The 70,531-nt window shown below is 56.0% G+C and overlaps 2 protein-coding genes, 1 long non-coding RNA gene and 1 other non-coding gene across 4 annotated transcripts in view; 3 read left to right on the top strand and 1 right to left on the bottom strand.

Moving 5' to 3' along the window:
• Positions 1 to 6,213, top strand: part of LOC145339853 (uncharacterized) — a 6,670-nt gene extending 457 nt beyond the window's left edge. The window contains exons 2-6 of the long non-coding RNA XR_013886082.1: positions 559 to 662; positions 819 to 1,002; positions 2,047 to 2,119; positions 5,038 to 5,117; positions 6,084 to 6,213. This is a non-coding gene — a long non-coding RNA (uncharacterized LOC145339853). The remainder of the gene's footprint in view (positions 1 to 558; positions 663 to 818; positions 1,003 to 2,046; positions 2,120 to 5,037; positions 5,118 to 6,083) is intronic.
• Positions 6,214 to 12,877: 6,664 nt separating this feature from the next.
• On the bottom strand, positions 12,878 to 43,955 carry LOC145339852 (cyclin-T1-like). Its single transcript, XM_080184386.1, has 10 exons — positions 43,771 to 43,955; positions 39,078 to 39,159; positions 37,322 to 37,450; positions 36,108 to 36,168; positions 35,851 to 35,913; positions 34,494 to 34,539; positions 33,062 to 33,225; positions 31,289 to 31,359; positions 15,748 to 15,792; positions 12,878 to 12,964 (listed from the first exon to the last, which is right to left on the bottom strand). Exons 1-9 carry the CDS (start codon positions 43,947 to 43,949, stop codon positions 15,754 to 15,756), a joined length of 834 nt encoding a protein of 277 aa, XP_080040512.1. The 5' UTR covers positions 43,950 to 43,955; the 3' UTR covers positions 12,878 to 12,964; positions 15,748 to 15,753.
• On the top strand, positions 39,629 to 39,702 carry trnat-agu (transfer RNA threonine (anticodon AGU)). The gene has a single exon. It is a non-coding gene; the product is annotated as a tRNA-Thr (tRNA).
• Positions 43,956 to 46,824: 2,869 nt separating the features above from the next.
• On the top strand, positions 46,825 to 66,524 carry kansl2 (KAT8 regulatory NSL complex subunit 2). Its single transcript, XM_080184385.1, has 9 exons — positions 46,825 to 47,101; positions 48,475 to 48,656; positions 50,934 to 51,048; positions 52,621 to 52,784; positions 55,425 to 55,591; positions 56,945 to 57,047; positions 58,405 to 58,661; positions 62,317 to 62,565; positions 66,413 to 66,524. Exons 1-9 carry the CDS (start codon positions 46,851 to 46,853, stop codon positions 66,482 to 66,484), a joined length of 1,560 nt encoding a protein of 519 aa, XP_080040511.1. The 5' UTR covers positions 46,825 to 46,850; the 3' UTR covers positions 66,485 to 66,524.
• Positions 66,525 to 70,531: the final 4,007 nt, after the last annotated feature.

Below are 70,531 nucleotides of genomic sequence, written 5' to 3'. Positions count from 1 at the left end.
AGGGAGCACCGCACTGTGTGGGGAGGGTCAGTGCTGAGGGAGCACCGCACTGTGTGGGGAGGGTCAGTGCTGAGGGAGCGCCGCACTGTGTGGGGAGGGTCGGTGCTGAGGGAGCACCGCACTGTGTGGGGAGGGTCAGTGCTGAGGGGGCGCCGCACTGTGTGGGGAGGGTCGGTGCTGAGGGAGCGCCGCGCTGTGTGTGGGGAGGGTCGGTGCTGAGGGAGCACCGCACTGTGTGGGGAGGGTCAGTGCTGAGGGAGCGCCGCACTGTGTGTGTGGGGAGGGTCAGTGCTGAGGGAGCGCCGCACTGTGTGTGGGAGGGTCGGTGCTGAGGGAGCGCCGCACTGTGTGTGGGGAGGGTCGGGTGCTGAGGGAGCGCCGCACTGTGTGTGTGTGGGAGGGTCGGTGCTGAGGGAGCGCCGCACTGTGTGTGTGGGGAGGGTCAGTGCTGAGGGAGCGCCGCACTGCGTGTGGGGAGGGTCAGCGCCTGGGTGGAGAGATGGGGAGGAGCGTGACTGGGTTTAATGTCTCCTCTTGTTCCTGCTGTTTTTCCACAAGGATACGGGACGCTTTGAGGTGCATCCTGAATATTTCCCGACACGGGAATCAGTACATACAAGTTAACGAACCCTGGAAAAAATCAAAGGTGATGAGTCTGACAGGTCAGTTTTCAAACTTTATATCAAGCCCCGGAATTCCAACTCGTAACTTTCCCCACCTCGCTCTGTCTCTCTCGGTCTCGCAGTACCAGTTGCTTTAATTGCTCCTTGTCTCTCTCGCTCTGTCTCCCCCCCCCCGTCCCCCCCGTGTCTCTTCAGGAGGCGAGCTGGCACGGTGACCGGAGTCTCGGTGAATGTTGCCTGCCTGCTCTCCGTCATGCTCCAGCCCTACATGCCAGCGGTCAGCGACACCATCCAGGGGCAGCTGCAGGCCCCCGGGGAGTGTAACACCCTGACTGACCAGTTCGTCTGCGTGCTGCCCGAGGGACACAGGATTGGCACGGTAAGGTGCAGCAAAACATACCGGGGAGAGGAGGGGAGAGAGAGAGAGAGAGGGGGGAGAACGGGACAGAGAGAGAGGGGGGAGAACGGGAAGAGAGAGAGGGGGGAGCGGGACAGAGAGAGAGGGGGGAGCGGGACAGAGAGAGAGGGGGGGAGCGGGACAGAGAGAGAGGGGGGGAGCGGACAGAGAGAGAGGGGGACGGGACAGAGAGAGAGAGGGGGAGCGGGACAGAGAGAGAGGGGGGGAGCGGGACAGAGAGAGAGGGGGGAGCGGGACAGAGAGAGAGGGGGGGAGCGGGACAGAGAGAGAGGGGGGAGCGGGACAGAGAGAGAGATGGGGGAGCGGGACAGAGAGAGGGGGGGAGCGGGACAGAGAGAGAGGGGGGGAGCGGGACAGAGAGAGAGGGGGGAGCGGGACCGTGAGTGAGGGGGGGAAGAGGGACCGTGAGTGAGGGGGGGAGAGGGGACGTGAGTGAGGGGGGGGAGAGGGACAGTGAGTGAGGGGGGGGAGAGGGACCGTGAGTGACGGGGGGAGAGGGACCGTGAGTGAGTGAGTGGGGGGAGAGGGACCGTGAGTGAGGGGGGGGAGGGACCGTGAGTGAGGGGGGGGGAGAGGGACCGTGAGTGAGGGGGGGGGAGAGGGACCGTGAGTGAGGGGGGGAGAGGGACCGTGAGTGAGGGGGGGGGGAGAGGGGACCGTGGTGAGGGGGGGGGAGGACCGTGAGTGAGGAGGAGAAGGGGGACCGTGAGAGAGGGGAGGGAGGGAGCGGGACAGGGAGAGAGGGAGAGGGGCCGAGAGAGGGAGAGGGAGGGAGCGGGGAAGGGGTGCAACAGGGGAGGAGGCCCAGGTGGGGCTGGCGGTGCGAGGGGGGGGGTGGTGACAGGAAGGGGGAGGGAGCGCGACAGAGGTGAATGTGGGTAGCCTCACGGTTCCCCACCTCCTCCCCCCTCTTGTCCCTCAGTGTGGATCTGTCTCTGTCTCTCTGTGTGTGTGTCAGTGTACCTGTACCACTCACTGCTCTGCTCTGTCCATCTCCTGTTCCAGGTCAGTCCATTGTTCCAGAAAACTGGAGACGGTTCAAATTGAAAATTTGCGGAAGAAATATGGAGGCCAGAGGGTAAATAACTCCCTTCCCGTTAATGTCTCTCCCACACAGTGCGGCGCTCCTCAGCACCGACCCTCCCCACACACAGTGCGGCGCTCCCTCAGCACCGACCCTCCCACACACAGTGCGGCGCTCCCTCAGCACCGACCCTCCCCACACACAGTGCGGCGCTCCCTCAGCACCGACCCTCCCCACACACAGTGCGGCGCTCCCTCAGCACCGACCCTCCCACACACAGTGCGGCGCTCCCTCAGCACCGACCCTCCCCACACACAGTGCGGCGCTCCCTCAGCACCGACCCTCCCACACACAGTGCGGCGCTCCCTCAGCACCGACCCTCCCACACACAGTGCGGCGCTCCCTCAGCACCGACCCTCCCCACACACAGTGCGGCGCTCCCTCAGCACCGACCCTCCCCACACACAGTGGCGCTCCCTCAGCACCGACCCTCCCCACACACAGTGCGGCGCTCCCTCAGCACCGACCCTCCCCACACACAGTGCGGCGCTCCCTCAGCACCGACCCTCCCCACACACAGTGCGGAGCTCCTTCGGCACCGACGTTGATGGGTGAGAACCTCGATACTCGTTTGCGACAAGAGTATTCGAGTGGAGGTTGTCCATTCGAGCAATGTGAGACTCGAGGTCACAAAGGGTTTGGAGCAGGGGGAGAGGAGGGGGGGCTGGGGAAATTGCATCTCTGGTTAAGTTAGGCCACATTTGGGAGTATCGCGTGCAGTTGTGGTTGCCACGCTCCTGGAGGGGATGCAGAAGCTTTGGTGAGAGAGCAAAGAAGTTTCTCCAGGATGTTGCCTGGTCTCGAGGGTGTTGACTCCGAGGAGAGGAAACTGGGATTGTTTTTACCGGGAAGACGGAGGCTGAGGGGGGACCCTGATAGAGGTCTACAAAATGGTGAGAGGCGGGTGGAAAGTCAGAGGCTTTATCCCCAGGGTGGAAGGGTCAGTTACACAGGGGCACAGGTTATTGGTTTATTGTTGTCACGTGTATCGGGAAACAGTGAAAAGTATTGTTTCTCGCGCGCTGCACAGACAAAGCATACCGTTCATAGAGAAGGAAAGGAGAGAGGGTGCAGAATGTGGTGTTACAGTCACAGCGAGGGTGTAGAGAAAGATCAGCTTAACGCGAGGTGGGTCCGTTCAAAAGTCTGACAGCAGCAGGGAAGAAGCTGTTCTTGAGTCGGTCGGTACGGGACCTCAGACTTTTGTACCTTTTTCCCCGACGGAAGAAGGTGGAAGAGAGAATGTCCGGGGTGCGTTGCGGGGTGGGGGGGGGTCCTTGATTATGCCGGCTGCTTTTCCCCCTCCCGAGGCAGCGGGAAGTGTAGACGGAGTCAATGGATGGGAGGCTGGTTTGCGTGATGGGACTGGGCTACGTTCACACACACACACACACACACACACACACACACACACACACACACACACGACCCTTTGGAGTTCCTTGCGGTCTTGGTCAGAGCAGGAGCCCCAGACCAAGCTGGGATACACCCGGAAAGGATGCTTTCTATGGGGGGGGGGCATCTGTAAAAGTTGGTGAGAGTCTGTAGCGGACATGCCAAATTTCCTTAGTCTCCTGAGAAAGTAGAGGCGTTGGTGGGGCTTTCTTAACTATAGTGTCGGCATTGGGGGGAGGAACCAGGACAGGTTGTTGGTGATCTGGGACACCTAGAAACTTGAAGCTCTCTCGATCCTTCTCTACTCGGTCCCCGTTGATGTAGACAGGGGCACGTTCTCCTCTGCGCTTCCTGGAGTCGATGACAATCTCCTTCGTCTTGGAATTTAATGTTGGCAAGTGTGAGGTGGTCCACTTTGGTAGGAAGAATGGTAGGAAGGACTATTACTTACGTGGAGAAAAACTGCAGCAGGCGACGGTGCAGAGGGACCTCGGGGGTCCTTGTGCACGAGTCGCAAAAACCCCAGCCTGCAGGTGCAGCAGGTGGTCAGGAAGGCGAATGGGATGCTGGCCTTCATAGCGAGGGGGATTGAATATAAAAGTAGGGAGGTCTTGCTGCAGCTGTATAGGGCATTGGTGAGGCCACAGCTGGTGTACTGTGTGCAGTTTTGGGCGCCGTACTTGCGCAAGGATATTTTGGCCCTGGAGGGAGTGCAGAGGAGGTTTACTAGGCTGATACCGGAGTTGAGGGGGTTGAGCTATGAGGAGAGGCTGAATAAACTAGGCTTGTACTCGTTAGAGTTTAGAAGAATGAGGGGAGATCTCATTGAGACGTATAAGATGATGAATGGGATGGATAGGATAGAGGTGGAGAGACTCTTCCCGCTCAGAAAGGACAGTAGGACCAGGGGGCACAGCCTCAAGATAAAGGGGAGGCGGTTTAGAACGGAGTTGAGGAGGAACTTCTTCACTCAAAGGGCGGTGAATCTCTGGAATTCTCTACCCGTTGAAGTGGTGGAGGCTGCCTCGCTAAATATTTTTAAGACGCGGGTTGATGGGTTTTTGATAAGAGAGGGGATTAAGGGTTATGGGGAGAGGGCGGGAAAGTGGAACTGAGCCACGACAGATCAGCCATGATCTTATTGAATGGCGGGGCAGGCTCGAAGGGCCAGATGGCCGACTCCTGCTCCTATTTCTTATGTTCTTATGACATTTGAGGGAGAGATTATTGTCACCGCGCCAGTTCACCAGGTTCTCTCTCTCTCACTCCTGTTCTCCGTCTCCTTGTGGTTTGAGGTCTGATCCGCCTATAAGCTACCACCAGGAAGCACCTTAGCAAGGGGTGCCTGGATGGGTGGGAATAGAGGGATACGGATCGAGTGAAGGCGGAAGGATTTTTTTGTGTTAGATTGGTTAGCTTGTCGTGACCGGTACGGGGGCTGGAGGGTCAAAGGACCTGTCCCTGCGTTGTTGGTTCTCTGGTGGGTAAATCGCCTGCTTTCTCTCTCTCTCTCTCAGGCATCGACAGAAAACAAGCCTCCCGCCGAGCCCGCCCGGGGGCGGACCCGCAAGAGCTCCGGGAGCTGGTGACCAAACAGGTGAGGGTCAAAGGGCGTGGGCGGGGCCGCAGCGCCCCCTGTCGGCCGCAGCGCGCAACCGCACCGTGACACGGGCCTGTTTACATTGGAAGGGGCTGGTCTCTGCAACACTAACTGGTTATAATAGTTAGAGAAAGTCCTGTAGGAGAATCTAGAATTGGAGGGTGGGGGTTGGTGGAGGGAGCTGTTTAAAAAGTAAGGTGTGGTCCGTTGACATTTATTTATCAGTGTCACAAGTAAGGCTTACGTTAACACCGCAATGGAGTTATTGTGAAAATCCCCAAGTTGCCCACACTCCGGCGCCTGTTGGGGTTGCACTGAGAGTGAATTTAGCACAGCCCGATGCCTGCACATCTTTGGGACACTAAGGGACAATTTAGCACGGCCAATCCACCCTAACCTACACATCTTTGGGACACTAAGGGACAATTTAGCACGGCCAATCCACCCTAACCTGCACATCTTTGGGACACTAAGGGACAATTTAGCACGGCCAATCCACCCTAACCTGCACATCTTTGGGACACTAAGGGACAATTTAGCACGGCCAATCCCCTCTCTAATCTACGTACCTTTGGACGTTCGGCCGAATGGCCACCTCCGTACTATCGGGATTCTACGATCGTCCAATTCCTTTCCCGTTTTGACTCGCTTGTAGTTCACTTTTCGCAGCGCGCGGACGGAGAGGGACAGGGAGGGAGGCGTGACGGATGGAGGGTATGAATGCGGAGGAAGGGGTGCCGGGGAGTCCAGCCTGGAAGGAGGGAGGGGCGGTGCGGGGGGAGACAGAGAGAGAGAGGCACCGTGGACTGGGTACACGTAGCGGAGCGGAGAGGGATGCTGACAGGGCTTGGGGGGGGGGGGGGGGACATTGGTGGGGAAGGGGCTGAGGGGCTCCGAAGGCTGTTTAGAATTTATTCCTCTTCTCACCTCCCTCCCCCTCCTCCTCCTCCTCCTCCCTCGCAGGGCAATCGCGTCCGAGAGCTCAAGGCGCAGAAGGCGGAGAAATCTCTGATCGATTCCGAAGTCGCCACCTTGCTGGATCTGAAGAAACGTTTGGCGCTGGTGGGGAGCTCTCTCTCAGGGAAAAAGTAAACCGGCGGGGGTGGGGGGGGGCGCGGTTGGGGGAGGGGGGGGGGGGGCGGAGAACCGCAACCTTTCCCTCTCTGCGTCTGCCTCTCCCCACCCCGGGCCGTGATGGAGGGTTGGCCCTTCCAGCCCTGCGTTCCTGACTCTCAGGCAGCGTCGGATCCGGCGCGTGCGCGCGTGTGCGAGTGCGCTCCGCTGTGTTGGCTGCCGGCGGGGAGGGTGACAGGTGGGACACTGGTCGCTCCGGGGGGGGTGGAGGCGCTGCTGTGGGAGTCCCCTCTCCGGCAGCTGGTTTATCTCGTGCCCGCGACCCACAGCAGAATGGAACAATAAAATAATTTCCTGCTTAAGAACACAAGGGTCCAGTGATTGTCGCACGTACGCAACTGGCCCTTCGGCGCCTTCCCTGTCTCCTGGTTCTTTGAACCCCTGCTTCAATCAGCGACCTTCCTCAACCCAGATCAGGTGGGAAGATATTCAGGAGACGGGAGGTGGCAGAGGTTTACAGCATGGAAACAGGCCCCACTTGTCCATGCTATCCCTTTTTTTTTTGAAACCACTAAGCTAGTCCCAATTGCCCGCGTTTGGCCCATATCCCTCTGTACCCGTTCCTCGCACGCGATACAGGCAAAGCATACCGTTCATAGAGTACATAGGGGGAGAAGGAAAGGAGAGGGGGTGCAGAATGTAGTGTTACAGTCACAGCGAGGGTGTAGAGAAAGACCAGCTTAATATTTGATTTGATTTATTATTGTCACGTGTATGGGGATACGGTGAAAAGTATTGTTTCTTGCAAGCTATACAGACAAAGCATACCGTTCATAGAGTACATAGGGGGAGAAGGAAGGGAGAGGGGGTGCAGAATGTGGTGTTACAGTCACAGCGAGGGTGTAGAGAAAGATCAGCTGAACGCGAGGGAGGTCCATTCAAAAGTCTGACAGCAGCAGGGAAGAAGCTGTTCTTGAGTCGGTCGGTACGGGACCTCAGACTTTTGTACCTTTTTCCCCCGATGGAAGAAGGTGGAAGAGAGAATGTCCGGGGTGTGTGTGGGGGGTGGGGGGGGTCCTTGATTATACCGGCTGCTTTTCCTCCCCTCCCGAGGCAGCGGGAAGTGTAGATGGAGTCAACGGATGGGAGGCTGGTTTGCGTGATGGGACTGGGCTACGTTCACACACACACACACACACACACACACACACACACAACCCTTTGTAGTTCCTTGCGGTCTTGGTCAGAGCAGGAGCCCAGACCGAGCTGGGATACACCCGGAAAGGATGCTTTCTATTGGGGGGGGGGGGGGGGGGGGTGGTGGCATCTGTAAAAGTTGGTGAGAGTCCGTAGCGGACATGCCAAATTTCCTTAGTCTTCCTGAGAAAGTAGAGGCGTTGGTGGGGCTTTCTTAACTATAGTGTCGGCGTTGTGGGGGGAACCAGGACAGGTTGTTGGTGATCTGGAGACCAAGAATCTAAGTCTAGCCCGGAATGCATCACCTCACACGTGTCAGAGAGTTGCGTTACTTATTAATGTCACAAGTCAGGCTTACATTAACACCGCAATGAAGTTACTGTGAAAATCCCCTTGTCACCACACGCCGGCGCCTGTTCGGGGTGACACTGAGGGAGAATTTAGCACAGCCCAATCCACCCTAACCAGCACGTCTTTCAGACTGTGGGAGGAAACCGGAGCACCCGGAGGAAAAACCCACGCAGACACGGGGAGAATGTGCAGAGTCCACACACACTGACCCCGAGCTGGGAATTGAACCTGGGTCCCTGACGCAGTGAGGCAGCAGCGCTAACCCACTGTGTCACCGTGCTGCCGGGGAATCGAACCCGGGTCCCTGGCGCCGTGAGACAGCAGCGCTAACCCACTGTGTCACCGTGCCCCCGGGGAATCGAACCCGGGTCCCTGGCGCCGTGAGGCAGCAGCGCTAACCCACTGTGTCACCGTGCTGCCGGGGAATCGAACCCGGGTCCCTGGCACTGTGAGACAGCAGCGCTAACCCACTGTGTCACCGTGCTCCCCGGGGAATCGAACCCGGGTCCCTGGCGCCGTGAGACAGCAGCGCTAACCCACTGTGTCACTGTGCTGCCGGGGAATCGAACCCGGGTCCCTGGCGCTGTGAGACAGCAGTCCTAACCCACTGTGTCACCGTGCCCCCTGGGAATCGAACCTGGGTCCCTGGCGCTGTGAGACAGCAGCGCTAACCCACACTGTGCCACCCATTCAGTTTGTCACTGCCCTGCCCTGTTCTGTAGTGTCTCTCTTCCATTTAAAAAAACACACACAAATGTTTTGGGTTAATGAAAGAACTTTTACTATCAAATACAAACAGAAGTAATCGCAGTAAATTTACATATGTAGTGATTGAATCAAGATATTCAGCGATCGTGTGAGAATGTCCAGGCCCAATGCGATAGTTCCCTTTAAACCTTGCCCCTCGCACCTTAAACCTGTGCACCCCACCCACCCCCCCCTAGTAATTGACTCTTCACCCTGGGGGGAAAAAGCTTCTGACTCTCCACTCTGCCCCTCGTAATCGTGTAGACTTCTATCAGGTCTCCCCCCTCAACCCTCCAGTGAGAACAAACCAAGTTTCTCCAACCTCTCCTCCGTAGCTAATTCCCCTCCGTACCAGGGGCAACATCCTGGTAAATCTTTTCTGTAACCCTCTCCCAAAGCCCTCCACATCCTTCTGGTAGTGTGGGTGACCCAGAATTGAACACTATATTTCCAAGTGCGGCCTCACTAAGGTTCTATAAAGCTGCAACGTGACTTGCCAATTTTTAAACTCAGTGCCCCTGGCCGATGAAGGCAAGCATTGCCGTATGCCTTCTTGACCACCTTCTCCACCTGCGTGGCCACTTTCAGTGTACCTGTACGCCCAGATCCCTCTGCCTATCAATACTCTGTATCTGCACACCCAGATCCCTCTGCCTATCAGTACTCTGTATCTGCACACCCAGATCCCTCTGCCTATCAATACTCTGTATCTGCACACTCAGATCCCTCTGCCTATCAATACTCTGTATCTGCACACCCAGATCCCTCTGCCTATCAGTACTCTGTATCTGCACACCCAGATCCCTCTGCCTATCAATATTCTGTATCTGCACACCCAGATCCCTCTGCCTATCAGTACTCTGTATCTGCACACCCAGATCCCTCTGCCTATCAATACTCTTAAGGGTTCTGCCATTAACCGTACTTACTCTCATCTGTGATTTTGACTCAATCGGGGTGGGGGGGGGGGGGGGGGGGGGGGGAGCGGGGGTGGTGGGAGGCTTATGGAAGGGGCGGCCCCTGGGGCACGCGAGGACGGATCGAGTACTGACCGGCGAACGCATCCCACAGGGGACCCCAGAGGAGGGCAGTGAGAGTCGGGGAGGTAGAGTCAGGGAGGTTTATAGCAGGGAAACAGGCCCTTCGGCCCAACTTGTCCCTGCCACTCCCTTTTTTTTTAAAAACCCCTAAGCTAGTCCCAATTGCCCGCATTTGGCCCATATCCTCTAGACCCATCGTACCCATGTAACTGTCTAAATACTTTTTAAAAGATAAAATTGTCCCCGCCTCTACTACTGCCTCTGGCAGCTCGTTCCAGACACTCACCACCCTCTGGGTGAAAAAATTGCCTCCTCTGGACCCTTTTGTATCTCTCCCCTCTCACCTTAAACCTCTGCCCTCTAGTTTTAGACTCCCCTACCTTTTGGGGAAAAGATATTGACTATCTCGCTGATCTGTGCCCCTCATTATTTTATAGACCTCGAGAAGATCACCCCTCAGCCTCCTACGCTCCAGAGGAAAAAGTCTCAGTCTATCCAGCCTCTCCTTATAACTCAATCCATCAAAAGTCCCGGTAGCATCCTCGTAAATCTTTTCTGCACTCTTTCTAGTTTAATAATATCCTTTCTATAATAAGGTGACCAGAACTGTACACAGTATTCCAAGTGTGGCCCTTACCAATGTCTTGTACAACTTCAACAAGACGTCCCAACTCCTGTATTCAATGTTCTGACCGATGAAACCAAGCATGCTGACTGCCTTCTTCACCACTCTGTCCACCTGGGACTCCACTTTCAAGGAGCTATGAACCTGTTACCCCGAGATCTCTCTGTTCTGTAACTCTCCCCCAACGCCCTACCATTAACTGAGTAAGTCCTGCCCTGGTTCAAACAACCAAAATGCATCACCTCGCGTTTGTCTAAATTAAACTTCATCTGCCGTTGGTCAGCCCACTGGCCCAATTGATCAAGATCCCGTTGCAATAGGAGATAACTTTCTTCACTGTCCACTGTGCCACCAATCTTGGTGCCATCTGCAAACTTACTAACCATGCCTCCTATATTTATAATCTAAATCATTAATATAAATGACAAATAACAGTGGACCCAGCACTGATCCCTGAGGCTGGTCACAGGCCTCCAGTTTGAGAAACAACTCTCCACAACCACCATAGAACATTCCAGCGCAGTCCAGGCCATTCGGCCCTCGATGTTGCGCCGACCAGAGGAACCAATCTAATGACCCTCTAACCTAAACCATTCCAATGTTATCCATATGCCTATCCACTGACCATTCGAACGCCCTTAAAGTTGGCGAGTCCACAACTGCTGCAGGCAGGGCATTCCACACCCTCACTACCCTCTGAGTAAAGAACCTACCTCTGACATCCCTCCTATAATTACCACCCCTCAATTTAAAGCTACGTCCCCCTCGTGTTAGCCCTCACCATCCGAGGAAAGAGGCTCTCACTCTCCACCCTATCTAACCCTCTTGTCTGCCTCAATCAGGTCACCTCTCAACCACCTCCTCTCCAACGAAAATAACCTCAAGTCCCCGCTCTCAGCCTCTCCTCGTAAGACCTTCCCACCGTAACCAAGGCCACGCCCCGGGTAGGGCAAGGTTCAGCAGAGACTTTGCAGGGAGCTGTCTTGACAAATGCACAAATAGGACGGGGGGATGTAGGGTCCCTGGGAGGGTGGGAGAGGGGGCTTTTGGTCCGGACGGAGGGGCAGCGTGGTCGGCGCAGGCTTGGAGGGGCCGAAGGGCCTCGTTCCTGTGCTTGTACCTTCCCCTCCCTCCGACTGCCCGATTTTTTTATGGGTAACCAAATTGGGAGCCTCCGCTGTGACTCTGAGCTCCCGGGGTAAGAGCGTAGATGGTTGTGGGATTGGTGGTGGGGTGGGGTGGGGTAGGGGAGTGAGCCTGGGGGGAGGTTACCCCCTCGCCCTCCCCCGAGGCCGGACCCGTCTGCGCTGGAGGGATTCGGAAAGCAGGGGGGGGGTTGGGGAGGATGGGGTTGGCGAGCGCGCCCCGAGGGAGCCCCTCAGCGGGCGCTCACCATCCTCTCGATCAGCCTGGCGCGCGCCTCCCCCACCTCGGCCGTCAGCTCCTCGATCCTGCGCCGCAGCAGGGCGTTCTCCGCCGTGAGCCGGGGTGAGCCGGGCCACCTCGGGCTCGGCGGTCCCGGTCCCCGGCCTGCCGCAGGGGCAGCACCCGGCGGGGCGCCTCCTCTTGGTCCCTCGCCGGGCGGGGGCGGCCCTGGGACACACCGCGACTTCCGCCGCGGGGCACGAGCTCCGGGTTGCCGCCTCCCCGGGCTCCCCTCTTGTCCGGCGAGGGGGCGGCGAAGGCGTCCTCCCGCTGGGCACCGCCGATGGTGCTCGGACGGTCGCTGGGTCCGCCCTCGGTCACCGGGGGACGGGCGAGGGGTGTGTGGTCCTCACTCCCAAACTCCACCTGCAACCCAAAAAACAACGTACAATTAAACATCTTCCCCGTAACAACCCCCCCCCTCCTCCAGTCCCCCTCCCTATCTCTGTACCCTCCTACACCCCCCCTACACCCCCTCCCTATCTCTGTAACCTCCTCCAGCCCCCCCTACACCCCCCTCCCTATCTCTGTAACCTCCTCCAGCTCCCCCCACTACATCCCCTCCCTATCTCTGTAATCTCCTCCAGTCCCCCCTCCCTACCTCTGTAACCTCCTCCAGCCCCCCATACACCCCCTCCCTATCTCTGTAACCTCCTCCAGCCCCCCCTACACCCCTCCCTATCTCTGTAACGTCCCCCAGCCCCCCCACACCCCCTCCCTATCTCTGTAACCCCCTCCAGCCCCCCTACACCCCCTCCCTATCTCTGTAACGTCCCCAGTCCCCCCTACACCACCCTCCCTATCTCTGTAACCTCCTCCAGCCCCCCCCCACACCCCCTCCCTATCTCTGTAACCTCCTCCAGCCCCCCCTCCCTATCTCTGTAACCTCCTCCAGCCCCCCTACACCCCCTCCCTATCTCTGTAACCCCCTCCAGTCCCCCCTACACCCCCCTCCCTATCTCTGTAACCCCCTCCAGCCCCCCTACACCCCCTCCCTATCTCCAGGGGGACTCCTCACCTGTGTAAGATCTGGGGGCTGATGCCCTGCGTTCTCCGGGGGGTCCCCCGCGGCCGGGGGTACAGGATGCTCTCCAGGTCGTCCAGCAGGAGCTGGCTCAGCCTCTGCGTCTGTGCCGCTGGGTCCCCGGGCACCGCCGCCACGGGGGGGTAGAAGACGCCCTCGATATCCTCCAGCCACAGCTGCTTCAGCCCAGGGCTCTCCCGCGCCGGGTCGGGGGGCGGCGGCGGCAGCGGCAGTGAGGGGTACAACACGCTCTCCAAATCCTCCAGCCAAGCCTCCAGCTCTTGGCTGGACAGCAGGGCGGAGGAGGGGAACGGGGCACGGGCTACGGGGTCCGCCATCGTCTGGGTGCGGTCACGGCAGCCTGTACCGGAGAGAAGGCGCACACCGTCAGACACAGAGGGAACACAGCGCTGTGTCAGGCAGACACAGTCAGACACATACAGTCCAAACACACAGTCAGACACAGAGGGAACACAGCGCTGTGTCAGGCAGACACAGTCAGACACATACAGTCCAAACACACAGTCAGACACAGAGGGAACACCGCGCTGTGTCAGGCAGACATATACAGTCCAAACACACAGTCAGACACAGGAGAAACAGCGCTGTGTCAGGCAGACACATACAGTCCAAACACACAGTCAGACACAGAGGGAACACAGCGCTGTGTCAGGCAGACATATACAGTCCAAACACACAGTCAGACACAGGAGAAACAGCGCTGTGTCAGGCAGACACATACAGTCCAAACACACAGTCAGACACAGAGGAGAAACAGCGCTGTGTCAGGCAGACACAGTCAGACACACACAGTCCAAACACACCGTCAGACACAGAGGGAACACAGCGCTGTGTCAGGCAGACACATACAGTCCAAACACACAGTCAGACACAGAGGGAACACAGCGCCGTGTCAGGCAGACACAGTCAGACACATACAGTCCAAACACACAGTCAGACACAGAGGGAACACAGCGCTGTGGCAGGCAGACACAGTCAGACACATACAGTCCAAACACACAGTCAGACACAGAGGAGAAGCAGCGCTGTGTCAGGCAGACACAGTTGGACACACACTGTCCAAACACACAGCCAGACACAGGAGAAACAGCACTGTGTCAGGCAGACACAGTCAGACACACACAGTCCAAACACACCGTCAGACACACAGTATACAGCACTGTGTAAGGCACGCACAGTCCAGACACACAGTGAGAAACAGAGGGAACACAGCACTGTGTCAGTCAGACACACACAGTTAGACACAGAGGGAACACAGCACTGTCAGTCAGACACAGGAGAAATACTACAACGTGTCACACACAATCAGACACGCACAAGGAATACAGCACTGCATCTCTCTCACACACACACACAGGGAACACAGCACTGTATCTCTCTCAAACAGTCAGACACAGGGAGTACAGCACTTTACCAAACACATATATAGACACACACACACACACAGAGCGTCAGACACAAAGGAAACACAATGTCAAACACACACACGCTCAGACACAGCACTGTGTCAAACACACACAGTCAGACACAGGGAACAGAGAACTCACACACACACACACACACACACACAGTCAGACACAGCACTATGTCTCTCTCACAGTCAGACACAGGGGGTACAGCACTGTGCCAAACACACACAGTGAGACACAGGGAACACAGCACTGTGTGGAACACGCACATGTGCATACAGTCAGATGCGCGCAGACACACACATACACAGTCAGGCACTTGGAAACAGAGCCCTGTTTGGCGCACACGCACACGCACTCTCCCTCTCTCTCTCTCTCTCTCACACAGAAACAGAGAACACATTGTTAATGACAAGAGATTGAAATGTGACCCAATCACCTGTGCTGCGCTCAGTCACGCTGCCATGAACCACCACCTGATCTGACACAGAGCCCCCCCGCCCCACCCCTGCAGACGGAACACTGACATCAGAGATCGAGTTGTGGGAGGGGGGGTGACCTCTCAGAGGCGCTGGGGGGGGGTACGCCAGCCCCCCACCCCCGAAGTTGGGCCGGGAGAGCGGGAGCAGCCCAGGACAGAGACGCCAGCTGCTGTTTGGTGTCTCTTCTGGATTAATCCTAATCTGTATTTGTCGTGCCTCTGTTTAATTGCGGCGGGTTTTAGTGAGGAAATCTCCTCGAGGGGGGCTGAATAATCTCTCACTAATAACACACACACACACGGATCAGTTCACCAGTCCCCAGGGGGAAGGGGAGAGGGAGCGTGCGATATCCGAAACCACCGTCCTGGCCCTCCATGCTCGCTGGGCACCGCAGGGGGGGGGGTGTATAATTAAACCGCCCCCTTAATCACATTCTGGTTAAATGCTGCACAGTATGGAAGCAGGCCATTCGGCCCCACCCTTCCGTACCCTCCCAGCTGGTCCTAGTCCCTACAGTGCAGAAGGAGGCCATTCGGCCCAACACACTGACAACTATCCCACACCAGCCCCAACCCCGTCACCCTGCGTGTTCCTCCTGCTAATCCGCCTCACACTAAGGGGACAATTTAGCACGGCCAATCCACCCTAACCTACACATCTTTGGGACACTAAGGGACAATTTAGCACGGCCAATCCACCCTAACCTACACATCTTTGGACACTAAGGGACAATTTAGCATAGCCAATCCACCCTAACCTACACATCTTTGGGACACTAAGGGGACAATTTAGCACGGCCAATCCACCCTAACCTACACATCTTTGGGGACACTAAGGGGACAATTTAGCACGGCCAATCCACCCTAACCTACACATCTTTGGGACACTAAGGGACAATTTAGCACGGCCAATCCACCCTAACCTACACATCTTTGGGACACTAAGGGGACAATTTAGCACGGCCAATCCACCCTAACCTACACATCTTTGGACACTAAGGGGCAATTTAGCATGGCCAATCCACCCTAACCTACACATCTTTGGGACACTAAGGGGACAATTTAGCACGGCCAATCCACCCTAACCTACACATCTTTGGGACACTAAGGGACAATTTAGCACGGCCAATCCACCCTAACCTAGCAAAGACAGTATGAACGAAAGGGGAGAAGTAGGGAGGGAAAGGTAACACCGGAGAGAGAGGGCGGGCGGGGGGGGGAATGTTGTCCTACCTTTCATCAACTTGTCCACTGCAACAGAGTTCGCTTCTTATTGACCTGGAGAGAGTTAGTAATCAGTTAGCCAACCACTAAAGGCAGACAGAGAGAGAGAGGAAGAGGCAGTGGATATAATTCCCCTCACCAGCGAGAGAGAGGATTTAACACACAAACTAAGAGCAGGTGTGGGCCGTTCGGCCCTTCCAGCCATCTCCGCCCATTCATTATGAATTCACGGCTGAGCTTCAAATTCAATATCCTCATCCCTCCCCCCAGATCTCTCAATCCCTTTATTTGATTTGATTTACATGTATTAACAAACAGTGAAACGTATGAAAAGCAGCCGGCATAATTATAGACCCCCCCCACGCACCCCGGACATTCTCTCTTCCACCTTCTTCCAACAGGAAAAAGGTACAAAAGTCTGAGGTCCCGTACCGACCGACTCAAGAACAGCTTCTTCCCTGCTGCTGTCAGACTTTTGAATGGACCTACCTCGCATTAAGCTGGTCTTTCTCTGCACCCTTGCTGTGACTGTAACACTACATTCTGCACCCTCCCCTTTCCTTCTCTATGAACGGTATGCTTTGTCTGTACAGCACGCAAGAAACAATACTTTTCACTGTATCCCAATACATGTGACAATAATAAACATTAAGTTGATCTTTCTCTACACCCTCGCTGTGACTGTAACATTACATTCTGCAACCTCTCCTTCCCTCTGATATCTATGAATGGTATGCTTTGTCTGTGTGACGCGCAAGAAAATACTTGTGATGGGGTGAGAGTGGGGCCCTAGTGCCGGGCGGGGTGAGGAGTAGGGCCCAGTGTCAGGGGTGGGGAGGGGAGTAGGGCCCAGTATCGGGGGGACTCTAGGGCCCAGTGTCAGGGGGGAGAGTACGACTCATTAAATCCCTGCAGTGCAGAAGGAGGCCATTCAGCCCATCAAGTCTACACTGACCACAATCCTGCCCAGGCTCTACCCCCGTCACCCCATGCATTTACCCTAACTAGTCCCCCTGACACTAGGGGGCAATTTAGCACGGCCAATCCACCCTAACCTACACATCTTTGGGACACTAAGGGGACAATTTAGCACGGCCAATCCACCCTAACCTACACATCTTTGGGACACTAAGGGGACAATTTAGCATGGCCAATCCACCCTAACCTACACATCTTTGGGACACTAAGGGGACAATTTAGCATAGCCAATCCACCCTAACCTACACATCTTTGGACACTAAGGGACAATTTAGCACGGCCAATCCACCTTAACCTACACATCTTTGGGACACTAAGGGACAATTTAGCATGGCCAATCCACCCTAACCTACACATCTTTGGGACACTAAGGGGACAATTTAGCACGGCCAATCCACCCTAACCTACACATCTTTGGGACACTAAGGGACAATTTAGCATGGCCAATCCACCCTAACCTACACATCTTTGGGACACTAAGGGACAATTTAGCACGGCCAATCCACCCTAACCTGCACATCTTTGGGACACTAAGGGGACAATTTAGCACGGCCAATCCACCCTAACCTACACATCTTTGGGACACTAAGGGGACAATTTTAGCACGGCCAATCCACCCTAACCTACACATCTTTGGGACACTAAGGGACAATTTAGCATGGCCAATCCACCCTAACCTACACATCTTTGGGACACTAAGGGACAATTTAGCACGGCCAATCCACCCTAACCTGCACATCTTTGGGACACTAAGGGGACAATTTAGCACGGCCAATCCACCCTAACCTACACATCTTTGGGACCACTAAGGGGACAATTTAGCACGGTCAATCCACCCTAACCTTCTGCGGCACAGAGCTCCCCACATTCCCCACTCTCTCTGGCTGAAGAAATCCCTCCCCATCTCTGTTTTAAAGGAGCGTCCCTTCGGCCCGAGGTTGTACCCCTCTCTGGTTCGAGTGTTTTTTTTCTCCCTCCTCCCCCTGGGCTGAGTGGGTGTTGGGGTGGGGTGGGGTGGGGGGGAGAGGAGGAGGTTCGGAGTTAGTTAAAGCCTCTTACTTTAGAGTGGCTGCAGCAGCAGCAGCAGTGGGTCTCCGGGTGGGCAGCGGGGAGGCAGTATCTCATCTTGTCTTTCTCTTCTCTCGTCTCCAGACTGAATGTCACGGCTCTGGGATTGAGGGAGGGATTGAGGGGAGGAGGAGGAGGAGGAGACGACAAGGGGATCTCCCCCACCCCCCCCCAACCCCCCCATCCCTCCCTCCCGCTGACGGCAAAGGGCAGGGTGGTGGCGGGGCGGGGGAAGAGTCTGGCATGGGCCATACTGTCCAATGGGAACCTTTCTTGCCCTCCCCCCGCCCCCACCCCCCCCCCCCCCACACACCCAGCCAATGGACCAGTGGCTGACGCACCGTCTCGTGATCACACTGGGTGACGGGCGGGAGGGGGAATGAGTCAGAGAGCTAATTCCGGGTGGTTATTAACTAGGGAGCGGATGATGCAATGTGATGGCAACTTTACGGGAAGGGGTAGAGAGAGAGAAGGAGGGAGCGAGACAGAGAGAGAGAGAGAAGGAGTAAGAGACAGAGAGAGTCAGAGACACAGAGAGAGAGACAGGGAGAGACAGAGAGAGGAGTCAGAGAGAGAGAGAGACAGAGAGAGGAGTAAGAGACAGAGAGAGGAGTCAGAGAGAGAGAGAGACAGAGAGAGGAGTAAGAGACAGAGAGAGGAGTCAGAGAGAGAGAGAGGAGTAAGAGACAGAGAAAGAGAGAAAGAGACAGAGAGAGGAGTCAGAGAGGGACAGAGAAAGAGACAGAGAGGGGAGTCAGAGAGAGAGAAAGAGAGAGAGAGAGAGACAGGGAGAGGAGTCAGAGACACAGAGAGAGAGAGAGAAAGAGACAGAGAGAGGAGTCAGAGAGAGAGAGAGGGACAGAGAAAGAGACAGAGAGGGGAGTCAGAGAGAAAGAGAGAGAGACAGGGAGAGAGAGAGAGACGGAGAGAGAAACGGAGCAACAGAGAGAGAGTTAAATACGAGAGAGAGAGACAGAGAGATAAGGAGTCAGAGAGAGAGACAGAAAGAGAGGCAGAGAGAAGACAGAGAGCAACAGAGCGAGCAGAGAGAGAGAGACAAAGAGTTAAATACAAGAGGTTATTGTTTAGGGTTGCATGATGCAATTTGATAGCAATTTACAGGAAGGAATAAAGAGAGAGAGAGAGAGAGAGAGAGCGAGCGAATGAGAGAGAGAGAGCGAACGAGAGAGACAGAGAGAAAGAGAGAGAGAGAGAGAGAGACAGACAGACAGAGAGAGAGAAACAGAGAGACAAAGAGAGAGACAGAGAGAGAGACAGACAGACAGAGAGAAACAGAGAGACAAAGAGAGAGAGAGAGAGGTGGGAAACTATCTTATGTCAGACTTGTTAATTGATGAGTCCTCTTTGCAAAGGGATGAGATATACACACATTCCCTGGAACATTAACCCTCTGCTGCCCGGACCCTCATCCCTATCCATATCCCAGGGTGGTCAGAGCCAAAGAACTGGGCTAAACTGGGGCTGTTTTCTCTGGACCATTGGAGGCTGAGGGAAGACCCGATAGAGGCCTATAAAATTATCAGAGACGTCGATAAGGTGGGCAGTTAGAGAACTTTTCCCAGAGCTGAAATGTCCGTTATTTTATAGATCTCTATAAGATCACCCCTCTACGCTCCAGAGGAAAAAGTCCCAGTCTATCCCAGCCTCTCCTTATAACTCAATCCATCAAAAGTCCCCGGGAGCATCCTAGTAAATCTTTTCTGCACTCTTTCTAGTTTAATAATATCCTTTCTATAATAGGGTGACCAGAACTGTACACAGTATTTCCAAGTGTGGGCCTTACCAATGTCTTGTACAACTTCAACAAGACGTCCCAATTCCTGTATTCAATGTTCTGACCGATGAAACCAAGCATGCCGACTGCCTTCTTCACCACTCTGTCCACCTGGGACCCCCACTTTCAAGGAGCTATGAACCTGTTACCCCCGAGATCTCTTTGTTCTGTAACTCTCTCCCCTCAGCGTCCTACCATTAACTGAGTAAGCCCTGCCCTGGTTCAATCCACCAAAATGCCTCACCTCACATTTGTCTAAATTAAACTCCATCTAAATTTTCTTTTGTTGAAAAGAATCCAGGAATGAGGTAGAGAACCTGGTGAACTGGTGCGGCGACAATAATCTCTCCCTCAATGTCAACAAAACGAAGGAGATTGTCATCGATTTCAGGAAGCGTAGAGGAGAACATGTCCCTGTCTACATCAACGGGGACGGAGTAGAAAGGGTCAAGAGAGCTTCAAGTTTCTAGGTGTCCAGATCACCAACAACCTGTCCTGGTTCCCCCCATGCCGACACTATACTTAAGAAAGCCCCACCAACACCTCTACTTTCTCAGGAGACTAAGGAAATTTGGTATGTCCGCTACGGACTCTCACCAACTTTTACAGATGCCCCCCATAGAAAGCATCCTTTCCAGAGACAGAGTGAGATACAGAGAGTGAAAGAGAGAGAGAGAGAGAGAGACAGGGAGAGAAGGAGAGACAAAGACAGAGAGAGAGAGAGACAGAGACAGACAGAGAAACAGAGAGACAGAAACAGACAGAGAGCAAGGGAGGCAGAGAGAGAGAGAAAGGGAGAGAAGGAGAGACAAAGACAGAGAGAGACAGACAGACAGAGACAGAGAGACAGACAGAAACAGACAGAGAGCAAGGGAGGCAGAGAGAGAGAGAAAGACAGAGGATAGAGAGAGTGTGACAGCGAGCGAAAGAGACAGAGACAAAGAGAGGGAGTTATTGTTTAGGGTTGCATGAAACAATTTGCAATTTACAGGAAAGGATAGAGAGAGAGAGAGAGAGAGATGCTGGGAGAAAGAGAGAGACAGACAGACACACAGAGAGAGGCTGAGACAGTGATAGTCTCTCCCCAGCACCCTCAGAATTTAAATTAGAGTCCCTGTCCCTCACTGCAGCTCCCTCTCTCTGAGTCTCTGTTGAGATGTTATTATGGAACAGCAATCCAGTCCGCACGCTGCTGCCTTTCGTTTCCTTTCAACAGTTTGTTCCAAACCCCAGTGGGGAAATTAAAAGTGAGCAGAGATTTGTCGAAGCTGTACCCACACAAAACAGTCAGCAATGTTATCCGACAGTGTGTCAATGCTGCTAATACAGTCCAGAGCCAGCACACAGTGTCTGTCCCTTTACTGTGGCAGTATTAACCCCCTAACAGCCTGCACATTTCTGTACACTATCAACCTGTTATAATATTTCACTGAGTTTAAAACAAACCCTCATTTTTCTGTGTGTCTGATAAACACAATCTGTCAGGGGGAAATGTGCAGACCACACCCAGGTATTAACATAAGAAATAGGAGCAGGAGTAGGGCCATCTAGCCCCTCGAGCCTGCCCCGCCATTCAATAAGATCATGGCTGATCTGAAGTGGATCAGTTCCACTTTCCCGCTTTCTCCCCATAACCCTTTATTCCCTTGTCTATCAGAAACCTATCTACCCGTGACTTAAATATATTCAGCGAGGCAGCCTCCACCACTTCAACGGGCAGAGAATTCCAGAGATTCACCACCCTTTGAGTGAAGAAGTTCCTCCTCAACACTGATCTAAACTGCCCCCCCCCCCCCCCCTATTTGAGGCTGTGGCCTCTAGTCCTGGTTTATTAGGCATTGAGTTGGGGGGGGCAATGATTCCAGGCAGATGGCTGTGATATTCACACACACACACACAGAGGGGAGGGAGAATGGGACACACACACACAGAGGGGAGGGAGAATGGGATATACACACACACACACACACACACAGAGGGGAGGGAGAATGGGATACACACACACACACACACACACACAGAGGGGAGGGAGAATGGGATATACACACACACACACACACACACAGAGGGGAGGGAGAATGGGATACACACACACACACAGAGGGGAGGGAGAATGGGATACACACACACACACACACACACACACACACACAGAGGGGAGGGAGAATGGGATACACACACACACACAGGAGGGAGAATGGGATACACACACACACACACAGAGGGGAGGGAGAATGGGATACACACACACACACAGGAGGGAGAATGGGATACACACACACAGGAGGGAGAATGGGATACACACACACAGAGGGGAGGGAGAATGGGATACATACACACACAGAGGGGAGGGAGAATGGGATACACACACACACACACACACACAGAGGGGAGGGAGAATGGGATACACACACACACAGGGGAGGGAGAATGGGATACACACACACACAGAGGGGAGGGAGAATGGGATACACACACACACACACACACAGGGGAGGGAGAATGGGATACACACACACACAGGGGAGGGAGAATGGGATACACACACACACACACAGGGGAGGGAGAATGGGATACACACACACACACACACACACACAGGGGAGGGAGAATGGGATACACACACACACACACACACAGGGGAGGGAGAATGGGATACACACACACACAGAGGGGAGGGAGAATGGGATACACACACACACACACACACAGGGGAGGGAGAATGGGATACACACACACACACACAGGGGAGGGAGAATGGGATACACACAGGGGAGGGAGAATGGGATACACACACAGGGGAGGGAGAATGGGATACACACACAGGGGAGGGAGAATGGGATACACACACACACACACACACAGGGGAGGGAGAATGGGATACACACACACACACACACAGGGGAGGGAGAATGGGATACACACACACAGGGGAGGGAGAATGGGATACACACACACACACACACACACAGGGGAGGGAGAATGGGATACACACACACACACACACACACACACACACACAGGGGAGGGAGAATGGGATACACACACACACACACACACACACAGGGGAGGGAGAATGGGATACACACACACACACACACAGGGGAGGGAGAATGGGATACACACACACAGGGGAGGGAGAATGGGATACACACACACACACACACACAGAGGGGAGGGAGAATGGGACACACACACCACACACAGAGGGGAGGGAGAATGGGATACACACACACACACACACAGGGGAGGGAGAATGGGATACACACACACAGGGGAGGGAGAATGGGATACACACACACAGGGGAGGGAGAATGGGATACACACACACAGGGGAGGGAGAATGGGATACACACACACAGGGGAGGGAGAATGGGATACACACACACACACACACAGGGGAGGGAGAATGGGATACACACACACAGGGGAGGGAGAATGGGATACACACACACACACACACACACAGGGGAGGGAGAATGGGATACACACACACACAGGGGAGGGAGAATGGGACACACACACACAGAGGGGAGGGAGAATGGGATACACACACACACACAGAGGGGAGGGAGAATGGGATACACACACACACACACACACACACACAGGGGAGGGAGAATGGGACACACACACCACACACAGAGGGGAGGGAGAATGGGATACACACACACACAGGGGAGGGAGAATGGGATATACACACACACAGGGTAGGGAGAATGGGATATACACACACACAGGGTAGGGAGAATGGGATATACACACACACAGGGTAGGGAGGATGGGATATACACACACACAGGGTAGGGAGGATGGGATATACACACACACACACACACAGGGGAGGGAGAATGGGATATACACACACACAGGGTAGGGAGAATGGGATATACACACACACAGGGTAGGGAGAATGGGATATACACACACACAGGGTAGGGAGGATGGGATATACACACACACACACACACAGGGGAGGGAGAATGGGATACACACACACAAACACACGGAATAAATGGGCCCAGTGATGGAGATAGAGGGTTGGTTTTCCTTTTATTTATCAAAGTACAGCAAAATTGTAAACTTCAATAACAGTATCACAATATATAATCCATCCCCGGACCACACTGCTAAAACCTGAGATTGCTGCTGTTTATTCTATCTTTCCGTTTCTGCTGCTTGGTTTTTTTTTCATACAAAAATGTATGTACAATTCTGTACAATTCCCCGTCCCCTGCCCCCAACACACACACACACACACACACACACACACACCTCTCCTCCCGTTTTACACCAGTGAGCCAGCCATGCGGACAGCTTGCACTGGTATGGAGGAGAGGGGAGTGGGGAAGGGGGGGGGAGCAGGGAACAGGGAAGGAGGAAGTGGGGAAGGGTGCTTTAACAAGATAAATTTTTAAAAACTATTCCAAGCTCTATCGATGGAAAAGAGGGACCGGCCCTTCCAGTGAGTTATGCTGCCCCCCCCCCTCTCTCTTTCTGTCTTATTTTTTCCTTTAAGTCGACTTTTTTAAAGTGCTCGGTCCTCTGGGCTCTGGATCATACACACACACAGTGTGTATATACACATGCATGTTTATACACATGCACACACACTCATATACACACAAGCATGTATGTGCGCACACACACTCATGTACATACACGCACGTATGTGCGCACATACACATGTACATACACGCACGTATGTGCGCACACGCATGTACATACACGCACGTATGTGCGCACACGCATTTACATACACGCACGTATGCGCACGCATGTACATACACGCACGTATGTGCGCACACGCATGTACATACACGCACGTATGTGCGCACACACGCATGTACATACGCACGTATGTGCGCACGCATTTACATACGCACGTATGTGCGCACGCATTTACATACGCACGTATGTGCGCACGCATTTACATACGCACGTATGTGCGCACGCATTTACATACGCACGTATGTGCGCACGCATTTACATACGCACGTATGTGCGCACGCATTTACATACGCACGTATGTGCGCACGCATTTACATACGCACGTATGTGCGCACGCATTTACATACGCACGTATGTGCGCACGCATTTACATACGCACGTATGTGCGCACGCATATACATACGCACGTATGTGCGCACGCATATACATACACACGTATGTGCGCACGCATATACATACACACGTATGTGCGCACGCATATACATACACACGTATGTGCGCACGCATATACATACACACGTATGTGCGCACGCATATACATACACACGTATGTGCGCACGCATATACATACACACGTATGTGCACACGCATATACATACACACGTATGTGCACACGCATATACATACACACGTATGTGCACACGCATATACATACACACGTATGTGCACACGCATATACATACACACGTATGTGCACACGCATATACATACACACGTATGTGCACACGCATATACATACACACGTATGTGCACACGCATATACATACACACGTATGTGCACACGCATATACATACACACGTATGTGCACACGCATATACATACACACGTATGTGCACACGCATATACATACACACGTATGTGCACACGCATATACATACACACGTATGTGCACACGCATATACATACACACGTATGTGCACACGCATATACATACACACGTATGTGCACACGCATATACATACACACGTATGTGCACACGCATATACATACACGTATGTGCACACGCATATACATACACACGTATGTGCACACGCATATACATACACACGTATGTGCACACGCATATACATACACACGTATGTGCACACGCATATACATACACACGTATGTGCACACGCATATACATACACACGTATGTGCACACGCATATACATACACACGTATGTGCGCACGCATATACATACACACGTATGTGCACACGCATATACATACACACGTATGTGCACACGCATATACATACACATGTATGTGCACACAGACATATACACACGTATGTGCACACACGCATATACATACACGCACGTATGTGCACACACGCATATACATACACACACGTATGTGCACACGCATATACATACACTTATGTGCACACACGCATATACATACACACTTATGTGCACACACACGCACGTATGTGCACACGCATATACACACGTACACTCACGTATATACATACACGTATGTGCACACATACACACGTATGTGCACACACGCATATACATACACATGTATGTGCACGCATATACATACACACGTATGTGCACACGCATATACATACACACGTATGTGCACACACGTACGTACACGTATGTGCACACGCACGCATATACATACACATATGTGCACACGCATATACATACACACATGTATGCACACACATCTACATACATGCACGTATGTGCACACACACAGATACACACGTATGTGCAAACATGCATATACATACACACGTATGTGCAGACGCATATACATACACACGTATGTGCACACACGCATACACATACACACATGTGCACACGCATATACATACACACGTATGTGCACATGCATATACATACACACGTATGTGCACACACGCATATACATACACACGTATGTGCACACACGCATATACATACACACGTATGTGCACACACGCATATACATACACACGTATGTGCACACACGCATATACATACACACGTATGTGCACACACGCATATACATACACACGTATGTGCACACACGCATATACATACACACGTATGTGCACACACGCATATACATACACACCTATGTGCACACACGCATATACATACACACCTATGTGCACACACGCATATACATACACGTATGTGTACACACGCATATACATACACACCTATGTGCACACACGCATGTACATACACATGTATGTGCACACACATATACACACGTATGTGCACACGCATACATACACACGTATGTGCACACGCATATACATACACACGTATGTGCACACGCATATACATACACACGTATGTGCACACACATATACATACACACGTATGTGCACACGCATATACACATGTACACACGCATATACACACACGTATGTGCACACACACATACACACGTATGTGCACACACATACATACACACGTATGTGCACGCATATACATACACACGTATGTGCACACACACGCATATACATACACATGTGCACACGCATATACATACACACGTATGTGCACACGCATATATACATACGTATGTGCACACACATATACATACACACATGTGCACACACACATGTACATACACATGTATATGCAAACACACGCATATACATACACACGTATGTGCACACACAGACGCATATACATACACACGTATGTGCACACAGACGCATATACATACACACATGTATGCGCACACACATATACATACACATGTATGTGCACACACATATACATACACACGTATGTGCACACGCATATACACGTATGTGCGCACACACGCATGTACATACACACATATGTGCACGCGCATATACATAAACACGTATGTGCACTCACACATACACACACGCATATACATACACACACGTACGCACACACATACACACGTATGTGCACACGCATATACATACACACGTATGTGCACACACGCATATACATACACACATGTACACATACATACATGTATGTGCGCACACGCATATACATACACACGTATGTGTGCACATGCATATAAATACACACGTATGTGTGCACACGTGTATGTATACACACACGTATGTATATACGCGCACACATACATGTATATACACACGTGCTTACGTATATATGCACACAAGTGTATACACATGCACGTGTATATACGCACACATGTATACACAAATGTACACGTATGTACACATGTGCGCGCGCGCACACACACACACACACACCTGCGACTAAGACATCATGCTTCATCCCCAGGAAAGGGGTTGGCAGAAGAGGGGGTGGGGGGGGTAGGAAAAATAATTCACAGATCGAGAGAGAAAAATCACGGATCGAGAGCGCAAAATCAGGCGCTCTACCTCCCCCCCCCCCCCCCGTAAGCAACGCTGTGTCGTGAGGGGAAAGTGGGGGAGAGAGAGAGAAACACAGACAGAGAGAGAGACAGAGAGAGAGAGACAGAGAGAGAGAGAGACAGAGACAGACAGAGAGAGAGAGACACACAGACAGAGAGAGAGAGAGACACAGACAGAGAGAGAGAGAGACACAGACAGAGAGACAGCTCTCCCCAGCTTGCTCACAATTCGGACGGAGAGCGCGTTGCGGATGAGAGCAGTTTGTTGTTACGGGAACCCCTCACCCCCCACCCTGCAGTGAACATTCTGGAACATGATTAGGTTTGACATGGCGGCTGGGCAGGCGGAGAGGGAATGGAATACTGATATACCTTTACATATTCTCTCTCTTTCTCCCTTATATACACACGGTTGCAAAAGCAGAAGGCTCCTTGAGCCTGTATTTACACTGTGTACAATACACCCCAATACAATACAACCCCCCCCCCCCCCCCCCGTTATCTCCGAACAATGCCCTGGGGGAGGGGGGCTGGGGAGGGACAGTCTAGACCCTACACCACCCCCCACCAGACCACAGTGAGAATCTATTACCCCCACACTCCAATACACTCCCTCAATTAAAAGCTGCCGTGAGTGAGTGGGTGGGGGAGAATGGGGGCTTGGGGGGGGGGGGGTGGTGGTGGAGGACATTAGAGGGGAGCTGAATGACCCAGACTAACCTAAACAACGCCCCACCCCCCCACCCTCCCTATCCAAGAACTGGAGGACATTCAGCCCCTTTTCCTGGAGACTGTTACACAGGAACAGGAGTAGGCCATTCAGGCCCCTCTCCTCTCCCAGCCTGTTACACAGGAACAGGAGGAGGCCATTCAGGCCCCTCTCCCCCTTCTCCAGCCTGTTACACAGGAACAGAAGGAGGCCATTCAGCCCCTTTTCCCCAGGAGCCTGTTACACAGGAACAGAAGGAGGCCATTCAGCCCCTTTTCCCCAGGAGCCTGTTACACAGGAATCGCTCACTCTCTCTCACACACACACACACAGATATACACAGGGACACCCCTGAATGAGCTCAGTGTCTGACTCTTCCCCCCCCCACCCGCCGCATCTCGTGCTCCCCCCCCCCCGCGCCCCGCTCCGCGGTTTCACTTGGGCAGGGGGGGTAAGGGGGGCGGGGGCTCGGCGGGGAGGGGCGGGGGCAGGCGGGCGGCCCCGCCGGGGGGCGGGGGGAAGTCGAAGCGGGGCTGGGGGGCGGCGGGGGGCACTCCCTGGGCGCTGAGCAGGGACTCCAGCATGTCGAAGGTGTCCTGGTAGTGGCTGTGCTCGGCCAGTCCCCCGTGGCCGTTAGCCTCCCTGTCCGAGGAGGAGGAGGAGGAGGAGGGGGCCGGGGGGAAGGGGAGGTCCAGGATGCTGCTGAAGCGGGAGGAGGAGGAGGAGGAGGAGGTGGTGGAGGAGGAGGTGGTGGTGGGGGGGGGGAGGAGGGCTTTGACCGGCTTGCCGGGCCTGGAGGGGGGCGGGGGCGGCAGGCGGTGGGTTGCGGGCTCCCCCTCCCGGGCCGGACGCTGACGGGTCTCCTCCCTCCTGCCCGCTGGGGCGTGCCTGCCGTGGGGGGCCGGTGCCGGTGTCGCCCCCGCCCCGTGCTGCTGCTGCTGGTGGTGTCGGTGATGATGGTGGTGGTGGTGGTGGTGATGGTGGTGGTGGTGGTGACGGTGACGGTGGTGGTTGGACGCGGGCTCCCTCCGCCGCTCGCGGTTCCGGCTCCCGCCGGCCTCCTCCGCCGGCACCTTGATGCGGACCCGCAGCTGCTCCTCGGCCGCTCCCGGCGGCTCGCCCTGGGGGGGGGGGGCGGCGGCGGCAGAGGGGGGCGGCAGACGGATGCGGATGGGGAGGGGGTGGCGGGCGTCTCGCTGCCTCCGCTCCCTCTCCTTGGCCTCCCTCTCCTTGGCCTCCCTCTCCGGCAGGGTCTGGGCGTTCTCCTCCCGGCCACCCGGCTCCGCCTTGCGTTTGTGGGCGGCCAGCCCCTCGGCGTGCTTGGCCCTGTACTCGCTCAGGCTGACCCGTAAGGGGCCAGCCGCGTTCCTCCGGGCCGCCCCTCCCTGCCCCGCCGTTTCGCCGCTCTCCGTCTCGCCCTCCAGCTGGGGCCAGGACCTGGAGGAGCCGGGCTGCTGGGACCCCGCTCCTCCTCCTCCTCCGCCGCCTCCTCCTCCGCCCACGCTCGACGCCACGATGCTCATCAGCTCGGAGAAGGCGCTGTCCATCGAGGGGGGGGGCGCCAGGCCGGGGAGCTGCTGGGCGTCCTCCGCACCTTCCGTCCTGGGCTTCTTGGCCGCTTGGCACGCCTGCGACGTGGGGACGACACAATTCAGCGAGGGCCTCCCCACACACACCCAACACCCCCCCGCAAAGCACTCCGTGTACACACCTAATTCAGTCTCCACTCTCTGCCCAATATCCCTGCAAATCCCGCCATAATCCCTACAAATCTCCCTCTGTAATCCCTACAAATCTCCCACCGTAATCCCTACAAATCCCCCACTGTAATCCCTATAAATCTCCCTCTGTAATCCCTACAAATCCCCCTCTGTAATCCCTACAAATCCCCCCCTGTAATCCCTACAAATCCCCCTCTGTAATCCCTACAAATCCCCCTCAGTAATCCCTACAAATCCCCCTCTGTAATCCCTACAAATCCCCCCCCGTAATCCCTACAAATCCCCCTCCGTAATCCCTACAAATCCCCCTCAGTAATCCCTAATCTCCCACCGTAATCCCTACAAATACCCCTCCGTAATCCCTACAAATCCCCCTCCGTAATCCCTACAAATCCCCCCCGTAATCCCTACAAATCCCCCTCTGTAATCCCTACAAATCCCCCTCTGTAATCCCTACAAATCCCCCTCCGTAATCCCTACAAATCCCCCCCCCGTAATCCCTACAAATCCCCCTCTGTAATCCCTAATCTCCCACCGTAATCCCTACAAATCCCCCTCCGTAATCCCTACAAATCCCCCACCGTAATCCCTACAAATCCCCCACTGTAATCCCTATAAATCCCCCCCCGTAATCCCTACAAATCCCCCCCCGTAATCCCTACAAATCCCCCCCACCGTAATCCCTGCAAATCCCCCCCACCGTAATCCCTGCAAATAACGCCCCACCGTAATCCCTGAAAATCCCCCCCACCGTAATCCCTGAAAATACCCCCCCACCGTAATCCCTGCAAATAACCCCCCCACCGTAATCCCTACAAATCCCCCCCACCGTAATCCCTGCAAATCCCCCCCACCGTAATCCCTGCAAATAACGCCCCACCGTAATCCCTGAAAATCCCCCCCACCGTAATCCCTGAAAATACCCCCCCACCGTAATCCCTGCAAATAACCCCCCCACCGTAATCCCTGCAAATCCCCCCCCACCGTAATCCCTGCAAATCCCCCCCCACCGTAATCCCTGCAAATCCCCCCCCACCGTAATCCCTGCAAATCCCCCCCCACCGTAATCCCTGCAAATAACCCCCCCACCGTAATCACTGCAAATAATGACCCCCCCGTAATCCCTGCAAATCCCCCCCCCGTAATCCCTGCAAATCCACCCCCACCCCGCAAGATATCCCTGGAAATTGACCCCCCCCCCCCCCCCCCCAAATATCCTTGCGATATCTCACCCGCCAGTTTTTGATCCGCTTCAGCCTGTTGGGGGTTTTCTCCAGGATCTGCAGAAACTCGTGTGTTAGACCTGCCAGGGAGACAGCAAACCAACAGAGTCGGGATTAAACAGGCAGTGTAGACAGAGCATGCGACCACGCAGACACATCCCACATCATTTACTCTGTATCTAACCCCGTGCTGTACCTGTCCTGGGAGTGTTTGATGGAGGGGGACAGTGTAGAGGGAGCTTTACTCTGTATCTAACCCCGTGCTGTACCTGTCCTGGGAGTGTTTGATGGGGACAGTGTAGAGGGAGCTTTACTCTGTGTCTAACCCCGTGCTGTCCCTGTCCTGGGAGTGTTTGATGGGGGGACAGTGTAGAGGGAGCTTTACTCTGTATCTAACCCCGTGCTGTACCTGTCCTGGGAGTGTTTGATGGGGGGACAGTGTAGAGGGAGCTTTACTCTGTATCTAACCCCGTGCTGTACCTGTCCTGGGAGTGTTTGATGGGGACGGTGTAGAGGGAGCTTTACTCTGTATCTAACCCCGTGCTGTACCTGCCCTGGGAGTGTTTGATGGGGGGGACAGTGTAGAGGGAGCTTTACTCTGTATCTAACCCCGTGCTGTACCTGTCCTGGGAGTGTTTGATGGGGACGGTGTAGAGGGAGCTTTACTCTGTATCTAACCCCGTGCTGTACCTGCCCTGGGAGTGTTTGATGGGGGGGACAGTGTAGAGGGAGCTTTACTCTGTATCTAACCCCGTGCTGTACCTGTCCTGGGAGTGTTTGATGGGGACGGTGTAGAGGGAGCTTTACTCTGTATCTAACCCCGTGCTGTACCTGCCCTGGGAGTGTTTGATGGGGACGGTGTAGAGGGAGCTTTACTCTGTATCTAACCCCATGCTGTACCTGTCCTGGGAGTGTTTGATGGGGGGGACAGTGTAGAGGGAGCTTTACTCTGTATCTAACCCCGTGCTGTCCCTGTCCTGGGAGTGTTTGATGGGGACAGTGTAGAGGGAGCTTTACTCTGTATCTAACCCCGTGCTGTACCTGTCCTGGGAGTGTTTGATGGGGGGACAGTGTAGAGGGAGCTTTACTCTGTATCTAACCCCGTGCTGTACCTATCCTGGGAGTGTTTGATGGGGGGACAGTGTAGAGGGAGCTTTACTCTGTATCTAACCCCGTGCTGTACCTATCCTGGGAGTGTTTGATGGGGGGGGGACAGTGTAGAGGGAGCTTTACTCTATATCTAACCCCGTGCTGTACCTGTCCTGGGAGTGTTTGATGGGGGGGGACAGTGTAGAGGGAGCTTTACTCGGTATCTAACCCCATGCTGTACCTGTCCTGGGAGTGTTTGATGGGGGGGGACAGTGTAGAGGGAGCTTTACTCTGTATCTAACCCCGTGCTGTACCTGTCCTGGGAGTGTTTGATGGGGGGGACAGTGTAGAGGGAGCTTTACTCTGTATCTAACCCCGTGCTGTACGTGTCCTGGGAGTGTTTGATGGGGGGGACAGTGTAGAGGGAGCTTTACTCTGTATCTAACCCCGTGCTGTACCTGTCCTGGGAGTGTTTGATGGGGGGGACAGTGTAGAGGGAGCTTTACTCTGTATCTAACCCCGTGCTGGATCTTGTAATTCTGCAGTGATTCTTTCTTTAATCTATAGAAGCTGGGCAGAAGAATACAAATATCAGCAGTCTGTAACGGGTCAACACAGTGCTGCTCTCCTTCCCGTTAGGTCTCCCTCCCCCAGGGAAAGCCTTGCCAGTTTTCCCCCACAGCGTGGACTCACCATCCAGTAATTCCAGCGTGACGGTCGGGTCCACATACTCCCACCAGTTCTTACCATCCGTGGACACGGGAATCTCCCAGTTGGACCACTTGCAGGCCAGGTGAATGCAGACACAGGCAACCACGGGCGGTGGGTACTGGAGGCAGAAGGTGGTGAGGTGCAGACTGCCCGGGAGCAGCGGGGAGGGGGTACAGGACATGTGGGGAAAGGGGGAGCAGGAGAAGAAAACAGAGAACATTAAAACGCAGCACTCACAAATCCCACCTGGAACTCAGCATGTGAGTGACACAGGGACACTGCGAGTGCGCACAGAATGTGAGGGTTGTTAAAACACAGCACTCGCAAATCACACCTGGAACTCCGTGTGCGAGTGACACAGGGACACTGCGAGTGCGCACAGAATGTGAGGGTTGTTAAAACACAGCACTCGCAAATCACACCTGGAACTCCGTGTGCGAGTGACACAGGGACACTGCGAGTGCGCATGGAATGTGGGACATCGCATGGCATGGCGCCATCCGTAAATGCCCCTTGAACTGAGAATCTCCTTCGACCATTTCAGGAGGGGGGAGGGAGAGCAGTTCAGAGCCAACCATATCGCTGGTTGTGTTTTTGTGCGTGCGTGCGCTGGAGAGGTTTGCAGTCACGTGTAGGCCAGACCAGGGTAAGGACAGCAGATATCCTTCCCTAAGGGCACATTAGAGACCCAGATGGGTTTTTCCGACAATCCATAACGGTTTCACCGTTACCGAGACTCGCTGTTAATCCAACATTTTATTCATTGGATTCAAATCCCACCAGCAACACTCCCCCCCACTCCCTCCCCTCACGTCATTCCCCAAAACCACGGTGGGAGTGAAACCAACATCCTCTGGATCTTTCCGTTATCACAAATCACGTACACATACACACACACACACAAAGAGGCATGTATATATACACACATGATGTGGGTATGCCGGCGTTGGACTGGCGTAAACACAGTAAAAAGTCTGACAACACCAGGTTTTAGTCCAACCTATTTATTTGATAATATACTCACTAGCTTTCGGGGTTACCCCCTTCGTCAGGTGAATGGAGAGAGTTGAGGCCAGAACTCTCCATTCACCTGACGAAGGGGGTAACCCCGAAAGCTAGTGAGTATATTATCAAATAAATAGGTTGGACTAAAACCTGGTGTTGTCAGACTTTTTACTATATACACACACACACACAGGCACGTATACACATACACAGGCAGGCACGCAGGCGCACACAGGCAGGCGCACACACACACACACACACACAGGCAGGCAGGCACACACACACACACACACACACACACAGAGGCAGGCACGCATACACACACAGGCGATCCCACACATAGGTTACAACATGCCAATGCATGAACACAGACAGACAAGTACAGTGAAACAGTCTAGTGACTAACAACCTGTTAGTGGCCATGAAATACGAGGTCTGCGCCAAATCCTTGCTGGCTGGAGGGAGAAGGGGAGAGAAAGAGACAGCAGTCAGTACCGGGTGACACTGAGAATCAGCAATGATTCACAATGACAAAGGGACAGGCTGTCCCGAAAGCTTGCGGCTTCTGCTACAAATAAACCCATTTGGACTTTAAACTGGTGTTGTGGGATTTCTTCCCATCAAACACTCCCAGGGACAGGTACAGCACGGGGTTAGATACAGAGTAAAGCTCCCTCTACACTGTCCCCATCAAACACTCCCAGGACAGGTACAGCACGGGGTTAGATACAGAGTAAAGCTCCCTCTACACTGTCCCCCATCAAACACTCCCAGGGCAGGTACAGCACGGGGTTAGATACAGAGTAAAGCTCCCTCTACACTGTCCCCCCCATCAAACACTCCCAGGACAGGTACAGCACGGGGTTAGATACAGAGTAAAGCTCCCTCTACACCGTCCCCTTCAAACACTCCCAGGACAGGTACAGCACGGGGTTAGATACAGAGTAAAGCTCCCTCTACACTGTTCCCCCCCCCCAATCAAACACTCCCAGGACAGGTACAGCACGGGGTTAGATACAGAGTAAAGCTCCCTCTACACTGTCCCCCCCATCAAACACTCCCAGGACAGGTACAGCACGGGGTTAGATACAGAGTAAAGCTCCCTCTACACCGTCCCCTTCAAACACTCCCAGGACAGGTACAGCACGGGGTTAGATACAGAGTAAAGCTCCCTCTACACTGTCCCCCCCCCCAATCAAACACTCCCAGGACAGGTACAGCACGGGGTTAGATACAGAGTGAAGCTCCCTCTACACTGTCCCCCCCATCAAACACTCCCAGGACAGGTACAGCACGGGGTTAGATACAGAGTAAAGCTCCCTCTACACTGTCCCCCCCATCAAACACTCCCAGGACAGGTACAGCACGGGGTTAGATACAGAGTAAAGCTCCCTCTACACCGTCCCCTTCAAACACTCCCAGGACAGGTACAGCACGGGGTTAGATACAGAGTAAAGCTCCCTCTACACTGTCCCCCCCCCCAATCAAACACTCCCAGGACAGGTACAGCACGGGGTTAGATACAGAGTGAAGCTCCCTCTACACTGTCCCCCCCCCATCAAACACTCCCAGGACAGGTACAGCACAGGGTTAGATACAGAGTAAAGCTCCCTCTACACTGTCCCTCCATCAAACACTCCCAGGACAGGTACAGCACGGGGTTAGATACAGAGTAAAGCTCCCTCTACGCCGCCGAGGTTATCTGAGTAATATTTAAACCACTTATCCTGTTGCGTTCTTTTTTTACTTGCCTTTATCTTCCTTACCTCTCACTAGCTGAGTACACTTCACCACGTGTGTGTGAGGGTGGTCGATGGTGATGTCAAAACCTGCAAGACATGGGACATTGCACAGTGGGAGAGTCAGCGGCGGACAGGAGCTGGTCACAGTCATCAGAGTAAAGCACCCTGCCCCCCGCCTGCGCAGCACGAGAACACAGGCTGTGCGGGACAGCAGTGTGCGCCGTGCTGGACCGCTCGTCCTGAGGGCCGATGCCTGCATGCACGCACGCCCCAGCACTTACCCAGGGTCTGCAAGATCACGCTCTCGAGAATGACAAGGTCCTGAGCTTGCTGCAGGTACGCCTGGGGGGTGGGGGGGGAGAAGAGACTGGTTACTCACTGAGAATCAGCAGCAGGGAGGCCCACAGTGTTACACAGCATCACTCCCACAGACACGCTCCGCCGCTCGCTTGCGCACTCTCCCTCTGACCTGCGCACCTCTCTGTCACACACACAAACACACACACACACACTGTATCTCTCACACCCTCTCAGATGTGCACACACGCGCAGACACATGCACACACAGGTACAGCACGGGGTTAGATACAGAGTAAAGCTCCCTCTACACTGTCCCCCCATCAAACACTCCCAGGACAGGTACAGCACGGGGTTAGATACAGAGTAAAGCTCCCTCTACACTGTCCCCCCCATCAAACACTCCCAGGACAGGTACAGCACAGGGTTAGATACAGAGTAAAGCTCCCTCTACACTGTCCCCCCATCAAACACTCCCAGGACAGGTACAGCACGGGGTTAGATACAGAGTAAAGCTCCCTCTACACCGTCCCCCCCATCAAACACTCCCAGGACAGGTACAGCACGGGGTTAGATACAGAGTAAAGCTCCCTCTACACTGTCCCCCCCATCAAACACTCCCAGGACAGGTACAGCACGGGGTTAGATACAGAGTAAAGCTCCCCCTACGTTGACCCTGTCAAACACACACTTTCATGCACATGTGTGCACACGGTCTCACGCATGTGCACACACTCTTGCGTGTGCACGCACACACACTATTGCGTGCGTACATGCGGGCACTCTCTCGTACTCGCTCCATGTCTCGCTACCCTCCATCTCTCTCACTGTCCTCTGTCTCTCTCCGCCCTCCATCTCTCTCTCTCACTGTCCTCTGTCTCTCTCCGCCCTCCATCTCTCTCTCTCACTGTCCTCTGGCTCTCTCCGCCCTCCATCTCTCTCTGTCCTCCATCTCTCGCTCTCTCTATCCTCTGGCTCTCTCCGCCCTCCATCTCTCACTGTCGTCCATCTCTCTCCGCCCTCCATCTCACTCTCTCTCTGTCCTCTGTCTCTTCCTCTCCCTTTTTGCACTCCGCCTGGTTCTGACAACTCCTGTCAGTCAACCTCACCGGACAGGAGTGGAATAAATTTACTCAAACAGCGACTCACAGACCAGGGTCAAACCAGCGGCGCGGGCGGTGAAACAGCAAGTACTTACATCGCTTTTGGTGTCGGGAGGTGGGTCTTGAGGATTGAGACAAGCGTGAGCCACCTTGATGACATGTTCCAGCTTGCGAGGTTGTTCCTCCACCTTGGCTGCCAGGAAGAGGGCAGCCGGCGCGACGCTCTGCGCGAAACACAGTTTGGTGTGAGTGGGATACGGTGCGTACATCCAGAGTGTAGACAGAACAGGGTCATTCAGAGAGTAATTGCCACATTCCCGCAGCTTTAGGTTAGCAGTTGCTGGAGGAAGAAAAATTAACGGCTGCAAACGTTGGGGTTGGCACAGTGGGTCAGCGCCGCTGCCTCACGGTGCCAGGGGCCCGGGTTCGATTCCCGGCTAGGATCACTGTCTGTGCGGAGTCTGCATGTTCTCCCCATGTCTGCGTGGGTTCCCTCCGGCTTCCTCCCACAGTCCAAAGATGTGTAGGTTAGGGTGGATTGGCCGTGCTAAATTGTCCCTCAGTGTCCAAAGATGTCCGATTTAGCATGTCCAATCCACCTAACCTGCACATCAATGGACTGTGGGAGGAAACCCATGCAAAGACAGGGTGAACACGCAGACTCCGCGCACAGTGTGACCCAAGCCGGGGAATCGAACCCGGGTCCCTGGCGCTGTGAGGCAGCAGCGCTAACCCACTGTGTCACCGTGCTGCCGGGGAATCGAACCCGGGTCCCTGGCGCTGTGAGGCAGCAGCGCTAACCCACTGTGTCACCGTGCCCCCGGGGAATCAACCCCAGGTCCCTGGTGCTGTGAGGCAGCAGCGCTAACCCACTGTGTCACCGTGCCCCCCTGGGAATCGAACCGGGTCCCTGGTGCTGTGAGGCAGCAGCGCTAACCCACTGTGTCACCGTGCCCCCCTGGGAATCGAACCGGGTCCCTGGCGCTGTGAGACAGCAGCGCTAACCCACTGTGTCACCGTGCCCCCGGGGAATCGAACCCGGGTCCCTGGCGCTGTGAGGCAGCAGCGCTAACCCACTGTGTCACCGTGCTGCCGGGGAATCGAACCCGGGTCCCTGGCGCTGTGAGGCAGCAGCGCTAACCCACTGTGTCACCGTGCCCCCGGGGAATCGAACCCGGGTCCCTGGCGCTGTGAGGCAGCAGCGCTAACCCACTGTGTCACCGTGCTGCCGGGGAATCGAACCCGGGTCCCTGGCGCTGTGAGGCAGCAGCGCTAACCCACTGTGTCACCGTGCCCCCGGGGAATCGACCCCAGGTCCCTGGCGCTGTGAGGCAGCAGCGCTAACCCAATGTGTTACCGTGCTGCTGGGGAATTGAAACCGGGTCCCTGGCACTGTGAGACAGCAGTGTTAACCCACTGTGTCACCGTGCCCCCCGGGGAATCGAACCGGGTCCCTGGCGCTGTGAGACAGCAGCGCTAACCCACTGTGTCACCATGCTGCCGGGGAATCAAACCCGGGTCCCTGGCGCCGTGAGGCAGCAGCGCTAACCCACTGTGTCACCGTGCTGCCGGGGAATCGAACCCAGGTCCCTGGCGCTGTGAGACAGCAGCGCTAACCCACTGTGTCACCGTGCTGCCGGGGAATCGAACCCGGGTCCCTGGCGCTGTGAGACAGCAGCGCTAACCCACTGTGTCACCGTGCTGCCGGGGAATCGAACCCGAGTCCCTGGCGCTGTGAGGCAGCGGCGCTAACCCACTGTGTCACCGTGCTGCCGGGGAATCGAACCCAAGTCCCTGGCGCTGTGAGACAGCAGCGCTAACCCACTGTGTCACTGTTGGGTAAAGCCTTACGTTGCGATGGAACTTGGTGAAGCACTGAAGCATGTAGAAGCGGTGCATGTACACGATGGCTGTGTTGATCGTGAGCTGAGAGCTGGAGAGTGAATGTTAAAAGCAATAACTCTGGTCGGTGCTTAGATCAGAGACAACTGCAGTGTAAACATACAAAGGCTCCCTGGCTGGACAGCACTGGGAGGTGGACATCAGGACCCAGTATTCCAGAAAAGGGCTGGAAGCATCGGTTGTAAATGAGACTGAGGAGCTATCACACACATCTTGCCTCTTTGTCTATGCCTGGGGACGTATATATATCATATACATATACACACACACACGCACGGTGATATCTAAATGTCCCCTGTCTCTCTCTATACACGGGACCTATATATACACAGACACACACATATGTTATATATAAACAGACATGATGGTATATATGAGTGTCCTCGGTCTCTCTCTCTCTCTCTTTATGCCTGGGGCCTATATAGGTACACACACACACAGATACACTAGTCCCCCCTGTCTCTCTCTCTATACCTCTGGCCTATATAGATACAGTAACAGGCTCTGTGGCTTAGTTGGTTAAAGCGCCTGCCTAGTAAGCAAGAGATCCTGGGTTCAAATCCCAGCGGAGCCTATATGGATACACACACTTTATATAGACATGTCTATACCTGGGGTCTATGTAGATACACACACACAGATATACGAGTCTCCCCTGTTTCTCTCTCTGTATACCTGAAGTCTATATATAGAGACACGTACATATATATATGGTGGGATATGAGTGTCCACTGTCTCCCTGTCTCTATGCCTGGGGCGTATATATACACATATAGACATGGTGATATATGAGTGTACGCTGCCTCTCTCTATACCTGGAACCTATATATATAGACAGACACATCAATCCTGCTTCAATCACACTGACCTATCTAGACCAATTGTCTGTAAACCTCTATTCCCCGTCTGTCCAGATAAGTCTTAAATGTGGCTAACGTATCCGCCTCAACCACCTCACTTGGCAGTGCATTCCAGGCCCCCACCACCCTCTGTGTAAAAAACTGTCCCCCCCGCCCCCACATCTCCAATGAACCTTGCCCCCTTGTAATTGTCATTTCTACGCTGGGAAAATGCTTCCAACTGTTCACCCTATCTATAACCCCCCCATAAATCTTATAAACCTCCATCAGGTCACCCCCTCAGCCTCCGTATTTCCACGGAGAACAATCCCAGTTTATTCACTCTCTCCTCATAGCGAATACCCTCTACACCAGGCAACATCCTGGTAAACCTTTTCCGCACTCTCTCCAAAGCCTCCACGTCCTTCTGGTAGTGTGGTGACCAGAATTGGACACAGCATTCCAAACATGGCCTAACCAATAACTGTAACATAATCTTGCCAACTTTTATACTTGATGCCCCGGCCGATGAAGGCAAGCATACCCTAGGCTTTCCTCACCACCTTTTCCACCTGCGCTGCCACTTTTAAGGATCTGTGGACCTGCACGCCCAGATCTGAGTGTCCGCTGTCTCTCCCTGTCTATACCTAGGACCATACACATACAAACACACACACACACATACAGGCAACGGTGATATATGTATATTCCATCTTTCTCTTCCTGGGGCCTATATATACACACACACGCATATACAGACATGTATCTCATCTCTATACCTGGCGTATATACACACCCTCTCATCTATGTATACCCACAGAGTTATACACCTGAATGTCTGCCCCCCACTTCTCTCTATACCTGGGGTACGTACAGACATGGTGATGTGTCCCATCTCTATACCTGAGGCTTATACACACATATACATCTATATATACACACAGTGATATATACGAATGCCCCCCCCCCGTCTCTTTATACCTGGGGTACACACACATACAGGTATCAATAGAATGGTAATATATGGATGTTCCCTGACCCTCGCCCCTCTGTCGAGGGCCTGCTCCCAGGTGAAACCTCCTTCTCTCCGTGTCTCTCCCTCCCTCTCTGTCCCTGTGAGCTGCTCCCAGCTGAAGCCTCTACCTCCCTCTATGTGAGGGATACATGTTGATGCGCTGCCCCGTGTACTGCAACCTTTCTCTGTGCCTCCCTATCCCCCTCTGTCTCTATCTCCCCTTTTCCATGTCTCTCTCTCCACCCCCCCCCCCCCCCCCAGGCCTGTCCATCTGAAGCCTGTCTCTGTCTCTCCCTCCTATCCCTGTCCCTCTCTCGCTGTCTCCCTCCCTGGGGCCTGTTCCCAGCTGAAGCCTGTCCCTCTCCTCCTGCCCCTCTCTCCCCCCCCGGGGGCCTGCTCCCAGTTGAAGCCTGTGCCTCCCTCTATCTGAAGGATACGTTGATGTGCTGCCCCATATCCTGCAGCCCCTCTGTCTCTCTCCACTCCCCACCCCCGGGGCTTGTTCCCAGTTGAAGCCTGTCCCTATCCCTCTCGCCATCCCTGTCTCTCTCTGCGGCCTGTTCCCAGTTGAAGCCTGTCCCCCTATCCCTCTCTCCCTGGGGCCTGTACCCAGTTGAAGCCTGTCCCCCCTCCCCCCGGGGCCTATACCCAGTTGCAGCCTGTCCCTGTCCCCCTATCTCCCCCCGCGGCCTGTACCCAGTTGCAGCCTGTCCCTGTCCCCCTCTCCCCCCTGCGGCCTGTACCCGGTTGAAGCCTGTCCCCCTCTCCCTCTGCGGCCTGTATACAGTTGAAGCCTATCCCCCCGGGGCCTGTACCCGGTTGAAGCCTCTCCCCCCCCGGGGCCTGTACCCGGTTGAAGCCTCTCCCCCTCTCGCTCCCCCCCTGCGGCCTGTACCCGGTTGAAGCCTGTCCCTCTCTCCCTGTCCCCCCCCCCGCCTGCGGCCTGTACCTGGTTGAAGCCTATCCCCCCGCGGCCTGTACCTGGTCGAAGCCTGTCCCCCTGCGGCCTGTACCCGGTTGAAGCCTATCCCCCCTGCGGCCTGTACGCGGTCGAAGCCTGTCCCCCTGCGGCCTGTACCCGGTTGAAGCCTGTCGTCCCTGGGCCTGTACCCAGTTGAAGCCTCTCCCCCTCTTGCTCCCCCGCTGCAGCCTGTACCCGGTTGAAGCCTGTCCCCCCCTGCGGCCTGGACCCAGTTGAAGCCTCTCCCCCTCTTGCTCCCCCCTGCGGCCTGTACCCGGTTGAAGCCTGTCTCCCCCCCCCTGCGGCCTGTACCCGGTTGAAGCCTGTCCCCCCCTGCGGCCTGGACCCAGTTGAAGCCTCTCCCCCTCTTGCTCCCCCCCTGCGGCCTGTACCTGGTTGAAGCCTGTCCCCCTCCTCCTGCGGCCTGTACCCGGTTGAAGCCTGTCCCCCCCCTCCTGCGGCCTGTATCCGGTTGAAGCCTGTCCCCCCCCTCCTGCGGCCTGTACCCGGTTGAAGCCTGTCCCCCTCTCCCTCCTGCGGCCTGTACCCGGTTGAAGCCTGTCCCCCTCCTGCGGCCTGTACCCGGTTGAAGCCTGTCCCCCTCCTGCGGCCTGTACCCGGTTGAAGCCTGTCCCCCTCCTGCGGCCTGTACCCGGTTGAAGCCTGTCCCCCTCCTGCGGCCTGTACCCGGTTGAAGCCTGTTCCCCCCCCTTGCGGCCTGTACCCGGTTGAAGCCTGTCCCCCTCCTGCGGCCTGTACCCGGTTGAAGCCTGTCCCTCTGCGGCCTGTACCCGGTTGAAGCCTGTCCCCCTCCTGCGGCCTGTACCCGGTTGAAGCCTGTCCCCCTGCGGCCTGTACCCGGTTGAAGCCTGTCCCCCTCTCCCCCTCCCGCGGCCTGTACCCGGTTGAAGCCTGTCCCCCCCTCCTGCGGCCTGTACCCGGTTGAAGCCTATCCCCCCCCTGCGGCCTGTACCCGGTTGAAGCCTGTTCCCCCCTCCTGCGGCCTGTACCCGGTTGAAGCCTATCCCCCCCCTGCGGCCTGTACCCGGTTGAAGCCTGTCCCCCTCTCCCTCCCCTGCGGCCTGTACCCGGTTGAAGCCTGTCCCCCTCTCCCTCCCCTGCGGCCTGTACCCGGTTGAAGCCTGTCTCCCCCCCTCCTGCGGCCTGTACCCGGTTGAAGCCTGTCCCCCTCCCGCGGCCTGTACCCGGTTGAAGCCTGTCCCTCTGCGGCCTGTACCCGGTTGAAGCCTGTCCCCCTCCCGCGGCCTGTACCCGGTTGAAGCCTGTCCCCCCCCCCCTGCGGCCTGTACCCGGTTGAAGCCTGTCCCCCCCCTGCGGCCTGTACCCGGTTGAAGCCTGTCCCCCCCCCACGGCCTGTACCCGGTTGAAGCCTGTCCCTCTGCGGCCTGTACCCGGTTGAAGCCTGTCCCCCTCCCGCGGCCTGTACCCGGTTGAAGCCTGTTCCCCCCCTCCTGCGGCCTGTACCCGGTTGAAGCCTGTCCCCCTCCTGCGGCCTGTACCCGGTTGAAGCCTGTCTCCCCCCCCTTGCGGCCTGTACCCGGTTGAAGCCTGTCCCCCTGCGGCCTGTACCCGGTTGAAGCCTGTCCCCCTCCCGCGGCCTGTACCCGGTTGAAGCCTGTCCCCCCCTCCTGCGGCCTGTACCCGGTTGAAGCCTGTCTCCCCCCCTCCTGCGGCCTGTACCCGGTTGAAGCCTGTCCCCCTCTCCCCCCTGCGGCCTGTACCCGGTTGAAGCCTGTCCCCCCCCGCTCCTGCGGCCTGTACCCGGTTGAAGCCTGTGTGCTTTCCCCCCCCCTGTCTGAAGGATACACGTTGATGCGTTGCCCCATGTCCTGCAGCAGGTTGGCGGCCTGCTGGCGGCAGGCCAGCTCCTTGTCGCGGTCCAGGCCGCCGCGGCGGGACGGGCTGTCGTCCAGCTGCTGGCGGCTGAAGCACCACTTGTTGTCGGCGGAGGAGCCGCGGCCGCCGCCGCCGCCTCCGGCCGCCATTGACTGAGAGGGGAGCCCCGGCCCCACGCCCCCCCCCCCGCGGGGGTGGGGCCACGCACACCGGCGCGCTGACGTAGAACACAGGCTCGGCCGCGTACAAGCACCGGCGCGCTGACGTAGAACACAGGCTCGGCCACGTACAAGCACCGGCGTGCTGACGTTTCACACACCGGCGCTGACATCCCGTCAAGGCGTGCTGACGCTCACCGCACGGCGTGCCGACGTCCCGTCCGCCATGCTCACGTCCCGCCTTCGAGGAACTCACGTAACTCCACCAGCACGGTTTCACCCCCCCTCAGCGCACATGCGCATTCTAAACCACGCCCACCCGACCTCAAGATGTCACCGCCCCGCGCTAGATTCAAATCCTAACCGTCGCCTCTTCGGCCGCGCCTGCGCTACGCGGCCCGGAGCGAGAAACACGGTCTCATACACATGTACGCACATAACTGATAATAAACTGCAATAGAAACAGTGAAAAATCAAATAGTCAAGCACACCAACTGGAGAATGTCCACCTTCTTTATTCGCTTTCTCTGTTACACCGGCTTGGTGACTTAAAAATAAAACCTCCTACTTCCCAGCCAAGACTGTCCCGACTGGGGAATGGAGGCACTGCGAGCAGCCCGGCTCTATTTATAGGCGCAGCGGACGAAGGCGCGACGCCTGCGCAGAATGTCGCCGGTTGGCGACGGTGAGCGGGGAAACGATGACGTCATGCTGACCGACGTATCGCTCGACCAATAGAACGAGGGGGTCTGCTGCGTGGTAGGCGGGACATAATCAAGGCCCGAACGGATTGGGGCGGCGCCCCCCCCCCCCCCCCGGCTTTGTGGGCGGGGTTTTGGCCGATTGGATTGACGAGTGGGGGGGGGACGAGGCGCATGCGTGGACGTCCCCTTCCTTCCCCCCCCCCGCTTCCGCGGGCCCTGGGCACATGTCAGACAGCCAATCAGAGAGCGGGGACGCACCGATGGGCGGGACCTGTCTGTGACAGACGTGGAGATTCACCAATACGATCGGTGATGTCGGCACTACTGGGAATGACAGACATCCTCAGCAACCAATGGTGGGCGGTGTGGGGGGGGTGCCAGCGGGCGGACCAATCGCAGAGGTTGGTGGGCGGTGCCTCCCCTGCCCCCGCCCCTCCTCCCCCCCCGACTACCCCGCAGTCTGGCCGGGCGGCAGAGCGAGCGCCCTGGCCGAAGATGGCGGCGGTGCGTGTGGTTGATGCTGCTGCGGCTTGAGGTTGTTCCTCGTAGAAGGGAAGAAAGAAAGAAAGGAGCGGATCCGTTCCACCGCGGATTTCCCCCTCCCTCTTACCGGGGCATTGAATCTGAGGGAGCCCCGGACGCCGAGGGGGAGCCTTTTGGTGGAAATTGCGGAGGTGCGGGAAGGATCCAAGATGGCGGCTGTGGCCAGGCTGACGGTTGGGTGGGGAAGGGGGCAGAGGTCAAATGGCACGGGGAGGGGGAAGGTCAGAGGTCAAGGCATTGGCCAACTTGGCCAACTCTCCCCCGAGGCTGCATCTTAACCATTGGTTTGATTTGCTTTATTATTGTCACGTCTATTGGGATAGAGTGAAAAGTATTGTTTCTTGTGCACTGCACAGGCAAAGCATACTGTTCATAGAGTACAGAGGGGAGAAGGAATGGAGAGGGTGCAGAATGTAGTGTTACAGACACAGCTAGGGTGTAGAGAGAAAGATCAGCTTAATATTTGATTTAATTTATTATTGTCACGTGTATGGGGATACAGTGAAAAGTATTGTTTCTTGCGTGCTGTATGTACGAAGCATACCATTCATAGATAAGGAAAGGGTGCAGAATGTAGTGTTACAGTCACAGCGAGGGTGCAGAGAAAGATCAACTTAATATTTGATTTGGTTTATTATTGTCACGTGTTTTAGGATACAGCGAAAAGTATTGTTTCTTGCGCACTTTACAGACAGCATACCGTTCATAGAGAAAGAAAAGAGGGGGTGCAGAGTGTAGTGTTACAGCTGCAGCTAGGGTGTAGAGAAAGATCAGCTTAATATTTGATTTGATTTATTATTGTCATGTGTATTGAGATACAATGAAAAGTATTGTTTCTTGTGTGCTATACAAACAAAGCATACCGTTCATAGAGGAGGAGAGGGTGCAGAATGTAGTGTTGCAGTCACAGTGCAGGTGTGAAGAAAAATTAGCTTAATATTTGATTTGATTTATTATTGTCACATGTATTGGGGTACAGTGAAAAGTATTATTTCTTGCGTGCTATACAGACAAAGCATACCATTCATAGAGAAGGAAAGGAGAGGGTGCAGAATGTAGTGTTACAGTCACAGCGAGGGTGTAGAGAAAGATCAGCTTAATATTTGATTGATCACTATCACGTATATTGGGATAGAGTGAGAAGTATTGAATGTTTTTAAGGCAAGGATAGATAATTTTTTGATCAGTGAAGGAATTAAGGGTTATGGTGAGCGGGCGGGTAAGTGGAGCTGAGTCCACGAAAGGATCAGCCGCGGACTTGTTGAATGGCAGAGCAGGCTCGAGGGACCAGATGGCCTATCCTTGTTCCGAGTTCCCATGTTCTTATTACCTGCCGCGCCCGCAAACTAACTCCCTGTGATTCTTGCACCAGGACGCCCAGGTCCCTCTGCACAGCAGCATGTTACAGTTTTATTACCGTTTAAATAATGGTCCGTTTGGCTGTTATTCCTATCAAAATGGATGACCTCACATTACCAACAGTATACTCCGTTTGCTCGACCTTCATCCAGTTTGTTGCAGTTTGTTTATTCACTTATTTTTGGCTAACCGTTCCCTCCCTCTCTCCGCAGGGTTTCTCCCTGGGCGGGTAGTGCCGCTGCGCCGGATCCCCCCCCCTCCCCCCCCCCCCCCGGGCTGAGCGGCCATGAACCGGATCCGGATCCACGTGTTACCAAGCAGCAGGGGCCGCCTGACTCCCCTGCCCCGGCTGCTGGAGCCCCTGGCCTGCTCCTTCACCCACCGGCCCTGCTCGCAGCCCCGCCTGGAGGGCCAGGACTTCTGCCTCAAGCACATCCTCGAAGACAGGAATGCTCCCTTCAAGCAGTGCAGCTACGTCTCGGCCAAGACCAACAGGAGGTGCCCCGGAGCCGCCCCCAAGCCTGAGAAGAAGGACGGGTAGGTGGGGGCGGGGGGGGTGCGGATGGTGTTGGTATGAGCGAGCTGTTTGACTAGAATGTGCTGCGCCAGTTTCGTTGGGTGGATTTGATTTGATTTATTATTGTCACGTGTATCGGGATACAGCGAAAAGTATTGTTTCTTGCGCACAATACAGACAAAGCATACCGTTCATAGAGAAGGAAAGGAGAGGATGCAGAATGTAGTGTTACGGTCACAGCGAGGATGTAGAGAAAGATCAACTTAATATTAGATTTGATTTATTATTGTCACGTGTATCGGGATACAGTGAAAAGTATTGTTTCTTGCGTGCTGTACAGACAACGCATACCGTTCATAGAGTACAGAGGGGAGAAGGAAAGGAGAGGGTGCAGAATGTAGTGTTACAATCACAAATAAGGTGTGAAGAAAGATCAGTTTAATATTTGATTTATTATTGTCGCATATATTGGAAATCAGTGTAAAGTATTGTTTCTTATGCGCCATTCAGACGAAGCGTACTGTTCATCGAGAAGGAAGGGAGAGGGTGCAGAATGTAGTGTTACAGTCACAGCGAGGGTGTAGAGAAAGATCAACTTAATGTGAGGGAGGTCCATTCAAAAGTCTGACGGTAGCAGGGAAGAAGCTGCTCTTGAGTCGGTCGGTACGGGACCTCAGACTTTTGTATCTTTTTCCTGATGGAAGAGGGTGGAAGAGAGAATGTCTGGGGTGTGTGGGTGTTGTCTTGATTGTTGAAGTTGTGCAAGACATTGATAAGGCCACACTTGGAATACTGTGTACAGTTCTGGTCACCCTATTATAGAAAGGATATTATTAAACTAGAAAGAGCGCAGAAAAGATTTACTAGGATGCTACCGGGACTTTTGATGGATTGAGTTATAAGGAGAGGCTGGGATAGACTGGGACTTTTCCCTCTGGAGCGTAGGAGGCTGAGGGGTGATCTTATAGAGGTCTATAAAATAATGAGGGGCACAGATCAGCTAGATAGTCAATATCTTTTCCCCAAAAGGTAGGGGAGTCTAAAACTAGAGGGCAGAGGTTTAAGGTGAGAGGGTGAGAGAAACAAAAGGGTCCAGAGGGGCAATTTTCTCACACAGAGGGTGGTGAGTGTCTGGAACGAGCTGCCAGAGGCAGTAGTAGAGGCGGGTACAATTTTAGACAGTTACGTGGGTAAAATGGGTATAGATGGATATGGGTCAAATGCGGGCAATTGGGATTAGCTTAGGAGCTTCGTTAAAGAAAAGGGGTAGCATGCGCAAATTGGGCCGAAGGGCCTGTTTCCATGCTGTAAACCTCTATGACTCTATGGTGGGTTGGGGCAGTTGTGGGGTAGGGCAGTGTCATTAACCGCTGGCTCTGTCTTTCCGTGCCAGGGTGTCGTACTGCGCCGAACACGCTCGCAAGAACGCCCTGGCTGCCCGGCTACCGTCCAAGAGGAGTAGCAGCGCCGGCCCCTCCCCAGAGGCGCTTCTCGCCCAGCTGAGCGGTTACCTGAAGAGCGACGGGAATTCCGGGGCCGCGGATAACAGTCGGAGCGAAGCCAGCAAGATCCTAGGTACGGGCCGCGCGCGCGCGCGGGAGAGTTCGGTCCGGGAACGGAGGGGTTCAGGGAGAGGGCACAGCCTTGTGGTAATATTGCTAGACCATTTATTAACCCAGAAACTCAGCTAACGCTCTGGGGGACCCGGGTTCAAATCCCATCCGCAGCAGACGGTGGGAATTTGAATTCAATAAAAAATTATCTGGGATTAAGAATCTACTGATTTCCCATTGTGGGGGAGAAACCCCATCTGGTTCCCCTTTAGGGAAGGAAATCTGCCGCCCTTACCCCGGTCCGGCCTACATCGTGACGATGTGGAGATGCCGGCGTTGGACTGGGATAAACACGGTAAGCAGTCTCACAACAGCAGGATATAGAGTCCAACAGGTTTATTTGGTTGTAGTTGCTCCTTCGGGTGTGTGGAAGGTTCCATAAGAACATAAGAAATAGGAGCAGGAGTAAGCCATCTCGCCCTTCGAGCCTGCCCCGCCATTCAATAAGATCATGGCTGATCTGTCGTGGCTCAGTTCCACTTTCCCGCCCTCTCCCCATAACCCTTAATCCCCTCTCTTATCAAGAACCCATCAACCCGCTTCTTAAAAATATTTAGCGAGGCAGCCTCCACCACTTCAACGGACAGAGAATTCCAGAGATTCACCACCCTTTGAGGGAAGAAGTTCCTCCTCAACTCCGTTCTAAACCGCCCCCCCCTTTATCTTGAGGCTGTGCCCCCTAGTCCTACTGTCCTTTCTGAGCGGGAAGAGTCTCTCCACCTCTATCCTATCCATCCCATTCATCATCTTATACGTCTCAATGAGATCTCCCCTCATTCTTCTAAACTCTAACGAGTACAAGCCTAGTTTATTCAGCCTCTCCTCATAGCTCAATCCCCTCAACTCCGGTATCAGTCTAGTAAACCTCCTCTGCACTCCCTCCAGGGCCAAAATATCCTTGCGCAGGTGCGGCGCCCAAAACTGCACACAGTACTCCAGCTGCGGCCTCACCAATGCCCTATACAGCCGCAGCAAGACCTCCCTACTTTTATATTCAATCCCCCTCCGCACACTTTCACCGTCACAAGGAACCTTCCACACACCCTGACGAAGGAACAGCGGTTCCAAAAGCTTGTGGGATTACTGTCAAATGAACCGGTTGGACTTTAACCTGGTGTTGAGAGACCTCTTACTATATGTGACTCCAGAGCCACAGGAATGTGGCTGATTCTCAACTACCCCCCGCCCCCCCAAGGGACAACTAGGGATGGGCAATAAATGCTGGCCCAGCCAGCGACACTCGTGCCCCACTAGTAAATGTTTAAATAGATATAAAACAAGGATTTGGACAGGTTAGGAGAGTGGGCAAAGATGGAATATAATGTGGAAAAGTGTGAGGTTCTGCACTTTGGTAGGGAGAATAGAGGCACAGACTGTTTTCGAAATGGAGAAGGAATTCTGAAATCAGAAACACAAAGGGATTTAAGAGTCCTGGTTCAAGATTCTCTTAAGGTTTACGTGCAGGTTCAGTCAGCAGATAGGAAGGCAAATGCAATGTCAGTGTTCATGTGGAGAGGGCTAGACTACAAGAGCAGGGATGGACTTCTGAGGCTGTATGAGGCTCCGCATCAGACCCCATTTGGAGTATTGTGAGCAGTTTTGGGTCCCTGTATCTAAGGAAGGATGTGCTGGTCCTTGGAAAGGGTCCAGAGGAGGTTCACAAGAATGATCCCTGGAATGAAGAGCTTGTGGTGTGAGGAACGGGTTGAGGACTCTGGGTCTGTACTCGTTGGGAGTTTAGGAGGATGAGGAGGGATCTTATTGAAACTTACAGGATACTGCGAGGCCCTGGATAGAGTGGATGTGGAGAGGATGTTTCCACTAGTAGGAAGAACTAGAACCAGAGAGGGCACAACCTCAGGGTAAAGGGACGCTCCTTTAAAACAGAGATGAGGAGGAATTTCTTCAGCCAGAGAGTGGGGAATCGGTGGAACTCTTTGCCACAGAGGAGGCCGGGGTCACTGAGTGTCTTTAAGACACAGATCGGTTCCTGATTAATAAGGAGATCAGGTGTTATGGGGAAAAGCAGGAGAATGGGGATGAGAAAAATATCAGCCATGATTGAATGGGGGAGCAGACTCGATGGGCCGAGTGGCCTCATCCTGCTCCTGTAACTTATGGTCAGTGTGATCTCAGTAAGCTTCCCCCCCCAAAACCCGCTCTCAACACCCTCTTTAACATTCTCTCCGACATCTCTCACCCTACCTGCCCCCCCCCCCCCCCCGCCACCCCCACCCAGATGACGACAGCTGGAGCGAGGGTGAACCCGAGACGGTGCTGCTGGACCAGACGTGGAGGGGGGAGCCTGACAGCGAGGCCGACAGCATTGACAGCGACCAGGAGGATCCCCTCAAGTGAGTGAAGGGGGAGAGGGAATGGCGGAGCGCGCAGCTAGGGTACCACGTCTCGATGAGCGCATTCCCCATGGCCATGCTAAATTGCTCCTTAGTGTCCAAAGATGTGTAGGTTAGGGTGGATTGGCCGTGCTAAATTGTCCCTTAGTATCCAAAGATGTGCAGGTTAGGGTGGATTGGCCGTGCTAAATTGTCCCTTAGTGTCCCAAAGATGTGTAGGTTAGGGTTGATTGGCCGTGCTAAATTGTCCCTTAGTGTCCCAAAGATGTGTAGGTTAGGGTGGATTGGCCGTGCTAAATTGTCCCTTAGTATCCAAAGATGTGCAGGTTAGGGTGGATTGGCCGTGCTAAATTGTCCCTTAGTGTCCCAAAGATGTGTAGGTTAGGGTTGATTGGCCGTGCTAAATTGTCCCTTAGTGTCCCAAAGATGTGTAGGTTAGGGTGGATTGGCCGTGCTAAATTGTCCCTTAGTGTCCCAAAGATGTGTAGGTTAGGGTGGATTGGCCGTGCTAAATTGTCCCCTTAGTGTCCCAAAGATGTGTAGGTTAGGGTGGATTGGCTGTGCTAAATTGTCCCTTAGTGTCCCAAAGATGTGTAGGTTAGGGTGGATTGGCTGTGCTAAATTGTCCCTTAGTGTCCCAAAGATGTGTAGGTTAGGGTGGATTGGCTGTGCTAAATTGTCCCTTAGTGTCCAAAGATGTGTAGGTTAGGGTGGATTGGCCATGCTAAATTGTCCCTTAGTGTCCAAAGATGTGTAGGTTAGGGTGGATTGGCCGTGCTAAATTGTCCCTTAGTGTCCAAAGATGTGTAGGTTAGGGTGGATTGGCCGTGCTAAATTGCCCCTTAGTGTCCCAAAGATGTGTAGGTTAGGGTGGATTGGCCATGCTAAATTGTCCCTTAGTGTCCCAAAGATGTGTAGGTTAGGGTGGATTGGCCATGCTAAATTGTCCCTTAGTGTCCCAAAGATGTGTAGGTTAGGGTGGATTGGCCGTGCTAAATTGTCCCTTAGTATACCCGAACAGGTGCCGGAGTGTGGCGACTGGAGGATTTTAACAGTAACTTCATTGTGGTGTTAATGTAAGCCTCACTTGTGACACTAATAATTAAACTTTCTTTACTTTCTTCTAATCCGAGGCTACCCTCCTCACTGTTTACAACCCCGCCAATTTCTGTATTGTCCGCCAACGTAACTGACACACCCTCCCACATAACCCCTCTCTCTCTCGGGGACAAGGGTACTAGAGAAGAAGTTATCGAGACGACCCACAACCTTGGGGCGTGCAGAAGATGGGCCAAATGGCCCCATTTTGTGCAGTTGTCTTTTCAGTGACCTGTCCTCAGGTGCTTTGTCGGGGCTGGTTTAGATGGACGCTGCGTTTTATTATTGTGAACTATTGTTTAAATGGTAAAAAATTACAGAGTGTTGCTGTGCCGAGGGACCTACCCCTGCTCCTAGTTTATATTTACACGCTTTCCTCTTCCTCTGATTTTGCGCTTGGGGCTAAATTGTTCTTTCTCTTACCCGCCCCCCCCCCTCCCCCCCCCCCCCCCCCCCCTCAACTTGCCCGGGCAGGCACGCGGGGGTCTACACAGCGGAGGAGGTGGCCCTGGTCATGCGGGAGAAGTTAATCCGCCTGCAGTCTCTGTACATCGACCAGTTCAAGCGCCTGCAGCACCTACTGAAGGAAAAGAGGAGACATTATCTGCACACCTGCCGTCTGGAGCGAGAGACCCTCGGTGAGCTGGGGCGGAGGGGGAGACCCTCGGGGAGCTGGGGAGGGGGGGGGAGAGACCCTCGGTGAGCTGGGGCAGAGGGGGAGAGACCCTCGGCGGGGTGGGGGGGAGACCCTCGGCGAGCTGGGGTGGTGGGGGAGACCCTCGGCGAGCTGGGCTTGGGGGAGATGCTCGGGGAGCTGGGGAGGGGGGGGAGACCCTCGGGGAGTGGGGGGAGACCCTTGGCGAGCCGGGGGAGGGGGGGGTGACCCTCGGCGAGCCGGGGAAGAGGGGGTGACCCTTGGGGAGCCGGGAAGTGGGGGAGACCCTCGGTGATCTGGGGTTGATAGTGGGGGTGCCTCTCTGACAGCATTGAGAAAACATTGACCCTGACTGACCGATTTGAGAAGCATTTAGTATTCTGGGTCCTATGGTAAAGTTTAAAGTTTATTCATTAGTGTCACAAGTTAGGTTTATGTTACGGTCACAGATTTTTACAGCAGGGAAACAGGCCCTTCAGCCCAACTTGTCCATGCCACCTTTTATTTAAATCCCTAAGCTAATCCCAATTGCCCGTGTTTGCCCCCATATCCCTCTATACCCATCGTACCCATGTAATTATCTAAATGCTTTTTAAAAGACGAAATTGTACCCGCCTCTATTACTGCCTCTGGCAGCTCGTTCCAGACACTCACCACCCTCTGTGTGAAAAAATTGCCCCTCTGGACCCTTTTGTATCTCTCCCCTCTCGCCTTAAACCTCTGCCCTCTAGTTTTAGACTCCCCTACCTTTGGGGGAAAAGATATTGACTATCTAGCTGATCTGTGCCCCTCATTATTTTATAGACCTCTATAAGATCACCCCTCAGCCTCCTACGCTCCAGAGAAAAAAGTCCCAGTCTATCCAGCCTCTCCTTATAACTCAATCCATCAAAAGTCCCGGTAGCATCCTAGTAAATCTTTTAACTGCAGTGAAGTTGCTGTGAAAATTTCCTAATCGCCACTCTCTGATGCCTGTTGGCGTTACACTGAGGGAGAATTTAGCACGGCCCAATGCACCCCTATCCAGCACATCTTTAGAGTGTGGGAGGAAACTGGAGCACCCGGAGGAAACCCACATAGACACGGGGAGAACATGCAGACTCCACATAGACAGTGACCCAAGCTGGGAATCGAACCCGGGTCCCTGGCGCTGTGAGACAGCAGCGCTAACCCACCGTGTCACCATGCCCCCGGGAATCAAACCCAGGTCCCTGGCACTGTGAGACAGCAGTGCTAACCCACTGTGTCACCGTGCTACCGGGGAATCGAACCCGGGTCCCTGGCGCTGTGAGACAGCAGCGCTAACCCACTGTGTCGCTGTGCCCCCGGGGAATCGAACCCGGGTCCCTGGCGCTGTGAGGTAGCAGCGCTAACCCACTGTGTCACTGTGCTGCCGGGGAATCGAACCCAGGTCCCTGGCGCTGTGAGACAGCAGCGCTAACCCACTGTGTCACCGTGCTACCGGGGAATCGAACCCGGGTCCCTGGCGCTGTGAGACAGCAGCGCTAACGCACTGTGTCACCGTGCTGCCAGGGAATCGAACCCGGGTCCCTGGCAGTGTGAGGCAGCAGCGCTAACCCACTGTCACCGTGCTGCTGGGGAATCGAACCCGGGTCCCTGGCGCCGTGAGGCAGCAGCGTTAACCCACTGTGTCACCGTGCTGCCGGGGAATCGAACCCGGGTCCCTGGCGCTGTGAGACAGCAGCGCTAACCGTTGCCATAGCACCAATATTAAAGAGTACAAAAGCCCAGGGAGTTAATCCTGCATTTCAGTAGCACCTTCACAATCCCAGGGTGCTTCACAGCCGCGTGTGTCCCTCGGAAAGACTGTCACCCCCGCTGTGTAAGGGGAGACGTTGAAGACAAGTGACCAAAATCTCTGTCAACGAATTCCAGAGCTTTGGGGGAAGGAGGATTGGGGCACCAGGCAGCTGAAGGCACGGCCGCCAATAACGTGGCGACATGGGGATCTTCATAGTAACTTCATTGCAGTGTTAATAACTTAAGAACTCGGAGCAGGAGTAGGCCACCTCACCCCTCGAGCCTGCCCCGCCATTCAGCAAGATCGTGGCTGGTCTGAAGTGGATCAGTTCCACTTTCCCGCTTTCTCCCCATAACCCTTAATTCTTTCAATAATCTATCTCTCCTTGTCTTAAAGAACATTCAATGAGGGAGCCTCAACTGGGGCAGGGGAATTCCACAGATTCACAACCCTTTGGGTGAAGAAGTTCCTCCTCAACTCAGTCCTAAATCTGCTCCCCCTTATTTTGAGGCCACTCCCCCCTAGTTCTAGTTTCACCTGCCAGTGGAAACAAGCTCCCTCTTTTATCTTATCTGTTCCCTTCATCATCTTATATGTTTCTATAAGATCCCCTTCTCCCTCAATGGAATCAACCTGGTGAATCTCCTCTGCACCCCCTGCAGTGCCAGTGTATCCTTTCTCAGGTAAGGAGACCGAAACCGTACACAGGACTGTAAACTGACTTGTATTAAATGACGGTAGGGCACAGGGGAGTGGGAGAATGTGCGAGGGAGCGGAATGGGAGAGACTCAGAGTATATTCAGCAGCGATTTCTCAGAAGGGGGGAGTTGAATAACCCTCTGTCCTCGCCTCCCTCCCCAGGCAGTGGCCTACTGACCGGGACAGAGGTTGGCTCCTCCAGGGAGCGGGTCGACCTGCGAAAGCTGCAGGCACTGAGGCGTTACCGGAGGCGTTACGGCGTGGAGGCACTGCTGCACCACCAGCTGAAGGAGAGACGACTGTTGGCCACAGAGGGGACCGCGCAGCAGGTAACGGGGAGCGGGGACCGCGCAGCGGGTAACGGGGCGCAGGGACTGCGCAGTGGGGAGCGGGGACCGCGCAGCAGGTAACGGGGAGCGGGGACCGCGCGGCAGGTAACGGGGCACAGGGACCACGCAGCGGGGAGCGGGGACTGCGCAGCGGGTAACGGGGCGCGGGGACTGCGCAGTGGGGAGCGGGGACCGCGCAGCAGGTAGCGGGGCGCGGGGACTGCGCAGCGGGGACAGTGCAGCAGGTAATGGGGAGCGGGGACCGCGCAGCGGGTAACGGGGCGCGGGGACAGTGCAGTGGGGAGCGGGGACAGTGCAGCAGGTAATGGGGAGAGGGGACTGCGCAGCGGGTAACGGGGAGCGGGACTGCGCAGTGGGAGCGGGGACTGCGCAGCGGGTAACGGGGCGCGGGGACTGCGCAGTGGGGAGCGGGGACTGCGCAGCGGGGACAGTGCAGCAGGTAATGGGGAGCGGGGACTGCGCAGCGGGTAACGGGGCGCGGGGACTGCGCAGTGGGGAGCGGGGACTGCGCAGCGGGTAACGGGGCGCGGGACTGCGCAGTGGGGAGCGGGGACTGCGCAGCGGGGACCGCGCAGCAGGTAACGGGGTGCGGGGACTGCGCAGTGGGGAGCGGGGACCGCGCAGCGGGTAACGGGGCGCAGGGACTGCACAGTGGGGAGCGGGGACCGCGCAGCGGGTAACGGGGCGCGGGGACTGCGCAGCGGGGAGCAGGGACCGCGCAGCGGGTAACGGGGCACGGGGACTGCGCAGCGGGGAGCGGGGACCGCGCAGCGGGGCGCGGGGACTGCGCAGCGGGGAGCAGGGACCGCGCAGCGGGTAACGGGGCACGGGGACTGCGCAGCGGGGAGCGGGGACCGCGCAGCGGGGCGCGGGGACTGCGCAGCGGGGCGCGGGGACTGCGCAGCGGGGACAGTGCAGCAGGTAATGGGGAGCGGGGACTGCACAGCAGGTAAAGGAGAGCGGGGACAGTGCAGCAGGTAATGGGGAGCGAGGACCTCAATACCAGTAACGGGGAGCAGGGACAGCGCAGGAGGTAAAGGAGAGCGGGGACCGTGCAGCAGGGAGCGGGGACCATGCAACGGGGAGCGGGGACCGTGCGGCGGGTAACGGGGAGCGGGGACCGGGACTGCGTGGCCCTGCTGTCTGCACGGGCTCACGTGGAACGGTGCATGACTGCACGCGCTCTCACTCCCCCTCTCTCTGTTGCTACTTCTCTATCCCTCTCTGTTTGACTACCCACGTCATGCTACCCCCTCTTCCCCTCGGGACGTTCCCCCCGTTTCCCCCCGGCTGTTAAGTTAACGGATTGACCCTTTCTCCCCCTCTCTGCAGGCACACTCAGCCTCCGTCCGTGCTGCCCAGCGATGCACAGCGATTACAGAGGGGACCCGATGTACGGCTCCCTCCCTCCCCATGTCTCGACACTGCCTGTCCCGTATCCTTCAAGGTCCAGTGCAGGGTGCTGCCCTGTCCTGGTGTGGGCACATCAGCCGGGCGGGGGGGTGTGTGTGTGTGGAGGAGGTTGGTTACTGGTGAGTGTCTGCTCCCTCAGTCCCTCGGAGCACCGCGTGCCGGGGTGTGGCCTGTAGCCACAAGGTCTCAGGGCCAGCAGGGAGGGCTTGGTACGGACGGGATTGGCTGTGGGCACTCAGTCACTCTCCGAACGGGATGATAACTTGTGTCGGGGGCGGGGGGCCTGTAACATCAGGAGCAAAATATCCCCCGGACCGGGGCATATTAAATCAAAGGATCGAATATTTGGGCTCGCAGGGGATCAGTTCCAAGAGCAACTGAAGCAGGGGTCTCAATAGAGGAACACTGAGAGGATATGGGGGGCTGGAGGAGGTTACAGAGATAGGGAGGGGGGTATAGGGGGGGGGGACTGGAGGAGGTTACAGAGATAGGGAGGGGGGTATAGGGGGGACTGGAGGAGGTTACAGAGATAGGGAGGGGAGTGTAGGGGGTACTGGAGGAGGTTACAGAGATAGGGAGGGGAGTGTAGGGGGTACTGGAGGAGGTTACAGAGATAGGGAGGGGGGTATGGGGGGACTGGAGGAGGTTACAGAGATAGGGAGGGGGGTATAGGGGGGACTGGAGGAGGTTACAGAGATAGGGAGGGAGTGTAGGGGGTACTGGAGGAGGTTACAGAGATAGGGAGGGGTGTAGGGGGCTGGAGGAGGTTACAGAGATAGGGAGGGGGTGTAGGGGGGGCTGGAGGAGGTTACAGAGATAGGGAGGGGGTAGTAGGGGGCTGGAGAAGGTTACAGGGATAGGGAGGGGGTGTAGGGGGAGGCTGGAGGAGGTTACAGAGATAGGGAGGGGTGTAGGGGGGTGCTGGAGGAGGTTACAGAGATAAGGAGGGGGTGTAGGGGGCTGGAGGAGGTTACAGAGATAGGGAGGGGGTGTAGGGGGGACTGGAGGAGGTTACAGAGATAGGGAGGGGGTGTAGGGGGCTGGAGGAGGTTACAGAGATAGGGAGGGGGTGTAGGGGGGTGCTGGAGGAGGTTACAGAGATAGGGAGGGGGTGTAGGGGGCTGGAGGAGGTTACAGAGATAGGGAGGGGGTGTAGGGGGGACTGGAGGAGGTTACAGAGATAGGGAGGGGAGTGTAGGGGGCTGGAGGCAGTTACAGAGATAGGGAGGGGGTGCTGGAGGAGGTTGGAGAAGCAGTCCGATCATTGGGAGAACAGTGGGGAGAGGCGGAGTGGGTGAGGTTGAGCCTGGCCCGTTTGGCTGTCGTCGCTCAGGGCCTCCTTGTCCGCCGGGAAGCTTCCTTGACCGTTCCTCACCCAGACATCCTGCTGGACCCCAGTCAGGTTCTGTTCAAAACCTGCCCAGGGGTGAGTGAGGTTCCCTGCGCCAAACCGGTGATGGCCAACCTCTCGGCGGAACCCTACTGCCCCCTCCACCTCCAGGTGCCCCCCCTGATGTACCAGCCCGAGGGGGGGCTCTCTGCCTCCGACCAGCTGGAGAGCGGGGCCGCCTCCGACCTGTACCTGAGCACCGCCGAGCTGCAGCCCACCGAGATCCTGCCCCTGGAGTTCAGCGACGTGAGTGACCTGTCGGGCAGGGGGGAAACACAGAGCCTGAATCCAGACCCCCCCCCCCCCCCCCCCCCCCTGCTCTGGGGGAGGGGGGGGTTTACAGCGCACAGACCCTGAATCCAGACCCCCGCCTTGCTCTGGGGGAGGGGTGGTTTACAGACACAGACCCTGAATCCAGACCCCCCCCTGCTCTGGGGGAGGGGTGGTTTACAGACACAGACCCTGAATCCAGACCCCCCCCTGCTCTGGGGGAGGGGTGGTTTACAGACACAGACCCTGAATCCAGACCCCCCCCTGCTCTGGGGGAGGGGGTTACAGACACAGACCCTGAATCCAGACCCCCCCCTGCTCTGGGGGAGGGGGTTACGGACACAGACCCTGAATCCAGACCCCCCCCTCTGCTCTGGGGGAGGGGGGTTACAGACACAGACCCTGAATCCAGACCCCCCCCTGCTCTGGGGGAGGGGGGAGTTTACAGCGCACAGACACAGACCCTGAATCCAGACCCCCCCTGCTCTGGGGGACGGGGTTACAGCGCACAGACACAGACCCTGAATCCAGACCCCCTGCTCTGGGGGAGGGGGGAGTTTACAGCACACAGACACAGACCCTGAATCCAGACCCCCTGCTCTGGGGGAGGGGGTGGTTTACAGCGCACAGACACAGACCCTGAATCCAGACCCCCCCTGCTCTGGGGGAGGGGGTTACAGCGCACAGACACAGACCCTGAATCCAGACCCCCCCCTGCTCTGGGGGAGGGGGGGTGGTTTACAGCGCACAGACACAGACCCTGAATCCAGACCCCCCCCTGCTCTGGGGGAGGGGTGGTTTACAGCGCACAGACACAGGCCCTGAATCCAGACCCCCCCTGCTCTGGGGGAGGGGTGGTTTACAGCGCACAGACACAGACCCTGAATCCAGACCCCCCCTGCTCTGGGGGAGGGGGTGGTTTACAGCGCACAGACACAGACCCTGAATCCAGACCCGCCCCCTGGGGGAGGGGGGGTTTACAGCACACAGACACAGACCCTGAATCCAGACCCCCCTGCTCTGGGGGAGGGGGGAGTTTACAGCACACAGACACAGACCCTGAATCCAGACCCCCTGCTCTGGGGAGGGAGGAGTTTACAGCGCACAGACACAGGCCCTGAATCCAGACCCCCCCCTGCTCTGGGGGAGGGAGGAGTTTACAGCGCACAGACACAGACCCTGAATCCAGACCCCCCCCTGCTCTGGGGGAGGGGGGGGTTTACAGTACACAGACACAGACCCTGAATCCAGACCCCCCCTGCTCTGGGGGTGGGGGGGGGGGTGGTTTACAGCGCACAGACACAGGCCCTGAATCAAGACCCCCGTTCTGCTGTGGGTGGGGGTTTCAAACAGGAGCCCAGAGTAAATACCGCGTCTCTCCGTGACGATCTGTTGGCGATCTCTGGGTTTTCCTCCCGCTGTGGGACTGCCAGTTCATCGGAGAGACACATCAGGCTTTGTACCGAGGCGTGCGGATCCGAAATCCCGGAATCTCACAGTCGTGGGAAACATCGGGAATGTGGCATAACAGTGTAGCCCCCTGGTATCTATCTGTCTCTCAGAATCACACGGTGCAGAAGAGACCCTTCGGCCCATTGAGTCTGCACCAACACATTAGCAACACCAGACCTGCCCACCTTATACCCCCCTGGCCAGTCCTTGGCCCAGAGCCCTGAATGCTCTGATGTGCCAAGATCCCATCAAATACTTCTTAAAGGATGTGAGGCATTCCCCCCCCCCCCCCCTCCTCCTCCTCCACCCTCCCAGGCAAGCGCATTCCAGATCCTCTGGGTAAAAAAAGGTTTTTCCTCACATCCCTCCCCCCACCCAAACCTCCCACCCCCTCACCTCTGTCCCCTCATAACTGACCCTGCAACTAAGGGGAACAGCTGCTCCCCTATCCACTCTGTCCCTGCCCCTCACAATCTCGTACACCTCGATCGGGTGGCCCCCTCAGTCTTCTCTGCTCCAGCGAAAACAACCCAAGCCTTACCCAACCCTCTCTTCGTAATTTAAATGTCCCATCCCGGGCAGCATCCTGGTGGATCTCCTCTGCACCCCCTCCCAGTGCGATCACATCCTTCCTGTAACGTGGCGACCAAAACTGTAGTCATTTCTTTACGGTTCGTGGCTGTTCCTTGAACTTTTTTGTTTAAAGTTTATTTATTAGTCATAAGTAAGGCTCGCATTAACACCACAATGAAGTTACTGTGAAAATCCCCCCTAGTCGCCCACACTCCTGCTCGGGTTACACTGAGGGAGAATTTAGCACAGCCCCAACGCACCCCTAACCAGCACATCTTTCAGACTGTGGGGGGGGGGGAAACCCACGCAGACACGGGGAGAATGTGCAGACTCCGCACAGACAGTGACCCAAGCCGGGAATCGAACCCGGGTCCCTGGCACTGTGAGGCAGCGGCGCTAACCCACTGTGTCACCGTGCTGCCGGGGAATCGAACCCGGGTCCCTGGCGCTGTGAGACAGCAGCACTAACCCACTGTGTCACCATGCTCCCCGGGGAATCGAACCCGGGTCCCTGGCGCTGTGAGACAGCAGCGCTAACCCACTGTGTCACCGTGCTGCCGGGGAATCGAACCCGGGTCCCTGGCGCTGTGAGGCAGCAGCGCTAACCCACTGTGTCACCGTGCTGCCGGGGAATCGAACCCGGGTCCCTGGCGCCGTGAGGCAGCAGCGCTAACCCACTGTGTCACCGTGCTGCTGGGGAATCGAACCCGGGTCCCTGGCGCCGTGAGACAGCGGTGCTAACCCACTGTGTCACCGTGCTGCCGGGGAATCGAACCCGGATCCCTGGCGTTGTGAGACAGCAGCGCTAACCCACTGTGTCACCGTGCTGCCAGAGAATCGAACCCAGGTCCCTGGCGCTGTGAGACAGCAGCGCTAACCCACTGTGTCACCGTGCCCCTGGGGAATCGAACCCGGGTCCCTGGCGCCGTGAGGCAGCAGCGCTAACCCACTGTGTCACCGTGCTGCCGGGGAATCGAACCCGGGTCCCTGGCGCTGTGAGGCAGCGGCGCTAACCCACTGTGTCACCGTGCCCCCGGGGAATCGAACCCGGGTCCCTGGCGCTGTGAGACAGCAGTGCTAACCCACTGTGTCACCGTGCCCCCGGGGAATCGAACCCGGGTCCCTGGCGCTGTGAGGCAGCAGCGCTAACCCACTGTGTCACCATGCTCCCCGGGGAATCGAACCCAGGGTCCCTGGCGCTGTGAGACAGCAGCGCTAACCCACTGTGTCACCGTGCTGCCGGGGAATCGAACCCGAGTCCCTGGCGCCGTGAGGCAGCAGCGCTAACCCACTGTGTCACCCTAGGCACTCAGTGCTCCAGCTGTGGCCTCACCAGAGTTCAGTACAACTCCAGCGTGCTTTTATAATCCATGCCTCGATGGATAAAGGCGAGTGAGTGCCTGTCTCACCTGCTAACATGCCCTTCAGAGGTCTGTAGACAAACGCGCCAAGGTCCCTTCATTCCTCAGAACTTCCAGTTGTCCCACCCCTTAGTGAATATTTCCTTACCCAATTCCTCCTTCCAAAGTGTATCACCTCACACTCTGCTTCAGTTAACACTGATTTCTGTCTCTCTCTCTCTCTCTCTATCCCTCCTCCACCCCAGGACTGTCTGGATGTGGTCGGAGATGACCCACCGTGCCCCCCCTCGCCGCTCCTCGACTCTGCCCCGGGTCCCGGGGGGCGCTCGGCGGGTGGGCCGGAGTCGGCAGACGGACCACCGTCGGGGAGGGGGGCGCTGGCTCGCCGCGACAGCTCCGAGGTGTCCGCCCGCCAGCATCCCGCGCCCGCCTCCTCTCGGCCTGGTGAGACGGGACACTTACACACCCGGGCGACTGGATCCCCCAGGGGTCAGGTGAGTTCCTTGGAGGGTGATTGGTTTCTCCCTGTGGGAGCGAGTCCTACATGTGGGTGCGACGGTGGCACAGTGGGTTAGCACTGCTGCTTCACAGCACCAGGGACCTGGGTTCGATTCCCGGCCTTGGGTCACTGTCTGTGTGGAGTTTGCACATTCTCCTCGTGTCTGCGTGGGTTTCCTCCCACAGTCCAAAGATGTGCGGGTTAGGTTGATTGGCCGTGCTAAGAAATTGCCCCTTAGTGTCCAGGGATGTGTAGGTTAGAGGGATTAGTGGGTATAATATGTAGGGATATGGGGGTTGGGCCTGGGTGGGATTGTGTTCAGTGCGGACTCAATGGGCTGAAGGGCCTCTTTCTGCACTGTAGGGTTCTATGGTTCTATTCTCCTCCCACACCCCCCATGAGAGCGAGTCCCACATTCTCCCCCCACTCCCCCCGTGAGAGCGAGTCCCACATTCTCCCCCCACACCCCCCATGAGAGCGAGTCCCACATTCTCCCCCCACTCCCCCCGTGAGAGCGAGTCCCACATTCTCTCCCCCCACTCCCCCCCCGTGAGAGTGAGTCCCACATTCTCTCCCCCCACTCCCCCCCCGTGAGAGCGAGTCCCACGTTCTCTCCCCCCCCGTGAGAGCGAGTCCCACGTTCTCTCCCCCCCCGTGAGAGCGAGTCCCACGTTCTCTCCCCCCCCGTGAGAGCGAGTCCCACGTTCTCTCCCCCCCCGTGAGAGCGAGTCCCACGTCTCTCCCCCCCCGTGAGAGCGAGTCCCACGTTCTCTCCCCCCGTGAGAGCGAGTCCCACGTTCTCTCCCCCCCCGTGAGAGCGAGTCCCACGTTCTCTCCCCCCCCGTGAGAGCGAGTCCCACGTTCTCTCCCCCCTCGTGAGAGCGAGTCCCACGTTCTCTCCCCCCCCGTGAGAGCGAGTCCCACGTTCTCTCCCCCCCCCGTGAGAGCGAGTCCCACGTTCTCTCCCCCCTCGTGAGAGCGAGTCCCACGTTCTCTCCCCCCCCGTGAGAGCGAGTCCCACGTTCTCTCCCCCCCCGTGAGAGCGAGTCCCACGTTCTCTCCCCCCCCCGTGAGAGCGAGTCCCACGTTCTCTCCCCCCCCGTGAGAGCGAGTCCCACGTTCTCTCCCCCCCTGTGAGAGCGAGTCCCACGTTCTCTCCCCCCCCGTGAGAGCGAGTCCCACGTTCTCTCCCCCCTCGTGGGAGCGAGTCCCACGTTCTCTCCCCCCCCGTGAGAGCGAGTCCCACGTTCTCTCCCCGCGTGAGAGCGAGTCCCACGTTCTCTCCCCGCGTGAGAGCGAGTCCCACGTTCTCTCCCCGCGTGAGAGCGAGTCCCACGTTCTCTCCCCGCGTGAGAGCGAGTCCCACTTTCTCTCCCCGCGTGAGAGCGAGTCCCACGTTCTCTCCCCTCGTGAGAGCGAGTCCCACGTTCTCTCTCCGCGTGAGAGCGAGTCCCACGTTCTCTCCCCGCGTGAGAGCGAGTCCCACGTTCTCTCCCCGCGTGAGAGCGAGTCCCACGTTCTCTCCCCGCGTGAGAGCGAGTCCCACGTTCTCTCCCCGCGTGAGAGCGAGTCCCACGTTCTCTCCCCGCGTGAGAGCGAGTCCCACGTTCTCTCCCCGCGTGAGAGCGAGTCCCACGTTCTCTCCCCGCGTGAGAGCGAGTCCCACGTTCTCTCCCCGCGTGAGAGCGAGTCCCACGTTCTCTCCCCGCGTGAGAGCGAGTCCCACGTTCTCTCCCCGCGTGAGAGCGAGTCCCACGTTCTCTCCCCGCGTGAGAGCGAGTCCCACGTTCTCTCCCCGCGTGAGAGCGAGTCCCACGTTCTCTCCCCGCGTGAGAGCGAGTCCCACGTTCTCTCCCCGCGTGAGAGCGAGTCCCACGTTCTCTCCCCGCGTGAGAGCGAGTCCCACGTTCTCTCCCCGCGTGAGAGCGAGTCCCACGTTCTCTCCCCGCGTGAGAGCGAGTCCCACGTTCTCTCCCCGCGTGAGAGCGAGTCCCACGTTCTCTCCCCGCGTGAGAGCGAGTCCCACGTTCTCTCCCCGCGTGAGAGCGAGTCCCACGTTCTCTCCCCGCGTGAGAGCGAGTCCCACGTTCTCTCCCCGCGTGAGAGCGAGTCCCACGTTCTCTCCCCGCGTGAGAGCGAGTCCCACGTTCTCTCCCCGCGTGAGAGCGAGTCCCACGTTCTCTCCCCGCGTGAGAGCGAGTCCCACGTTCTCTCCCCGCGTGAGAGCGAGTCCCACGTTCTCTCCCCGCGTGAGAGCGAGTCCCACGTTCTCTCCCCGCGTGAGAGCGAGTCCCACGTTCTCTCCCCGCGTGAGAGCGAGTCCCACGTTCTCTCCCCGCGTGAGAGCGAGTCCCACGTTCTCTCCCCGCGTGAGAGCGAGTCCCACGTTCTCTCCCGCGTGAGAGCGAGTCCCACGTTCTCTCCCCGCGTGAGAGCGAGTCCCACGTTCTCTCCCCGCGTGAGAGCGAGTCCCACGTTCTCTCCCCGCGTGAGAGCGAGTCCCACGTTCTCTCCCCGCGTGAGAGCGAGTCCCACGTTCTCTCCCCGCGTGAGAGCGAGTCCCACGTTCTCTCCCCGCGTGAGAGCGAGTCCCACGTTCTCTCCCCGCGTGAGAGCGAGTCCCACGTTCTCTCCCCGCGTGAGAGCGAGTCCCACGTTCTCTCCCCGCGTGAGAGCGAGTCCCACGTTCTCTCCCCGCGTGAGAGCGAGTCCCACGTTCTCTCCCCGCGTGAGAGCGAGTCCCACGTTCTCTCCCCGCGTGAGAGCGAGTCCCACGTTCTCTCCCCGCGTGAGAGCGAGTCCCACGTTCTCTCCCCGCGTGAGAGCGAGTCCCACGTTCTCTCCCCCCCGCTCCCCCCGTGAGAGCGAGTCCCACATTCTCTCCCCCCGCTCCCCCCGTGAGAGCGAGTCCTGGGTTCGATTCCCCGGGGCTTGGGGGTCCCTGTCTGTGTGGAGCCTGCACATTCTCCCCGTGTCTGCGTGGGTTTCCTCCGGGTGCTCCGGTTTCCTCCCACACTCTGAAAGACGTGCTGGTTTAGGGGCGCGTTGGGGCCGTGCTAAATTCTCCCTCAGTGTAACCCCGAACAGGAGTGCGGGCAACTGGGGGGGGGGGATTTTCACAGTAACGTCATTGCAGTGTTAATGTAAGCCTTACTTGTGACACTGATAAATAAACTTCAAACAATAGTCTCAGGGTGAAGGGGCTCCAATTTAAGACAGAGACGAGGGAGAATTTCTTCTCTCTGAGGATTGAGAGTCACAGAGAGCTGTACAGGGTGGGGTGGGGGGGGGGGCCGGGTACAGAGTCCTTGTGTATATTTAAGGTTGAGAGAAACAGATTTTTGATCGGTGAGGGAATCCAGGATTGCAGGGAAGTAGCCATGAGGAATGTCTGATCAGCAAGGGGCTGAACGGTCTCCTCCTGTTCCTGTGTAACAGACTGGAGAGAGAGAGGGGCTGAACGGTCTCCTCCTGTTCCTGTGTAACAGGCTGGAGAGAGAGAGGGGCTGAACGGTCTCCTCCTGTTCCTGTGTAACAGACTGGAGAGAGAGAGGGGCTGAACGGTCTCCTCCTGTTCCTGTGTAACAGACTGGAGAGAGAGAGGGGCTGAACGGTCTCCTCCTGTTCCTGTGTAACAGGCTGGAGAGAGAGAGAGGGGCTGAACGGCCTCCTCCTCTTCCTGTGCTGCCCAGGAGTATTTTAAAACCCCCTTTTCCTCCCCCAGCCATCTTGTTTCCCATCGACCTTTGTCTGGGAGCGGAGGGGTTGTTTGGACAGATTGCTCCCACCCCCACCACCACCTCGGGAGAGAGAGCCTGACTATCTGTATTTCCCTGTTGCAGGGCGCGTCGCAGACAGACCCCCAACCGCGAGGGACCAGGGAGCAGAACGGAACGAGGGAAGCGGCGAGCTGATTGACAGGCCGGAGAGGGGGGAAAGGGGGGAGGGCGTGATTCACACCCCCCCCCCCCCCCCCCCCACCCCCCAACCCTTCCCGGAGCACCAAGGCGGTGAAATAGGCAGCCCTGCAGGAAGGTGGTATCTGTTCCCCCTCGTTCCGTCCGTCTGACGGATAGAGGGGGAGGCGGGGGGGGCTCTCCCTCTCGCTCCACCCGTCAGTGGATCGGAGAGCTTCCCTCTGGCTCAGAACGTAGCCCAGTGCGTGTAGGGGAGGTTTGTAATGCTGCCACTAACTTGTCTTCATCCCTTGTTCTGACGTGTTGCTGTGTCAAGCGGAGATGGGCAAAATCTCCCGACTTCTCCCTGCTCTGCCTCCCCGTCAGAGGAACGGGGTCACGGGATTCTCCTCCCCCTCCATCCCTCAATTCAAGATGGGATTCCGATTGCTCTCTCTCTCTCTCTCTCTCTCTCCCCCTCTGAGTACACTCCAGCCTCATCGAGCCCAGCGCGGGGAGGGGGGCCCAGACCACCCGTGTTGACTCTTTGGAAAATCACCACCACCCCTTCCTCCCTTCCCCCTCTTCACATCCCTGTAAACTACACCCCTCCGCCCTACCCAGCATGTATCTGATTCCCCCCCCCCCCCCTTTTTTTGGGAGTTCCTCTGTCTTCTCAGGCAGCACCTTCCAGATCACAACAACTCACTGCCTTTCCAAAATAAAATCCCCCACACCCCCCTGGTTTGTGTGTGTGTGTCTCGCTGTGTCTGTGTGTGTGTGTCTCGCTGTCTGTCTGTGTGTGTGTGTCTCGCTGTCTGTCTGTGTGTGTGTGTCTCGCTGTCTGTCTGTGTGTGTGTGTCTCGCTGTCTGTCTGTGTGTGTGTGTCTCGCTGTCTGTCTGTGTGTGTGTGTCTCGCTGTCTGTCTGTGTGTGTGTGTCTCGCTGTCTGTCTGTGTGTGTGTGTCTCGCTGTCTGTCTGTGTGTGTGTGTCTCGCTGTCTGTCTGTGTGTGTGTGTCTCGCTGTCTGTCTGTGTGTGTGTGTCTCGCTGTCTGTCTGTGTGTGTGTGTCTCGCTGTCTGTCTGTGTGTGTGTGTCTCGCTGTCTGTGTGTGTGTGTGTCTCGCTGTCTGTCTGTGTGTGTGTGTCTCGCTGTCTGTCTGTGTGTGTGTGTCTCGCTGTCTGTCTGTGTGTGTGTGTCTCGCTGTCTGTCTGTGTGTGTGTGTCTCGCTGTCTGTCTGTGTGTGTGTGTCTCGCTGTCTGTCTGTGTGTGTGTGTCTCGCTGTCTGTCTGTGTGTGTGTGTCTCGCTGTCTGTCTGTGTGTGTGTGTCTCGCTGTCTGTCTGTGTGTGTGTGTCTCGCTGTCTGTCTGTGTGTGTGTGTCTCGCTGTCTGTCTGTGTGTGTGTGTCTCGCTGTCTGTCTGTGTGTGTGTGTCTCGCTGTCTGTCTGTGTGTGTGTGTCTCGCTGTCTGTCTGTGTGTGTGTGTCTCGCTGTCTGTCTGTGTGTGTGTGTCTCGCTGTCTGTCTGTGTGTGTGTGTCTCGCTGTCTGTCTGTGTGTGTGTGTCTCGCTGTCTGTCTGTGTGTGTGTGTCTCGCTGTCTGTCTGTGTGTGTGTGTCTCGCTGTCTGTCTGTGTGTGTGTGTCTCGCTGTCTGTCTGTGTGTGTGTGTCTCGCTGTCTGTCTGTGTGTGTGTGTCTCGCTGTCTGTGTGTGTGTGTCTCGCTGTCTGTCTGTGTGTGTGTGTCTCGCTGTCTGTCTGTGTGTGTGTGTCTCGCTGTCTGTCTGTGTGTGTGTGTCTCGCTGTCTGTCTGTGTGTGTGTGTCTCGCTGTCTGTCTGTGTGTGTGTGTCTCGCTGTCTGTCTGTGTGTGTGTGTCTCGCTGTCTGTCTGTGTGTGTGTGTCTCGCTGTCTGTCTGTGTGTGTGTGTCTCGCTGTCTGTCTGTGTGTGTGTGTCTCGCTGTCTGTCTGTGTGTGTGTGTCTCGCTGTCTGTCTGTGTGTGTGTGTCTCGCTGTCTGTCTGTGTGTGTGTGTCTCGCTGTCTGTCTGTGTGTGTGTGTCTCGCTGTCTGTCTGTGTGTGTGTGTCTCGCTGTCTGTCTGTGTGTGTGTGTCTCGCTGTCTGTCTGTGTGTGTGTGTCTCGCTGTCTGTCTGTGTGTGTGTCTCGCTGTCTGTGTGTGTGTGTCTCGCTGTCTGTCTGTGTGTGTGTCTCGCTGTCTGTCTGTGTGTGTGTGTCTCGCTGTCTGTCTGTGTGTGTGTGTGTGTGTGTGTGTGTGTGTCTCGCTGTGTGTGTGTGTGTGTGTGTCTCGCTGTGTGTGTGTGTGTGTCTCGCTGTGTGTGTGTCTCGCTGTGTGTGTGTCTCGCTGTGTGTGTGTCTCGCTGTGTGTGTGTCTCGCTGTGTGTGTGTCTCGCTGTGTGTGTGTCTCGCTGTGTGTGTGTCTCGCTGTGTGTGTGTCTCGCTGTGTGTGTGTCTCGCTGTGTGTGTGTCTCGCTGTGTGTGTGTCTCGCTGTGTGTGTGTCTCGCTGTGTGTGTGTCTCGCTGTGTGTGTGTCTCGCTGTGTGTGTGTCTCGCTGTGTGTGTGTCTCGCTGTGTGTGTGTCTCGCTGTGTGTGTGTCTCGCTGTGTGTGTGTCTCGCTGTGTGTGTGTCTCGCTGTGTGTGTGTCTCGCTGTGTGTGTGTCTCGCTGTGTGTGTGTCTCGCTGTGTGTGTGTCTCGCTGTGTGTGTGTCTCGCTGTGTGTGTGTCTCGCTGTGTGTGTGTCTCGCTGTGTGTGTGTCTCGCTGTGTGTGTGTCTCGCTGTGTGTGTGTCTCGCTGTGTGTGTGTCTCGCTGTGTGTGTGTCTCGCTGTGTGTGTGTCTCGCTGTGTGTGTGTCTCGCTGTGTGTGTGTCTCGCTGTGTGTGTGTCTCGCTGTGTGTGTGTCTCGCTGTGTGTGTGTCTCGCTGTGTGTGTGTCTCGCTGTGTGTGTGTCTCGCTGTGTGTGTGTCTCGCTGTGTGTGTGTCTCGCTGTGTGTGTGTCTCGCTGTGTGTGTGTCTCGCTGTGTGTGTGTCTCGCTGTGTGTGTGTCTCGCTGTGTGTGTGTCTCGCTGTGTGTGTGTCTCGCTGTGTGTGTGTCTCGCTGTGTGTGTGTCTCGCTGTGTGTGTGTCTCGCTGTGTGTGTGTCTCGCTGTGTGTGTGTCTCGCTGTGTGTGTGTCTCGCTGTGTGTGTGTCTCGCTGTGTGTGTGTCTCGCTGTGTGTGTGTCTCGCTGTGTGTGTGTCTCGCTGTGTGTGTGTCTCGCTGTGTGTGTCTCCGCTGTGTGTGTCTCTCGCTGTGTGTGTCTCTCGCTGTGTGTGTCTCTCGCTGTGTGTGTGTGTGTCTCGCTGTGTGTGTGGGTGTGTGTGTGTGCTCGCTGTGTGTGTGTGTGTGTCTCGCTGTGTGTGTGTGTGTGTCTCGCTGTGTGTGTGTGTGTGTCTCGCTGTGTGTGTGTGTGTGTGTCTCGCTGTGTGTGTGTGTGTGTGTCTCGCTGTGTGTGTGTGTGTGTCTCGCTGTGTGTGTGTGTGTGTCTCGCTGTGTGTGTGTGTGTGTCTCGCTGTGTGTGTGTGTGTGTCTCGCTGTGTGTGTGTGTGTGTCTCGCTGTGTGTGTGTGTCTGGCGTGTGTGTGTGTGTCTCGCTGTGTGTGTGTGTGCTCGCTGTGTGTGTGTGTGTCTCGCTGTGTGTGTGTGTGTCTCGCTGTGTGTGTGTGTGTCTCGCTGTGTGTGTGTGTGTCTCGCTGTGTGTGTGTGTGTCTCGCTGTGTGTGTGTGTGTCTCGCTGTGTGTGTGTGTGTCTCGCTGTGTGTGTGTGTGTCTCGCTGTGTGTGTGTGTGTCTCGCTGTGTGTGTGTGTCTCGCTGTGTGTGTGTGTCTCGCTGTGTGTGTGTGTCTCGCTGTGTGTGTGTGTCTCGCTGTGTGTGTGTGTCTCGCTGTGTGTGTGTGTCTCGCTGTGTGTGTGTGTCTCGCTGTGTGTGTGTGTCTCGCTGTGTGTGTGTGTGTGTCTCGCTGTGTGTGTGTGTGTGTCTCGCTGTGTGTGTGTGTGTGTCTCGCTGTGTGTGTGTGTGTG

Source organism: Carcharhinus amblyrhynchos, unplaced genomic scaffold (assembly GCF_965287045.1).
Source record: "Carcharhinus amblyrhynchos unplaced genomic scaffold, sCarAmb.v2.hapA scaffold_705, whole genome shotgun sequence".
Lineage (NCBI taxonomy): Eukaryota > Metazoa > Chordata > Chondrichthyes > Carcharhiniformes > Carcharhinidae > Carcharhinus > Carcharhinus amblyrhynchos.
Note: the sequence above shows the minus strand (reverse complement) of the source record. Positions and strands in the feature narration are given on the sequence as shown.

Excerpts from the sequence above, each read along its gene's own strand:
- LOC145339852 (XM_080184386.1), bottom strand. The coding sequence starts at position 43,949 with ATGGCGGCCGGAGGCGGCGGCGGCGGCCGCGGCTCCTCCGCCGACAAC. Across the intron at positions 36,169-37,321 it reads CTCCCGACACCAAAAGCGAT|GCGTACCTGCAGCAAGCTCA; the intron begins GTAAGTACTTGC and ends CCCACCCCCCAG. Across the intron at positions 34,540-35,850 it reads GTGTACTCAGCTAGTGAGAG|CCAGCAAGGATTTGGCGCAG; the intron begins GTAAGGAAGATA and ends TTCTCCCTCCAG.
- kansl2 (XM_080184385.1), top strand. The coding sequence starts at position 46,851 with ATGAACCGGATCCGGATCCACGTGTTACCAAGCAGCAGGGGCCGCCTG. Across the intron at positions 51,049-52,620 it reads GACCAGGAGGATCCCCTCAA|GCACGCGGGGGTCTACACAG; the intron begins GTGAGTGAAGGG and ends TTGCCCGGGCAG. Across the intron at positions 62,566-66,412 it reads CTGGATCCCCCAGGGGTCAG|GGCGCGTCGCAGACAGACCC; the intron begins GTGAGTTCCTTG and ends TCCCTGTTGCAG.